Source organism: Euleptes europaea, chromosome 6 (genome assembly GCF_029931775.1).
Source record: "Euleptes europaea isolate rEulEur1 chromosome 6, rEulEur1.hap1, whole genome shotgun sequence".
Classification (NCBI taxonomy): Eukaryota; Metazoa; Chordata; class Lepidosauria; order Squamata; family Sphaerodactylidae; genus Euleptes; species Euleptes europaea.
The window spans coordinates 104,086,090-104,157,888 of NC_079317.1; the positions used below are offsets into that span (position 1 = coordinate 104,086,090).

Sequence of the window (71,799 nt, forward strand, 5' to 3'; positions counted from 1 at the left end):
GCCCCCCTCCCCTCTGAGGCATATCCTCGGTACGAGAGGATATCTGTTCATCCACCAAGGAAGAGGTCCCTTCTAAGGAACCACATCCCCCTACCTCAGTGAGATTGCCTCCTTCCCCAAGTTTCCCGTACTGCGACGAGTACGGAATCTACAAAGAGATCCCACTGGGTGGGTCATTTGCTAGCGGTCTTTTGCAGCATCCCCTTTAGGGTCTGATTGAATCTTTCCACTAACCCATCCGTCTGGGGATGGGCCACTGAGGTAAAGATCTGTTTGACATTTAAAGCCCGACATAACTGCTTAGTAATGCTTCCTGTGAAGGACGTTCCCCTGTCAGAGATAATTTCACGCGACAACCCCACCCGAGCAAACAGTTGGAGTAACACTCGGCACACCTCGGTCGCCTGCATGCTTCTAAGAGGTATCGCCTCGGGGAACCTGGTAGCGTAGTCTACTATCACCAGAATAAACCAGTTTCCTCGGGGCGTCCTTGGCAGTGGCCCCACGAAGTCCATGGCTATCCAATCAATCGGGGTGGTAATGATAGGTAAGGAATGCAAGAAACGCTGTCGATGTCCCTGAACCCATAACTGCACTAGCGGGGGTGCTGGGCGTGGCTTTTGATAAGCCTGTCTTATCATTTCAATATTCAATCACAACAAAACAGTAGGAAGTTGAAGATTCAAAGCAGTTTGTTTTATTGGCCAATACACAAAAAGCCTGGTGAAAATTGCCTGAAGCGCAGGACAATTCACATCAACATCAAAGGGTTACAAGCATGAATATACACTTCAATAATGGGTGGTTACAGAGGCGTAATACACACATAAGACCCAACTGCCCAATACTTGAGACCCCTACATTAGCATAACCTATAACAGCATTGAAGGCATTGCAAGAGAAAGTGGTGATCTAATGCTCTCTAATGAGCAGAGAAGACCTACTAGTGTCAGGTGCTTCTCTGTTTGATCCTAAGTTTCTGCAATTCTTCTTATCTTGGACCCTGCCAGCTGCTAGAACTTAACTAAGGGAGTTTTCCTAGCTGGACCCTATGTATGGGGAGCCAGCTCATGAAAGCACACTATGGATTCTTTAATTAACTTGTAATAAGCAAAGCTTATACTCAAGGCCTTTAACATGTATGTGCTTGGTGTGACTTTAATCATAGATGCCAGCTCTTATATACTGAGTATGGCATATTCATAAGTGCAGATTATACTTTATTGATTACAAAGAATATATTTCAATCAAATAATACATTTCTAATACATTTCCCATAGCAAATAATGATTTCAGGCATTACATTTTGGGGTCTCTGCTTGCATATTTTGTTCCCAACCCAGGTCGCACTCCATCGAGGGGCATTCGCAGCGGAAATGCCCCCACTGACCACAGGTGTAACAGGGGCCCTTCCCTGGGATCCGGCTGCAGCTCCCTCTGCCTTGGCTGCCCCTTTTGGTATCTCGTTATTTAGTGTTCCAACAGGTCTGGGAATTGGCACCTGGGGTCCCTTGAACCGGAGCCCGGGTGTCCCCGGGAATTGCAGTAATGGCCTTGCTCGGCCTCCCCTGGAGCCTCCCTGACCTGGGTTTGGATGACCCTCTCCCCTGGGCAGTTCTGGGCCTAACACTCGCTGTTCCAGGGCAAAGACATTCTCCAATAGTGTCATGGCCTCTTCTATGGTCTTGGGTTTATTACAAATAAGCCATTCATGGGCCTTGTTGGTCACCACCTGTACCAGTTGCTCCAAGACTACTCTCTCTACTATGGCCTGACTGTTCTGTACCTCCGGCTGTAACCACCTGTCTGCTGCATCTTTTAAGGCCGTGATGAAAGCCCTGGGGGCGTCTCCCTTTTTCCAAGACATCTGACGGAAGCATTGCCGATATGTTTCCTCAGAAATTGCGTACCATTCTAGAATGGCCGCTTTCAACTTATCATACTTAGCACTATCAGCCTTGGGTAATGAACTCAATGCTGACTGAGCCGGGCCTGTTAAGTAAGGGCCAATGATAAAGGACCACCTGTCTTGGGCCACCCCGATGCCTCGGCGGTTCTCTCAAAGGCTTCTAGAAACCCATCCACCTCATCATCCAGCCCTAACTTAGAAAGCGGAACTTTCCGAGGGGCTGGTAGATCTCCCCCCTTGACCCTTCCTAAGCACCCACTTTCTAAAGTTTTAAACATGCAAAAGACTGGCCTGTGCCTCCTGCTGCCGCAATGTCATATCGTGGACTAATCGCTGTTGAGCTTCCTGCTGCTGCTGCCACATTTCCTTCATTAAGTGGCCTTGCTGGTCCATCATCCATCGACTGAACTGACCAAAGTCCATGGAGGAGGGTTGGGACCCTTCAGCAGGTTCCATCTTGGGTCGTCCGGTGCCCAGGGCAGTCAAGATCGGAGGGCTCTCTCTCTCCCTCCTCCTCAGCCTGAGCTCTTATGGCCTTTTTATAGGCCTGGCTCTAGGTCCCCTCCCCCCGAGCTCATATTAGGGATGACCACTCCCCCTGCCCCCTTCCCGGCTGTTCCCTGCCCCTTGTGTGCCGCGTGCATGTGCCCGGTCCTGGGCGGGCCCTCCCGACTCTCAGCTGTTCATCGGGTGCTCTTCCGGCATTTGCGGCGCCGCGCCTGCATCCCCATTCTCCTTGGCTCGTCCGGCCGTTGTACTGGGGTGCCTGCCCCGCTCTTCCTTCCCTGACATCGGTGCTTGTTGCAGGGAGGTCAGCGGGTGTCGTCAGGCTGTGGGGCGGCTGTTCCTCCATCATTCCACCTGGGTGAAAGACAAGCCGGATGGGTAAGGAGGTTTTTGCCCTAACCTTACTCTGTTTCTCCTGTGGTGCTTGGGCTCCATTGGTGGGACTTCTGGGGAGCGATGTTGAGGCCGGTGGAGGGTCCAAACTGACCCCACTGGGGTCAGTCTCGGGACAATTATAATGTTATAATAACGATCTATCAGGCTCTCTGAATCCCCAACTTTCATTTTGAAAAATTAACTCTGTAGTCATTTTTATAGTACAGATACATTTGGAACATCATATCTCTGCAATGAGAGAAGCTAGAAACTTTAAAAAAATGGTAACTGGGAGTTCCTAGAGCCTGATGCATAGATTGTCATAACATTATAATGATATTCAAGTGTTGATTTTTTTTTAAAGTGGTGGGTGGTGATGTCGAAGAATAAGCCTGAAAACAGGGAGACCCGAGACCCAATTTTTTGAGAACAGGTTTTTGTTTTGTTTTTTGCAGCTGCAAAAACCCAAGCTTTGCTCTCAAGAGCACAAAAAGGAGAAGCTTGGGCCTGGAACAAAGGCGTGTTAGATCTTTTATGACCTTAATTAGCTCATTATAATACACTGTTTATGCATATTTCATTATCACTTTTTACTGGTTACAGAGTTCTGGTTAATCATCACTGGCTAATGCTATTATTCAATAATTTTAATTGGTCACAAGAATAAAAGAATCTCATTGGTGAAAGACAAGCCAGATGGGTAAGGAGGTTGTTGCCCCAATCTTACTCTGTCTCTCCTGTGGCATGCAAAATCTTATTGGCTATAAGGTTTGATTGAAGTATGTCACTACACCTAGGTTATCTATCTTGGCCAGCATAAATCATATTCCTCCCTTTATACTCCTGGCGCCAATCTTTTGTCCCAGTACCATTCTGATATCTAGCTTGGACCAGACAAACAACTACTATTGTCTGAGTTTAATATAACTTCTTCTTTGTCTTCTTTTGTCTGGCCCAGAATTCTAAATATATCTTTCTAGGGCCTCTTTTGGAGTCCAGTGATTTTTATTTTTCAGGCCTCCTATCTCAGTGGAAATGGCCACCACAGGGGCAAGGGAAATACCTGAAGCGGGAGTGGGAGCTGAAAAAATTGAACTTTTCCATCCATAAGGCAGCCATCTAGGCTCTGCACTATTTCCCAAATTTCACAGCAAAGCAGCATTTGGGAAAGATTGGAGAAAATCCAGGGGGTGTGTATATACACTACGATGATGTGGGGAAACAGAAAAAGCTCACTTCCCAACAGCATTGAACCTAGTGCAAATAACTTATGTGGAAAAGGTCACTGTCATTGAATGACACCCTCTCCAAGCCTCAAGTAAAAAATCAGGGCACAAAAACAGCACTCCAGACTCGGCAACTTTATTTATGTTGGTATATGATATGCGTATACAAGACTATACACAGATCCCCAGCACACATTCAGCGGGACCCCAGTGTCTGATGGCCATCAATCCCCTCTGTCTCTATATTTCAACACCAGTGGATGTTTGGGATGCTAGAAGACAAAATGTAAGTGTGCTTCCAAACTGTAATTATCCATTTTATATTTAAAAGAGAAATTTAAAAAATCACTCAAGATGAACTCATTAACACAAATAGAATGAATCACATATTTTACCACTGCAATATTTTAATTGTTTGTTGTGTACCTATCCCCTGGTTATTCCTTCAGTTTCTCAAGGGGACTAGCCTCCAGTGACTGAATAACAAATGCACCAGCTTCAAAAGCTGTCGTTCCTGCAGCGAGGTAGTGAATACTTCCTTACATCCCTTCCAGGTAAGTCATGATAGAGATCATTAGAGGATAAACAGGTTTTAACACAATGCTTTTGCTATTTCATGGGCTTCAATAATGGTCCAATTGGTCAAAAATTTATTTGCAAGGTAACCATGCATAATGTTAAACCAAAAGATGTTTTTCAGGGCAAGATGCTTTGAAACAAGAAAACAAAGAGAAATCATATTTATAATTGTGGCAATTATTTCAGCTTGATATGATATAGTCCAGGTTTAATTTAATCAGGGCTCACCTCTGGAACTTAGTTTTGATGCCAGGGCTCAGTCCTGGAAAATATGTAGTAATGAGAGTAGAGTGTCTGTAAAAGGTAAAAAGGTAAAGGTAGTCCCCTGTGCAAGCACTGCATCATTACTGACCTATGGGGTGATCAAAATATTGTCGAAGGCTTTCACAGTCAGAGTTCATTGGTTCTTGTAGGTTATCCGGGCTGTGCGACCATGGTCTTGGTATTTTCTTTCCTGACGTTTCGCCAGCAGCTGTGGCAGGCATCTTCAGAGGAGTAACACTGAAGGACAGTGTCGCTCAGTGTCAAGTGTGTAGGAAGAGTAATATATAGTCAGAAAGGGGTGGGTTTGAGCTGAATCATTGTGTATCAAAGGTAATGTGCTAATCATTGTCTTGATACTTAGCACATTATCTTGATACTTACAGGACAATGATTAGCACATTACCTTTGATACTTTTTGCAGGACAATGATTCAGCTCAAACCCAACCCCTTTCTGACTATATATTACTCTTCCTACACACTTGACACTGAAGGACAGTGTCTCTCAGTGTTACACTGTCCTTCAGTGTTACTCTTCTGAAGATGCCTGCCACAGCTGCTGGCGAAACATCAGGAAAGAAAATACCAAGACCACAGTCACACAGCTCAGATAACCTACAAGAACCATGGGGTGATGTCGCAGCATGACATTTACTAGACAGATTTTGTTTATGAGATGGTTTGCCAATGCCATTGGCCAGTTGTCTATACTTCATCCCCAGCAAGCTGGGTACTCATTTTACCGACCTCGAAAGGATGGAAGGTTGACTCAACCTTGAGCTGGCTACCTGAAACCAGCTTCCGTTGGAATCAAACTCAGGTTGTGAGCAGAGCTTTTGAATGCTTTACTGCAGCTTACCACTCTGCACCACAAGGCTCATTGTGAGCATGTAGCTGTGAGCATGTCTTATATTAATAAGACATGCTCACAGCTACATGAGAAGCCACAGCCAGAACCTGCACAAATCCAGGATTTCAAGGTACTTCCCAGCCATGTTCCATGATGAGAAATTAACAACTGAAGCTGTTTTTATATGTGAGATCTGTTTTCCCCCCTGTAAATCTCTGTGTTAAACAAAGAAACTCTACACTAGAAAGCTAAAGCAAGAATTACAAGAACATTTTAGAATGTTGGCATCAGAATCAATGCAGACAGATTTGATACTGATATGATTGATCTAACATTGTCTTTGGTATAGTCACATTGTTCATGTAATATTGCCATCTTTGATCAAATAGGTTTTGCATGTGTTTAAAACGCTTAAAAAATAACCCAAGCAAAATCTTTCTGATCAGAGCTAATAGTAGGGATAAGTGTCTCTCATTCTTCTCTTTCATTATTCTTTTAAAACTATAATCTCATCTGTCTTCAGCCTTAGATTTTAAATGTTGTTAAGATTAGTAACTTGGTTTGTAAATCTGACAGCTTTCTTATCCATCAGAGATGTTCTCTGCATGTAACCGTGCAGTTCACAGCCAGGAAAAAATACACAAAAAGATTGCTATCCCCCCAGCCCATTAAAGTCAATGAAGCTACAGAAGCTTGCAATAATAGCATAATAATATGGAAAGTCCTGTCAAATTCCGTTATTACTAGTGTGAGTTGGTATTGCACTGAACCACCCACATGTCTGTCTCAGTCCATAAGCAGTGCCCCAATGCAAACCACATGTCTGTGAGAGTTCCCAACCAAACTGTGCAAACTCCATAAAATCACTTGCTCAGACGTGGATGCAGAAACAAAGAGTTTATTGAAGGCTTCAGATAGTATAGGTCAAACACGAGTAGAAAGTTGCAAGTGAGCAAGACTCCCAGGCTACAGAATTATATCCCCTACAGGGTACCAAAGTTCACACCTATGTTATGGGAAGCTACAAGACAGATGGGTACAATACAAACATCAATCGACCCCAGAGGGCTTGTTAGGGCTATCAGGTCTCCAAGGCCGAATCTAGCATGAGGGAGTGAATCAAAGCGCAGCAGGGGAGGCATCTGTTAGAGGGGAGGCATTCCAGCCAGGGCCTGAACAGATACGGCGCCTGAACCCAGGAAATGCCAAATGGTGTGAACTGCTTTTATGAGTTCAGAGGGTGGGGGGAAACTGGGACCAGAGACAGAAACATGCAAACCCTCACAATGTCCTAGCTTGGTCTGCTACCCTGTGAAACCATTTATAACTATGGCTCCTGCAACATAGGTTGCTTAAAACACAGGAAAGAATAAAATGACCTGCCTCTACAACCCTGGGGCCATGGGTTGGATCTTACAATTCCCTTCTGCTGAGAGAGGAAGTCTACCTCCAATGGAGCAGGACTCATCGCTTATTGGAAGGAAGTTGTCAGCTCCAGAAAAGCAATAAATTCCCTGATTTAAATAACTGGCTTAATATGGTTAAAGAAACCTATGCTTTAATTAAGTTGACATACTATAACAACAATGAAAATACCGAAGAACTTGAGGCTCGCTGGAATGCAACAATTTCAAAGATGGAGAAAACATTTTAAGGTGTAAATTGTAGAGAGGGAGTGATAAAATAATAATGTGGATTTTAGGTAAATAGACAAAGAGAGGATTATTTGATTAAGTGCTACTGGTATTTTAGTTATATTAGCGATGTTTTAGTTTGGTTTGTTTGTTTGTTTGTTAACTTGTATCACCAGTATTGTTTTTTTTAATGTTTCCCCCTTTTCTTTTATTGTGAAGTTAAATGTTTCTAACTGTATTTTTTTTAAGGAAGTTGTCAGCTCCAACCCACTCCATTTTGTATCATTCAGCAGTTCTGAGCTTCTAGTGAAACATTTTTCACTATCTCAGTATAACGTATTGGGGTGTGGATAGTCTAGCAGCAGTTTCTATGTGGTAAGGAGAAACTGCAAAGTCTGGGCAACACTGTGCCTCCACAGTCACCTAGAAAAGGCATGCTTGAGGAGCTGGGGAGAGAAAACTTCCTTGCCCTAACATACAATGTGCCTGGTGAGTTCAATGTATTTAAGATTCATCAACAAAGTAGACCTTTACTGGTTCAAATCCTCACTCTGCTGTGGAAGCTCACTGGGCGACTTTAGGCCAGTCATGTACTCTCAACCTAACCTATATTACAGGTAGGGTTGCCAGGTCCCTCTTCACCACCGGCGGGAGGTTTTTGGGGCAGAGAATGAGAAGGGTGGGGTTTGGGGAGGGGGGGACTTCAATGCTATAGAGTCCAATTACCAAAGTGGCCATTTTCTCCAGATCTCTATCGGCTGGAGATCTGTTGTAATAGCAGGAGATCTCCAGCTAGTACCTGGAGGTTAGTGATTCCCTAAGGAAATGATCTCAGTACACAGCCACTAATTTTCTTTAACATATGCACTTTTACTAATATGTTACTGCAATATGCACACTGTATATGCTTAACACTATATAACTAAGTTCTAAACTACAAACAGCCTGAAATCAATGTCAATTAGGCTTGTATGCATTTACACAGTTTTTTTCTTTGTAATACAATTATTCCAAGTTATAATACCCCCAGGGGGAATATTTCTTACGACCAGCAGCAAGGTCCATAAAGTCCTTAAGATGTGTTATACTTCGCCACAAATCAGGCAATGCGAATTCAAAGTGTTCTCAATCGCGGTCAGCTGATCCCGCGTAGACCAATCCGATGATTCTATCGCCTTTACTGCTGGTTGAGCCGATTTTAAACGCTAGCTTCTATGGCTATGCGCTTTTGTTGTTATGATATATATGGCACGTAAATGATGACAAGTTCCCGGTTATATCTCCTTGTTTCGCATAAAAGTGCAATATGCTTCCTCAGACTGTGCAATAATATCTCTAAAATATTAACAACATTACAATTACATATCAATGAAATACAATTTTCTCTGAAACCCACCCCTGTGCATTTAATATAATAAATCAAAGTGATATATATCCTACCTGACTGCAGATTTGCTGTTCATGAGAATGACCCATAGTCACCTTTTTTCTTTTTTGTTAGTGCCATTCACCTGACTTTAAATAGTCTTTACCAGGTGTGAATGCTAAAATCTACTGTGGTAAGTATTCTGTATAAACTTATTTAGTTGTAATTATTTTAGATACATTTTTAAATACATTTTAAAATACATTTCTAAACACTCTTATAAATACATTTTTAAATATATTTTTAAATACTTTTTTAGGATTTTATTAATGCTTTTAAGAATTTTAAAAGTTATAAGATTTATAATTAATTTATTGAATTTTAAGAATTTCCAAATGTTAAATGGATATTGAAAACATGATTCCTGTGGATGATTACATAAGAATTAATGCTTGATACTTGTTGCTATTTATAAATAACTGGACAGATCCAAAGCAGAGTTTAATCCTTGGGGATGGATTGATTGAAATAAATGAATGAACCGTGCCTCTTGCTGACATAAAATTCTTTCAGCATTAATATAGGGGCCTTTCTGTATTTGCCAAATGGCAAAAAATTGTAAATCTGTATCTCTATGTCCTTTTTCTATAAAATGGGGGATCATGGGGGCCTCTAATACCTTGTTCCGAATTCTGGACCTGTGCTCCCCTATTCTATATTTTAATGCCCTAAGGGTTTTGCCAATGTAAATTAAATTACAGGCACATTTAATGATGTAAATTATCCCCTTTGAATTACAGTTTGTAAAGGATTTGAGCACAAATCTGAAGCCTGTCTGTTGGCAAACAAATTCTTTCACAGGTAATGATAAATGGCATTGGACACAATGTCCACATGAAAAATGACCCTTAATAATTGGTTGAACATGCTCTTTTATGCTAAAGTCAGACTGTATAAGATGATCCTTAATTGCTGAAGTTTTTTTTAAACCTATTTTGGGTAGAAAATTACATCCAGAGATGTCACTGATTATGTGCCAATTTTTATATATTATAGCTTTTATTGCTGGAGCTAAATGTGTATATGTTAAGGAAAAAGATATTGATTTATTCTCATTGATTTTATTATCTTGTAAAAGCTGTTTCCGATTTGTCACTTTGGCCCTGTGAAATGCTCTTTCTACAATTTGTTCAGGATATCCCCTAATCATCAATGATCCCTTCAATTCTTTAGCAGCTGTTATAAAATCTTGCTCTCTTGATGAATTTCTTTTGAGGCGGATAAATTGGCTGTATGGAAGGCTATTTTTTAGGTGAGAAGGATGGAAAGAGCCATAATTCAAAAGTGCATTCTTATCAGTGTTTTTCCTGTAGGCACGTACAGCTATTTTACCTTCTGTATTAATAAACACTTCTGTGTCCAAAAATGGGATCATAGTGGGTGAAATATTGCCTGTAAATTTAATGTTATTATGACTATTGTTAATGTTTTGTATGAATTGTGTATATGTGTCTTGATTACGTATAATAATAAAAATGTCATCAATAAACCTAATGAATGTATGAACATGTTGTATGTATATGGGATTGCTGTAAATAAACTGTTTTTCAAAAAAAATCATAAATATGTTAGCTATAGAAGGGGCACATGCTGAGCCCATTGAAACTCCCCTAGTCTGTAAATAATAATGTTGATCAAATCTAAAGTAATTTCTATCAAAAACAAAATCCAAAAGTTCCAATAAGAAGTGAGTGGGTGGTACATCAATATCTCTGCTGCATAACAATTCTGCAATGATTGAGCGTACCTCTTCCAAAGGAATGCTAGTGTACAATGCATTTACATCTATAGATGCTAACATGTATCCCTCAGGAACTAAAATTCCTTCTACCTTTTGAATGAATTGTTTGGTGTCTTGTATGTAAGATTGAGTTCTAATAGAAAAGGGGTGTAAAATGCTTTCTAAATATTGAGCTATTGGATCTAATACTGATGCTGTTCCAGATACAATGGGGCGTCCTGGAGGAGGGTATATATTTTTATGTATTTTTGGTAGACAGTAAAATACTGGAGTGCGGGGATATGAATTAATTAAATAATCCGCAAGCCGTTTGGAAATGTAATCCTGGGCTAATGCCCCGTGTACAACCATGCGGATAACCCGCATGGTTTCTGCAGTGGGATCTCCCGCTAACTTTTTATAAGACTCTATATCACTAAGTAGACGTTGTACCTCCTCCAAATAAGTACTTCTATTCAAAATAACCGTAGCTCCTCCTTTATCTGCTTTTTTAATGACTATATTGGGGTCATTACTTAAATTATGGACAGCTTCCCAATCTCGTGAAGAAAAATTTGCTTGTGACCAATCTCTATGTCTTTTTTCTGCCTTTTCAATTTCCCTTAATATTACTGTTTGAAAAGTGGAAATGCAATGACTTTGATTGGGAGGAATGAATGTGGATTTAACACGAAAAGTGGATATATCTTGTTCAAATGATGTGGTTCCAAAATATTCTAATTACTAATTACTTCCCGCTCGGAAAGCGATTCGTCGAGTCTATCCAGTAGAACTTCTTATCGCGAGTACGAGCTGAGACCACGTAATCAAGGAGGAAGAGGTAATATGCAGTATTTTCCCCAACGCCGCGCACGGCGGAACCAATTCAATTAGTAATTAACCTCTCTGACAAACATCTCACTAGAGATGAAATGCGTGTGCTTAATTTAGGGCTAGGCTTTGTGCCGAAGCCAAAATACTCATCGTTCCAAACAAGGGTGGAGATATTTAAATTAATAAGACTTATAAAATTAAAAGAATATTTTGGAACCACATCATTTGAACAAGATATATCCACTTTTCATGTTAAATCCACATTCATTCCTCCCAATCAAAGTCATTGCATTTCCACTTTTCAAACAGTAATATTAAGGGAAATTGAAAAGGCAGAAAAAAGACATAGAGATTGGTCACAAGCAAATTTTTCTTCACGAGATTGGGAAGCTGTCCATAATTTAAGTAATGACCCCAATATAGTCATTAAAAAAGCAGATAAAGGAGGAGCTACGGTTATTTTGAATAGAAGTACTTATTTGGAGGAGGTACAACGTCTACTTAGTGATATAGAGTCTTATAAAAAGTTAGCGGGAGATCCCACTGCAGAAACCATGCGGGTTATCCGCATGGTTGTACACGGGGCATTAGCCCAGGATTACATTTCCAAACGGCTTGCGGATTATTTAATTAATTCAAATCCCCGCACTCCAGTATTTTACTGTCTACCAAAAATACATAAAAATATATACCCTCCTCCAGGACGCCCCATTGTATCTGGAACAGCATCAGTATTAGATCCAATAGCTCAATATTTAGAAAGCATTTTACACCCCTTTTCTATTAGAACTCAATCTTACATACAAGACACCAAACAATTCATTCAAAAGGTAGAAGGAATTTTAGTTCCTGAGGGATACATGTTAGCATCTATAGATGTAAATGCATTGTACACTAGCATTCCTTTGGAAGAGGTACGCTCAATCATTGCAGAATTGTTATGCAGCAGAGATATTGATGTACCACCCACTCACTTCTTATTGGAACTTTTGGATTTGGTTTTTGATAGAAATTACTTTAGATTTGATCAACATTATTATTTACAGACTAGGGGAGTTTCAATGGGCTCAGCATGTGCCCCTTCTATAGCTAACATATTTTTGATTTTTTTTGAAAAACAGTTTATTTACAGCAATCCCATATACATACAACATGTTCATACATTCATTAGGTTTATTGATGACATTTTTATTATTATACGTAATCAAGACACATATACACAATTCATACAAAACATTAACAATAGTCATAATAACATTAAATTTACAGGCAATATTTCACCCACTATGATCCCATTTTTGGACACAGAAGTGTTTATTAATACAGAAGGTAAAATAGCTGTACGTGCCTACAGGAAAAACACTGATAAGAATGCACTTTTGAATTATGGCTCTTTCCATCCTTCTCACCTAAAAAATAGCCTTCCATACAGCCAATTTATCCGCCTCAAAAGAAATTCATCAAGAGAGCAAGATTTTATAACAGCTGCTAAAGAATTGAAGGGATCATTGATGATTAGGGGATATCCTGAACAAATTGTAGAAAGAGCATTTCACAGGGCCAAAGTGACAAATCGGAAACAGCTTTTACAAGATAATAAAATCAATGAGAATAAATCAATATCTTTTTCCTTAACATATACACATTTAGCTCCAGCAATAAAAGCTATAATATATAAAAATTGGCACATAATCAGTGACATCTCTGGATGTAATTTTCTACCCAAAATAGGTTTAAAAAAAACTTCAGCAATTAAGGATCATCTTATACAGTCTGACTTTAGCATAAAAGAGCATGTTCAACCAATTATTAAGGGTCATTTTTCATGTGGACATTGTGTCCAATGCCATTTATCATTACCTGTGAAAGAATTTGTTTGCCAACAGACAGGCTTCAGATTTGTGCTCAAATCCTTTACAAACTGTAATTCAAAGGGGATAATTTACATCATTAAATGTGCCTGTAATTTAATTTACATTGGCAAAACCCTTAGGGCATTAAAATATAGAATAGGGGAGCACAGGTCCAGAATTCGGAACAAGGTATTAGAGGCCCCCATGATCCCCCATTTTATAGAAAAAGGACATAGATACAGATTTACAATTTTTTGCCATTTGGCAAATACAGAAAGGCCCCTATATTAATGCTGAAAGAATTTTATGTCAGCAAGAGGCACGGTTCATTCATTTATTTCAATCAATCCATCCCCAAGGATTAAACTCTGCTTTGGATCTGTCCAGTTATTTATAAATAGCAACAAGTATCAAGCATTAATTCTTATGTAATCATCCACAGGAATCATGTTTTCAATATCCATTTAACATTTGGAAATTCTTAAAATTCAATAAATTAATTATAAATCTTATAACTTTTAAAATTCTTAAAAGCATTAATAAAATCCTAAAAAAGTATTTAAAAATATATTTAAAAATGTATTTATAAGAGTGTTTAGAAATGTATTTTAAAATGTATTTAAAAATGTATCTAAAATAATTACAACTAAATAAGTTTATACAGAATACTTACCACAGTAGATTTTAGCATTCACACCTGGTAAAGACTATTTAAAGTCAGGTGAATGGCACTAACAAAAAAGAAAAAAGGTGACTATGGGTCATTCTCATGAACAGCAAATCTGCAGTCAGGTAGGATATATATCACTTTGATTTATTATATTAAATGCACAGGGGTGGGTTTCAGAGAAAATTGTATTTCATTGATATGTAATTGTAATGTTGTTAATATTTTAGAGATATTATTGCACAGTCTGAGGAAGCATATTGCACTTTTATGCGAAACAAGGAGATATAACCGGGAACTTGTCATCATTTACATGCCATATATATCATAACAACAAAAGCGCATAGCCATAGAAGCTAGCGTTTAAAATCGGCTCAACCAGCAGTAAAGGCGATAGAATCATCGGATTGGTCTACGCGGGATCAGCTGACCGCGATTGAGAACACTTTGAATTCGCATTGCCTGATTTGTGGCGAAGTATAACACATCTTAAGGACTTTATGGACCTTGCTGCTGGTCGTAAGAAATATTCCCCCTGGGGGTATTATAACTTGGAATAATTGTATTACAAAGAAAAAAACTGTGTAAATGCATACAAGCCTAATTGACATTGATTTCAGGCTGTTTGTAGTTTAGAACTTAGTTATATAGTGTTAAGCATATACAGTGTGCATATTGCAGTAACATATTAGTAAAAGTGCATATGTTAAAGAAAATTAGTGGCTGTGTACTGAGATCATTTCCTTAGGGATTCACTAACCTTATATCAGTACACCTCCAGTTTATAGTACCTGGAGGTTGGCAACCCTACTTACAGGGTTGTTGAGAAGATCCAATGGATGAGAAGAGAATGATGTAAGCTGCTTTGGGTTACCATTGTGGAGAAAGGTGGGCTATAAGTAAAGCTAATAAAACATAGTGGAAGTTGGGGGGGAGATAAAAAGTAGATTGGTGGGTGGGAAAGAGAGAAGGTGGCAGGGAGAGGTGAGGATATGGTGCTATCAGGAGGAGGGAAAGAGGAAATTGTCAAGATTACAAGTCTGTCAGATAGTTTGACAGGTGCAGGATAGATCAGTGAGATCTAAGGATGATGTAATCAGCCTGGAAAGTACCTGGGGAGCTAGAGAAAGCTGGCCTGATCCAGCTAGAGCCAGGTGGCTGATGCAATGCAGTAGCAATGCCAGGATAATTGGATATCTACTGTGATTGGTGGCTGCGTCCACCAGGTGTATATAATGAAGTGAAACCGCAGTTCTATGCGGGATGTTATGAGCGGAGAGTGTGAAAGGAGTATCTGTATATATTTCTGCACTGTAAAATAAACTACACTTTTTCTATATGGCCGTGGACTTTCTGATGGGTATCCTGGACAAGACTGCTAATCCGCTTGGCTTCCGCGTCAGAAATAGTGTGGGAAGAGGATACAGGGGAACGTGATTTACCCTCTGCAAGCCCTTGCAGGTTCCCTACTGTGCTACTAGGCATAGCTCAGCTAGCACCACACAATTTGGCCAGAGTTTTCACAGGGGGAGGGAAGGAGGGAAAGGTGAAGGCAGTGCGCAGGTAAAGTTAGGTTTGTTCCCTTACACATACAGGTTTAAGGAAACGCCTTCATGGGCTGGGAGATTATTGTAAAGAAGAGGCTTTAAATATTAACCACTCCAAAACTAAAGTAATTATCTTCAGAAAAAGGCCTTGTCGCGGTTCGGGCCGTTAAGTGCCTACGCTCTTAAGGCCCCCTTCCTGAGAAGGAATATGTTATCTTATTCAGCGAGACACCACTAGACCGGAATCAACGGTTCCCAGAAACTTGATAAGGTCTCTAGGACATCTTTTGAACACGCCAATAAATTTATAATATGGGACTAGAGTATAATTATTAAAACATTTATTTCACATAATATATATATATGCATGTGAATATTTACACACACTCAAAATATGTCATAAAGTACACTTATTATGATTCTTTTACATGTTCATTTATGTTAATGTATGCAAGCAGTTTCAAATAATCTTTATAAGCAATTTCTCTATGTTTCATAACATTTCTTTGAGAGTCTAAACCTTTTAACTTGTATTTCTAGATTCATTTAGAATACTACAATTACAGAATCTTGTAAAAACATGGTTAGTGTATAATCATTACAGAAAGCCTGTCAAAACATGATTAATATAATAGGAGAGAAAACATGATTAATATAATGGAAAAAGACCTGTTATAGTTAAGAGCATCTTAATCCAGAGTACCTGAAATATAAAACATAAATTGTAGTAAATTGAGTACTACCTTATATTATTTCTAAATCCCTCCAACTCATATGCTTAGCTTAGGTTTGTAAAGGTCCTAACTCATGTTTAAGATATTTATATATTTCAATATGTGTTGGCATTACCCAATGCTGTGTGCAGAAGATAGAATACCATAAGCTTTATATTTTATGGACTTCTGATCATTGTAAAGATTGGGAATGCTTCATACATGCTGAATGTGTATCTTATGTAAGTTTAAGGCTGTATTAATATTCTTATGGAAGACTCAGTTATTCCCTGGCTTTGACAATCTCAGGGAATATATTTGCTTGACTAAGAGTCTCCATAAGTAAGCCTAATAGGTTTTGTATATGTTTTATGTAAGCATTACTTTATATGTGCTTTACAGAGAACAGAGATTCTCCTTTCCCCCCAGGAACATCTCTGGCCTCTTATTCTGAGTGTAGAAGCTTCCCCTTTTATGTTGGGGAAACCTCTGACTCTTCACCCTGAGAGAGTTCTCTGGTTGCTTAGAGAAATCTCTAAGAGCATCTAAGAATCCTGTTTCTGGTTCTGAGAACTGGAGGAACCAGTCCTGTAACTTGGGTTTCACAACTTCCATGTTTCTCAAGGAAAGCCAAGTCAGACTATTTAGATCATTCAGTGAGAACCCATCAACTCCTGCTAGAATTAATGAGATGTCAGTGTTTCCAAATATGGAACTGAACCAATACTCTTAGACCCCACAGTAAGGTTAGTAGGGATACATCATATGTAGGGATACATCATAGTAGGGATACATCTACCAGCAATCATTTCAGATATCCAGCCTTAGCAGGTCATCTTGAAATGAATCTCTCTTAAGGAGAGATTTCTTTCTTACACTGTAGCTATCAGATAGACCAAAATCCCCAGGCTGAGATGACCTTCTTGTTAATGCCGAGAAAGACACCCTGGATAAGCAATTCCGACATTTATTCCAGACTCAACCATCAAGCGGCTAAATTGCTTATCTTAACCTTGTAGCTTTGCAGCTTCATGTATTAGCATGAACTTTACCCCACTTTACTGCATCAGTTCTATTCAGAGAAGCCTCAAAATGCTTTTACTCATATGGATTCATAAGGAAATCACATGTTCAAGCTTTATTTATTGCTCAAGCCCATGACAGCCTCGCAAATTGAAATGGAGCATAAATGACTCTCCAGTTGCCCAGTGTAGTTCCTTCAAATGTCTTGGGATAACTTTTACTCAATCCTTATCTTGGAAGGAGCACCTAGTAACAATCAAATCAACAGCCTTGAGATCAATTAGTGCTATTCTGAGATTTTATTTTACAAAAGGGGGGTTTCTTATAGCTCCAGCTATAAAACGTTTCCTCAGTAAACTTATTCCCCAACTATTATATGGCATAGAAGTTTTGGGCTGGAGTGATCATCTGATTTCCAGCCTGGAATCTATCCAAAATTATTTCCTTGCTCTACCTAAAGGAACCCCTGCTGCTCTGTTGCGGGCAGAACTTGCTTTACCCTCTATACAAGCCCAAGAGAGCATCATAAAGCTTCCACAAATATACTTTGGCCATCTTAGCTTTGAAGCAATGCTCTCAAAAGATGGGGTTTGGTCAACATTTTATAACAATATTCTCATTCGCTATTCTATCATGAATGATTCACAGGTGTGCCTATCTCAGGTTTTACCATGCGGGAGTGGGTATTCAGGTGTGATGCCACATCTGATGGTCAGATGATCTCCCGGTCTAAATTTTCACCTTGGTTTAATCTGTTTAATAGGAACCATGAAAGAGCCCCCTATCTATCCAAAATTTCTGCATTCAAGCTCAGAGCCACGTTTACATCATTAAGATTTCAGACCATGCCAACAGCCAGGTTAGCTGGACGCTATGCCCAAATCCCGATGTCCTCTCGTGTATGTATCTGCAGATCCTCAGAACTCGAGGACCTCCCCCATTACGTGCTGAACTGCTCTATGTAGCATGAACCCAGATCTAAATTTCTTGTGTCTTTTTTATCCACGATTAGCTGTTTTATTGATCAGGAGAAGCTCTCTTTTCTCCTGTCAGATACTGACTCTGCTGTCACTTACCATATGTCTCTTTTTGCCCTAGCAGCCAGGAAAATTCAAGCCAGCATTGCAGTTAAACCAGACAACATTTGTATTTGATTTAAATTTATTTTTTTACTTGATTTTAACTGTTTTCTTGTTGAATCTGATTTGATTGTGTCTACTTGATTGTAACAGCCTTTGGCTATATGCAATAAATCTGCACCTACCTAAAAAAAAAGTTAGGCTTGTTGTTGGAGGGGAAGGAGAGAAGGACAAGAAGAGAGACGATGGGGGCTGCCTGGAAAGGGAAAGAGGAAATTGAGGGGGAGGGGAAAATGAGATGCCCTGCAGTAGCCTTTGCGAGTCCCCCTCTTGTTATTTCTATTACTCACTCTTTCCTAGAATGGCATGGTACTTATACATTTTTATTCTCAGAGCCCTCAATATGTTGAGAGGCAACTAATTATTCAGCAGGACTAAACCGTCTGGGGCCATCGTACCTGCAGGACCACCTCTCCCAATATACCCCTCAAAGGGCTTTACACTCAGCTGGTAACAGCTTACTGGTGGTCCCTGGCCCAAAAGGTGTCCACATGTCCTCATCTAGAAAATTTTTTAATTTTTCAGCTCTAGCCCTGGTCTGGAGGAATTCTCTCTCTAATGAAACCCAGGCCCTGCTGAACCTGATTCAGTTCTGCAGGGCCTACAAGACTATTCCACCAGGCCTATGGGTTGAGGACTGTAATGGTTCCAGTCTAGGTGGGCCTCCCTTTCCTTTTTCCTTTTTCCTTTCCCTTTCTCTGTTTTCCTTTCCCATTCCCTGTTGCTATTTTCTCCCCTCTCCTAATTTTCCTCCCCCTTTTTCCTCCCTACTTTTTTCATCCCCTCCCTGTGAATGATATAGTCTTCCTTTCAGCTAAGAAATTGGCCAGCATCTTGGGAGTAATAGCAGATGAATAATGAAGATCTAGGAAGATCTAGGAAGGCCAGGTTATTGATGAAAGTAGGGCTGCTTCCAGCATTTTCCAATCCACTTTGTTGCAGGGACTTCATGCATGCTTCAGCTGTCCTGCATGTTTCCCCCATGTTTTCTGGATGCTGGCTAAACCCAAATGCAGAAAACACAGCGAAAACACGTGGAAACATGCAGAGAAAGTGAGGTGACCTCTGTCGATCAGAAAATGCAAGCATAATCAAAACAAAGTCCCACAGTAGTAAACAGGGTGACCTAAAGGAAACAGCTATGCATAAATGGCCTAAAAGTTCCTTCACCTGAGTCTTTGGTAACTGCAGCACGGTTTATGAAAACTGCTCTTAGAACTGTTTGTTCTTATGTATTTTGCTGCTTTTAGTGCTTGTGTACCTGCAGAGTGGTAAGCTGCAGTACTGCAGTCCAAGCTCTGCTCACGACCTGAGTTCGATCCCAACAGAAGTTGGTTTCAGGTAACCGGCTCGAGGTTGATTCAGCCTTCCATCCTTCTGAGGTCGGTAAAAGGTGTACCCAGCTTGCTGGGGGTAAAGGGAAGATGACTGGGGAAGGCACTGGCAAACAAAGTCTGCCTAGTAAAAGTCGGGATGTGGCGTCACCCCATGGGTCAGGAATGACCCAGTGCTTGCACAGGGGACCTTTACCTTTATAGGTTTTAATACATTGTGATTATTGTTATGGTAAGGCACTTTGGTTCTCTGGGATCTTTAAAGTAGGGCTGCTTCCAGCCTTTTCCAAACCACTTTGTTGCAGGGGCTTCATGCATGCTTCAGCTGTCCACTTTTATCCAATTGCTATGTTGAGCTTGTGGACAGACTGAACTCTCAGCAATTCCATGCCTCCTTATACTTTCAATGTACAGCAAAGCACATATCACCGTCTGCTGTACCTTGCTATGCACCTCTGTGTTTATATTGTTTTTATCACCTGGAATCTAATTTAGGGGGTACACACTGTTTACCCCTTACATTTTCTGTTTGAAAGCCAAATCAGATGTGCTGTTGGGAGGGCTTTGTTCTAAAGATCAAACTGGATTGAGGCTGTGGGATGGGGGAAGTAAGGAGTTGTGCTTTCCTACCTGCATTATTTTCCTGACCTGAAGTGATGAGGGGAGGATGGGTTTTTACAGGTTTTCTTCAGGAGGTCTATGTCTGCCTCATAGGGTTGTCAACCTCCCGCTATTATAACTGGTCTCCGGGTGACAGAGGAGAAGAAGAAGAAGAGTTGGTTTTTATATGCCGACTTTCTCAGCCACTTAAGGGAGAATCAAACCGGCTTACAATCACCTTCCCTTCCCCTCCCCACAACAGACACCCCCTGTGAGGTAGGTGAGGCGGAGAGAGAATGACTTGCCCAAGGTCACCCAGCTGGCTTCGTGTGGAGGAGTGGGGAAACAAATCCAGTTCACCAGATTAGCCTCCGCTGCTCATGTGGAGGAGTGGGGAATCAAACCCGGTTCTCCAGATCACACTCCACCGCTCTTATCTACTACACCACGCTGGCTCTCCTCAGTTCCCCTGAACCAAGATCAGTTCCCCTGAAGAAAATGTATGCTTTACACACACACAATTGGATTCCATGGCATTGAAGTCCCTCCCCTCTCCAAACTCTGCCCTCCTCAGGCTCCACCCCCAAGATCTCCAGGTATTTCCCAACCCAAAACTGGCCACCCCATTGCCTCAACAGAGCAAATACCAGCTCTGTAGAGTCATTTCACAACAGAAAAATGGTGTGGCACACCCTTTCCCCTTGTAACAGTCTCTGGTTCTGAAAATGAAATAAATAGTGCGGAGTTCATTAATAAAGAAAATGTGTTATTATATTCCCCCCCCCACTCATGTCATGGTTATATTTTGTCAGATCATAGGGAGTACATCAATCTCTTTCCTCTTTTCTCTTTTTCTACCAATAGATTGTTATGGATGAATAAATTATAAATTTTAAAATAAATAATGGTGCATATTAAACACATGCACCACAAAATGCAATGTAATTTAAATATTTTTCTATGCTTTCTTCTATATAAATAAATATTCTATACATGTGAACAACATTACTATGTATATGTACATTTTAGAGTTATTTATGAAAATATTAACTCTTTCCTCAGGTTTCAGACAAGAGGAAGGGAAAACCATTTTCTAAAACAATTTCTTCAAATTTGTCCCTGCTGTTCCTTCCTCTCCTTGATACCACTGATCTAGAGTCCAAGGCAAGAAGCTGAGGCGAAATGGCCAAGGGGAACCATACTACGGTAACTGAGTTCATTCTCTTCGGTTTCACAGATCGGCAAGACATAAAGGCTGCCCTCTTTGTGCTCTTCCTAGCCATCTATATTGCCACATTGGTGGGGAACATCGGCATCTTTGTGCTAATCTGGATCAGTCCCTGTCTTCACACTCCAATGTACTTTTTCCTCAATAACCTGGCCTTCCTAGATCTTAGTTATTCATCTGCCATTACTCCCAAGATGCTGGCCAATTTCTTAGCTGAAAGGAAGACTATATCATTCACAGGTTGCATTGCACAAATGTATTTGTTTGCTTGCTTTGCAGATGCAGAATGCCTGCTGCTGGCTGCCATGGCCTATGACCGTTACATGGCCATTTGTAACCCGCTGCTCTATACTGCTCTCATGTCCCGCAAGGTTTGTGCCTGGCTGGTAGCTGGCTCTTATCTCACAGGCAGCATGAGCTCATTGGTACATACTTGGTTTACATTCCATCTTTCCTTCTGCAGTTCTGTTATCAATCACTTCTTCTGTGACATCCCTCCATTATTAGCTCTCTCCTGCTCCAACACTCATATCAATGAAATCCTCCTCTTTGCTCTGTGTGGCAGTATACAAATGAGCACCTTCTTGGTCATCATTGTCTCTTATTTTTGTATCCTTTGCACAATCCTGAAGATACAGTCTGCTGAAGGCCGTCACAAAGCCTTTTCAACCTGCACCTCCCACTTGACTGCTGTTGCCCTTTTCTATGGCACCCTTCTTTTCATGTATTTACGTCCTAGTTCAAGTTATGCCCTGGACACAGACAAAATAATCTCAGTTTTTTATACTGTTGTATTTCCCATGGTGAACCCTTTAATCTATAGCCTGAGAAATAAAGATGTAAAGGATGCCTTGAAGAGGACATTGGAGAGAAATCTGGGCAGGTGTTAGTGATGAAATTCTATGGGGGGAGCAGCAGTCTCTCAATGCATTAGTTATCTCTTGTGTGTTTGGAAGTTGTTGGCCATCTTCGGTCTTTTATGCATGGCTGTTTCACTCACTGTCACCCCTCTGATGACTTTGGGTCTTTGTTTTGATTATGCATGCCATTTCTGACCGTCAGATGTCAAACCCTCCCCCTGCATTTCCCTGCATTTTGAACATGTTTTCAAATACAAGATAAAACAGGTCCCTGAAAACACGGGCAAAATGCAGGGAAACGCAGGGAGAGAACTAGGTGACCTCTGATGGCCGGAAGTGGTATGCATAATCAAAAGAAAGACCCGAAGTCATCGGAGGGGTAACAGCAAGTGAAACAGCCATGAATAAAAGACTTTCATCTTACTAAGTGACTGAGAGCCAAAGGTCACTTTTCTATATGATTTTGTTCTGTTGTGCTTGGCTCTTTTGATGGATGAGTGAAATTATGTCTTTGGTAAATTCATCCCATGTTGCTACATAATTCCAAACAGGCTCAACTAACCTGTCTAGAAATACATCCCCATGGTAACTTTTACTTAATGAATATGCATGACATGCTGTCAACATGCTCAAATTTACCTACCTTCATTTTAGCAGCAACTAATGAAGTGAAGGGTAACTGAAAAAAATAAGCAAGATATGTTGTAAAAAATAAACATATGTCGCTGGGAAGAAATGAGGACAACACATGTAGGTTGGCCACGGCTACACTCTCCTGGTAGCATGTACTTTTGGCCTCACTTGGAAGAGAACTTTAAGCAAAAGTATTGGATCAGCAAATACAGTATGTAGAAAGGCAGTTATACAGCAGCCATGCATTCATCCTAATGAGGTTTGGGCCTGATGGAAGAACTAATGTGAACAGTCTCTGTAGCAACAAACAAACAAAAAAAAAGGGCTTGAAACTGCTTATCTCCAGAAAACCTGGTCCAAGTTTGAATATGAAACATGGTGTTGTTGGCATGGTGAGATACTTTAGAATTTAATGCTGTGTAATGGTCTGCAAACAACCCTACAGGACCTCTACTTATCTGTAGAGATATGGACGAATCTCTCTCACTCATTGGTTCAGTTTGAAAAAAAAAATTTTTTACTGGGTTCTTTTAAGATATGTAATGAAGTGTCAGGGAGGAAAGACAGCATGGTATAACCTGATCTTGTGAGATCTTGGAAGTTAAGCAGGGTCAATACTTGGAAGAGAGACCACCAAGGAAAACTCTGCAGAGGAAGGCTATGGCAAACCACCTCTGCTTCTCACTTGTCTTGAAAGTTCCTTGCTGGGGTCACCATAAGTCGGCTATGACTTGACAGCACTTTACACACACACATGTTCAACTTTCATTCAAAGTCTGAGAGGAAGGCAGACACGTTTTTCTTTCTTTTGATGTTTAAAAAGGATAACTTATTTGTCATATGATGAACATTTCTTTTAACTTTCCCTCATTATCTTTCTATTAGGACCCCTCTGGTGGTGGGGATTTTCTGTTTGTGGTAATGACCAATTAACTGAAAGTATAAGACCTTGTTTGACATTGTCTATTGCAGAACTTTTCTAACCTGCATTATAAAAAGCACATTTTTGTTTACCTTCCCTTAGGGGCTAAAGCCAAAGTTCCCCTTGTTATCTGTAATAGCATTTTAAACTATTCTGTTACACATTACGCCATGGATTATTTCATAAGATAGACACTGATTGGTATATTGTCGAAGGCTTTCATGGTCAGAGTTCATTGGTTCTTGTAGGTTATCCGGGCTGTGTGACCGTGGTCTTGGTATTTTCTTTCCTGACATTTCGCCAGCAGCTGTGGCCGGCATCTTCAGAGGAGTAACACTGAAGGACAGTGTCTCTCAGTGTCAAGTGTGTAGGAAGAGTAATATATAGTCAGAAAGGGGTAGGGTTTGAGCTGAATCATTGTCCTGCAAAACGTATCAAAGGTAATGTGCTAATCATTGTCCTGTAAGTATCAAGATAATGTGCTAATGAGGGTGTGGTATGTTAATATGGAACTATTGTATCCTGAAGTGATCTGTTAATGTGTGAAATCCAAAGCTAATCCGCATGGCTATTGTGGACTGTAGTCTTTGTTAGTCTGGAGGTTTTCAGGACAGGAAGCCAAGCCTTATTCATTCTTAAACTCTCTTCTTTTCTGTTAAAGTTGTGCTGATGTTTATGAATTTCAATGGCTTCTCTGTGCAATCTGACAAAATAGTTGGTAGAATTGTCCAGTCTTTCAGTGTCTTGGAATAAGACCCTGTGTCCTGTTTGTGTCAGTCCATGTTCAGCCACTGCTGATTTCTCAGGTTGGCCAAGTCTGCAGTATCTTTCATGTTCTTTTAGGGCTTTGCACGGCCCTTCCCGCTATTATTTTTAATCACTGGCTTCAGTTTTTTAAAAATCCTAAACTTCCAGCTATATGAAGAGATCAGTGTAATCTGAAAACATACATACTGCATTTGGAAATTGGTTTGTTGTAATAAAAACAGGGCATTAGTTTATTTTTTTAGATTTTGTTTCATGATTACTTGATACTGATTTACTAATAACAAATGCTGTCATCTGGGCAGAGTATTAACCCTGTACCAATTTGGTTGTGTACTTGAAGTGCCAAACTAGCACTGGGGAGACTTAGGCTTAAATTCCTACTCAGTCATGAAGCTTGGTTAAGTGGTTCCCTTTCAGCCTAACCCCACTATGTATTGTATTACATTCCATCAAGTTGCTTCTGACTTATTGCGACCCTATGAAGTAATGAAGTCCAAAATGTCCTATGGTTAACAATCTGAGGGCTGTGGCTTCCTTTATTGAACCAATCCATCTCATGTTGGGTCTTCCTCTTTTCCTCCTGCCTTCAACTTTTCCTAGCATTAGTGTCTTGTCCAGTGATTCTTGTCTTCTCATAATGTGACCAAAGTACAATAGCCTCGGTTTTGTTTCTAGGAGATTCTAGGGAGAGTTCAGGCTTGATTTGATCCAGAATCCACTTGTCTTTTTGGAAGTCCACGGTATCCGTAAAACTCTCCTCCAGCGCCACACCACATTTCAAATGAATCAACTTTCTTTCTGTTGGCTTTCTTTATTGCACAACTTTCACACTTTACAGAGTAATGGAAATACCATGAGATGAATTATCTTGATTAGTGTCACCAACAACACAGCCTTACACTTAAGAATCTTTCCTAGCTCCATCATGGCTGCCCTTCCCACTCTCAGTCTTCTTCTTGATTTCTTGGTTGCAGTCTCCCTTTTGGTAGATGACGAATAGAAAATCTTGAACAATTTCAATTTCTTCATTGTCAAGCTTAAAGTTGTGTAATTCCTCAGTAGTCATTATTTTTGTCTTCTTGATGTTCAGCTGTAATCCTGCTTTGGCACTTTCTTCTTTAACCATTAGTAGTTCTTTCAAGTCTTCACTGTTTTCTGCCAGAAATGTGGTATTATCAACATATCACCAATTTTTAATGTTCCTTCCACCAATTTTCACTCCACCTTCATCAAAATCTAATCCAGTTTTCCTTATGATATGTTCTGCATATAGATTGAAGAGATAGAAAGATAAAATACATCCTTGACACCTTTGCCAATTATTATTTTTCTGCATATTCTGTCCTAACAGTAGCCTCTTGTATAAGTTGCAAATAACTTTTCATGATCCACACAATCAAAATTTTGCTTTAATCTATGAAACACAAGCTGAATTCCTTCTGAAATTCTCTCCTATGCTCCATTAACCCATGTAAATTTGCAATATGATCTCTAGTGTCTCTTCCTTTTTTGAATCCAGTTTCAACATCTGGCATTTCTCGTTTCATATATGGAAACAGCCTTTGCTTTAAGCATCACTTTACTCATGTGAGAAATTAATGAGGTGGTCCAATAGTTGCTGCAGTCTTTGATGTATCCTTTTTAGGAACTGGAATGTAGATTGAGCATTTCCAGTCTGTGGGCCATTGTTTTGCTTTCCATATTTGTTGGCATATTCTTGTTAAGATTTTGATGGATCTTTTCTGTGGCTACTCCCACTAGGTTGTTGTAACAATAAAACAGAGCAGGGAAGAACCATGTATGTCACCTTGGACTCCCTCAATGAAGGAAATGTGTAGAAATGTGATATAAACATACCAGCATGTATGAAATACTAGCAAAAATGTGCTGGAAAGAATCACACTTGACTAGTATGCATTTATTTTGTTTTAACTAGTACAAAAGACAAGTGACTTCTAAGCTGTTTTATCAATTTTGTTTTAATTTTGTATTAAAGTTTGTATTCTTCGTAAATTGTATATTTCCCATGGCTAAACAAATAAATATATTATGACTAATTCTGGGACAAGGAGAACTTCTTACTGTGAAGTTTAAGAATGGGATAAGCATGAGATCCTTGTCAATAATAACCAGATTCTTAGTATGGAAAAGAGAATAGTTGGCTATTTGATAAATATAACCTGCAAGATCAATGCACTGATACATTGCCTAACCCTGAGAACTGAAAGAACAATCAAATAAATGACTGCAGTAAAATCTCCTACAAAACACTTTGAATAAATTGAAACATTGAAAAAAATTTCAATTGAGAAAGTCTGTTTTCATCTAATTCTCAACAAGGTCAAATGTAGGGATACCTAAATCCAGAGACTAGGGGTGTGCAAAAATATTTTGGGTAAATTTTGGGTTTGGGTTTATTGGCCCTGGTTTTTTGGGGGGAAACCCGAAATAAGCTGAATTCCCATACCAGTAAATATGGGAATTTGGCTTATTTTTGGGTTTCCCCAAAAAAATCCAACCATTAGAGTCCACAGGGAGTTTTTGCAGCTCCTGGGGGGGGGGCATTTTTACAGGGTGATCCCCCAAATTTGCAGCATGGCTGTAAGGGACTCTCCTTGCAAGAACCGCCACATTTGGTAAAGATTGGGTCAGGGGGTCTAGAAGAGGTTTTATGGGGTCTAGAAGAGGTTGCCTCCTCCTCCATACAGAGGCATTGCAAAGTCTCATTGACCCAATCTTCACCAAACTTGGGGGTTCTTGCAATGAGAGTCCCTTCAAGCTATCCTGAAAATGTGGAACATCTACCTCCAAAAATGCCCCCATAGGAGTTTTGCAAAAAAATCCCCACAGACTTTAATGGGTGGTAAAATTTCTCCATGGCACAGAATGGTAAACTGTAGTACTGCAGTCCAAGCTCTGCTCACAACCTGAGTTTGATCCCAATGGAAGTTGGTTTCAGGTAGCTGGCTCAAGGTTGCCTCAGCCTTCCATCCTTCCGAGGTTGGTAAAATGAGTACCCAGCTTGCTGGGGGTAAAGGGAAGATGACTGGGGAAGGCACTGGCAAACCACCCCGTAAAGAAATTCTGCCTAGTAAACGTCGGGATGTGACATCACCCCATGGGTCAGGAATGACCCCATGGGTCAGGAATGCACAGGGGACTTTTACCTTTTTAAAATTTCCCAGCCCATTTTCTCACCATTGTTTTCAATGGGTCCATTAAAAGCAATGGGAGGACAGGTCTAAGTTCCAGTGTAAAAGTGGAGACAAGAACAGGCCAATGCGTCCCTCCCAAATAACTCACACAAGCCCTAAACAACCACCAAACACCAACCTAGCAGCACAACAAACCACGTAGAGAAGTCTAATGGAGCCAAGACTCTTTACAAAAACCCTGAAACACAACACACCACAACAAAATCAAAAGTGGAGTCCCTTTTGCCATCCCATACAAAACCTACACTATGTGCAGGGCGGAGGCCAGACGCAGCACCCAGGCATGCTCTGGCGGCACCCCTTCTACAAAACCCATGTCCAGCCACACGATGCCATGTAAAGCTAATGCAGAACACAAGAAGAAGACACCAACTGCCAGAAAAACCTCTAACAAGTGGCAGCAACAGCTGCAGAATCTCTCTTCCAGTAAAGTGAACTCACCACCTCACAGAAGCCCCCCACCAATGCTCTCTTAGAGCAAGATTTTCTCTCCAAATCCCAAATCCAAACAGCAAACAATAGAACTTTAACATAAATGTGCAACCACCAGTGAAGTATAAATGGTAGGGATAAAAGAAACCAGTTCAATCCCCCCACCAATGCTTTCTTCATGCAAGATTTTTTTCTACAAATCCCAAATCCAAACAGCAAACAGTAGAACTTTAATATAATGTGCAACAACCAGTATAAATGGGGGGAAAAAAACCCACAAGCAGAGTGCTAACAGTGTATCCATGGAAGATTTCAGCCCCTCAACCCCACCACCACCACCACCACCCAACAGGGCAAGGCTTCTAGAAAACTTAAGAAAGCAAGTCCCAAATAAAAGGAAAATGATGAAATGATCTAAAACCCTTTGATGGCTTCTCCTCCAGGCAGCCAGTAGGCAGAAAGGAATCCAGTTCAATCTAGCAGGTAATCCACATGGTCAGAGGAATGAGGCACCAGGATCCAGGAAGGAAGGCAGAGGGAGAATCACGCAGCAGGAGCTACACTAAACTCTCTCAAATGGCTGGAAAATGGACTGGTCTCTGCTTTAATAGTCTTCTTTGGCCAAGCACAGAAAAGTTTCAGTGGGGAGACTCCAGCATCATGTGAGAAAGCATATCAATTTTCTTCATATTACATGAGCAAAGTCTTTCAGGGTAGGGTAAATTTTCATATATTCCATTCAGCACTGCTGACGGCATGGCATTCAAACAAGCGAGCAAAAAGGCTCTTTCGAAACCTAGGACTGTTAAATTACTGAAATATGGTTCACAGAGGAGGAAGGATGCCTAAGAACTGAATAGAGAATAGTCTTAGAACACGCATTGTAGAACTGGAATAATCCGATTTTTTTGTATAGCTCTATTGATATAGATTTCCTTTTCCCCATTCTTAATGAAATATCCTTAGATGGACATAAAAGTGATTTTTTTTATCAATTTCTTGCATCCATGCTTGGTCATCTGTCTTTCATAGCCTGTTCCTCCCACCCCTTTCTCTCCTCTCAAACCACTGCAAAATCACTGTATCATATGCACAGAAACATAGGGGTATTCTTCACGGAGATTTGCTGCTGTTTCGACACTGATTTGCGTCGGAGTCAAATTTTGGTTATTCACTGCAGAACCATCTTTTCCCCCACTGAGCAAAATAAGCCGCGTTAAAGGAGAGGCAATCCAAACCTTTGAGACGATCTTTCCTGTGGACCCATGTTTTGTTGCTCAGATGCCCATGAAAAAATGTTTGCTTTGCTCCCCGGGACGTCTCCTTTCTCCTCCCCCAAGAACGGTGATTGGCTGGGGGAGTTTCGTGCTCAGACAAGAATACCGTCCCTTTTGCTGCCTGCCTGCCTGCCTAGAATCCTGGCACTTCTCTCCCTCCATCCCCGCATGCCTTCCCTGCCCCTCGCCCGGGATGGGCCTTGGAGCTGGGCCCACACCTCCAAGCCCAGGGGGATGTCGGATGGACGGCTCCAGGGGGAGACCGGTGGGGCCACGCCATGTGCTCCTCGCGTGCTGGGGGTGGTGGTGGTGGCAGCTCAGTCTAGGGCAGCTGGACCCATGGGGGGATGTTCAAGGGAAGGGGCTGTTGGCCCCTCTGCCCCAGAGGGGAGGGGGGATTTTTGAGAAATCGGATGGGGAAAATGTGCATCCTGAGAGCGGAAAACCAAAGGCAAAACTCCCTCCCCTCTTCTGAAGAGGGGCGGCAAGCCTGCTCTTATCTCCCTCCTCTCTCTCGATGCACTGTGGCCGGATCATGGCCGGCACCCAATCCAGGGGCCTTCTTTCCTCTCCCCCTGCCATGCACACTGGCTGGATTGGGGCTGGTGCGCAAGCTAGGAGCCCTCCTGTCTCTCACGATGCAATGTGGCCAGATCATGGCTGGCGCGCAATCCAGGGGCCTTCTTTCCTCTCCCCCCCCATGCACACTGGCTGGATCGGGGCTGGTGCGCAAGCTAGGAGCCCTCCTGTCTCTCATGATGCAATGTGGCCGGATCATGGCCGGCGCACAATCCAGGGGCCTTCTTTCCTCCCCCCCCCCCCCGCTATTCCCACTTTCAGCTAAACACTTCTCTGGGCACATGGATTCCCTGCCCCCCCCCCAATCCTGTCTATCATTAAAGGGCAATGGGTTCCACACCTATAGAAAACAGAGGGAAGCTTTGAGGAAAGCGCTGCCTCCCCCCCCCCAAATTTGGAATCTGACTGTTCCAAAAGCAGAACAGAGCAAGGGTGGAAGAAAACTGGAGGAGACCAGAGGGGCTGGTGCTTGTTTTTTGCACTGGGGCTGGTGAACCGCACGAGGTAATCTGCTGGGCGGAGTTGGGGTGGAGCTGGGGGCAGGCATAAACAATGAGCCTGTTGGAAGGGGAGGCCTCCTGCGAAAGGGACAGACCAAACTGTTGTCAAATACAGCGTACTTTGTTCCCATAAAAAACCAAAACTACAGATAATTGACGGGGATAAATCGCGGCCATGAAAAAAACATTTAAATCATGGTTTTTTTAGTCCGTGGCAAAACAGAAGCAAAATCTACCGTGAAAAATGCCCCATAGAGAAGAAAAAAAGCTACATGATGGTTTAAATTTGGGAAAGCATTAAGAATTAGAAAGAACTATTATGGGAGACCATTCCCATTTACTGACAAAAATAGTTAATATCCTTAGTAATGCTGAAGTGGCAAATGAAGTTTTCAAATAAAATGGGGAAGGGGTTTTGATTGGACTATTAGCAGTGAAGCCTGGAGGTCCATATTGGCATTTGGCTCTAGATTCACCATCTCAGTTCACATCAGTGATATTTTATAAACTCAGGGGGTGAGGGGGACAGATCCCCTGGGCAGTGGGCAGAGAGGGGGTGGCAGCAGGAGGTGGGGGAGGCACAATTGCCCAGAAGAGATGGTTTGTTCTGCAGCGCGCGTACCCATTCCCCGATGAGGCTGCTGCTAGGAGGTGGGGGAGGCTCAATTGCATGGAAGAGATTGCTCGTTCTGCAGTGCTCATATGCCCATTCCCCCAATTAGGCTGCTGGTAGGAGGTAGGGGGGAAGGGAAAGAGAGGGCCTCAGAAGGAGGTTGCAGCCCTTGGTAAGGCAGAAGCTGCAGCTGTTAGTCAGGCGAGACTGTGGTGAGCAAAAAGGAGGGGGAGCTAAAGGTTCCTGAGGAGATGTTCAAAGATGTCAAGTTCTGTGCAATAGGAGACATAGACCCCCAGGCAACCTTCCTAGGCCTCGTTAATCTCCCTCCTTCCCCCAGCTGAGGCACTCTCCGCTCTTCCACCTGCAAAACCTTCCAATTCCTTGTCTTCTCTGTTAGCCAAATTGCCCTTTAACTTGGGGAATTAGCCGGCAAGATGGCAAATTACAATATTTATTTTTATAGCGGTATCGCAACCTTTGTCTACCAGAGTCCGTAACTGTGACCTTAAAATAAAGACAGGAACAGAGGATTTCCAATTAAACGTGTTTATTCCTTTTCATTCAATCAGTGATGCACACAAACATACAGAGGGTCTAGGAATATCAAGGGAGGAGTATGAGCACAGGTGCCAACGTGGCAGGAGGTCTTTGGTGGGATTATATTTACCTTGCAGACGAGGTGGTGTCCAAGCTCAGTCAGACTAAAACAGATTGAAAGTGAAAACCGAGATGGGGGCAGGGGTTCCCCTTATTCTTGACCAGCAAGGCGGGAGGGAGTGAGGTAAGGCTGCGCAAACCAAACCAACAAAGCAATGGCAGAGGTGCCAGTAAAGACCTAAGGTTGGGATCCAAGAGAGATCTTCGAGAGGGCGATCTGAGAGATAGAGCTAAAATGGGCAGGGGGCACACCAGTTATACTGTTTTTCTGGGGGCAGCGAGAGGGGTTTCACCCCTCCTAGGTTCCCAGGTGACAAAAAGGTGACAAAGGACTAAGCTGTGGCTTAGTCACTAAGTCACCGGGGTGGGGTAGTGAGAATTTGGAAATCTATTCTGATTCCAATGACTTTTGCAACCCGTGATGAACTGGAAACTCTCTGCTGACGAGATTAACATACTGGAACAATGAGTGCGATCTGTGCAAACGTCCTAGGATCGCTTGGGCATGGCAAGAGGAAAGACTCATCTTGATATCTGGATCATTGTTGACGGCCCATTAAGCAGTAGCTGCTGCAAGAGGAAGGGGGGGGTATCTGACATCGACTACATGACTGTCTGCTTTCTATGGCATGGCTGCGGCTGGAACAGAGGTTGTACAGGAACATGGCTTCTCTCAGGTTCACCGGAGGTTGCCCCTGCATCTGCTTCCTAGCTGCTAACTGCACGGCGCTCGCAGGAGTCCGTGACAACGGAGCGCGCAACGACCGTCCCGTAGCGTTTGGGGCGGGCGCGCGGCCAGCATAGTAGTCGAGTGTCTGCACAGCGGGCTGCCAGCTCCAGTCCGGGAGATTTGGGCAGGCCCGTTTGCTATCATCTCACTCCTCCCCTTCAAGGACAGTGCATTGACAGTGGCCATGGTAGGCTTTGGCCATGCGAGACTTCTGGGAGGGGGGCTTAGGTCGCATTCTAAACACTTAAAGAGGGAGAAGAGTTTTGGGGTCTGGTGATTATTAATGGTTCAGAATGCCTGATACGCCCCTCTTTCATGCCCCCCCCTGCTTCGTGCTCTGCTGAGGCACTGCAAGTCCTGGAGCAGCCTGGAATCAAATGTGGCAGAGGGGAAGAGGACAAGCTCTTCTCTTGTCCCCCCTGCCACTTTAAAACTGGGAGCTGTGTTCTGCTTGGGTTTGCCAAAGGCCACGAGTAGACCTTCCCCCTCATCTGATAGGCTTGGCCTTCCCCAAAGAGCCTGATTTTACACCTTGTGAAAAGGGGGGGGACAAGAACAGAGGCCCTGTTCACATGCCTTATGTATGATGAAGTCACTTTTGACTTATGAATCAACGCCCTCCATCGTCTAAAGTACAATAGTTTCAGTTTAGTCATTTTAGCTTGTAGCGGCATAATTAGCAGATAAAGCTTTTCTTGGGCTGTACTTTATAAGGCTACAAAGAAATGTGAGGTGGGTTTGCTGTTTCCAATGTCAAAATTATGTGTACTGAATTTTTTAAAAATGTCCAGGAAAAGACTAGGTTGAAAAACTTTCTCCTTGGGTTGTGTTCAGAGGGGTTGAGGGAATATTCAAACATTATAGATAGATAAAACAATGTAAAAATGTAATTATTCATTAACAGTTCATAGAGGTCTACATAATTTATTCTATCATTTAAAGGAGATGTTGATTACATATGTTGATTATATACATATATATAAAGAAAAAATATGTATATAATATAAGGGGCATCATTTTGTACTTTTGCCTCCCTTCAAAAAAAATGTAGCTTTGGCACTGTGAAACCAGGCAAAACTCCCAGCCCAATCAACCATACAGTAGAGGTTGTGTTTGGCATTTGCCACTGTGTCACGCTCCAGTGTTTAGAGTTAACTGCAGATGAGTAGGATTTAGCAGTACCATTATGAGATGCTCAAATGAATATATTCTCATCTACTAGAAAAATAATATAATCCTGCCTGTCATACTGAAGAATGCACTAACTAAAATAATGACCACAGTGCACCTTGCTTACTTAAATCAAAACTATTGGAGGAAAGTGTGTTAATTGTTTCCATTCAAAAAGAGAAAAAGTGTAGTTCTGAATGAACTTTTTAAAATACAAAAGCTATTCCCAAAGCTCCCTAAATGGTTTTAATTATCTTCTCTGAGATTCTGAGATGTGACTTGCTTCAGGGATTCTGATGTCACTTAAAGAAATAAAACCTCCCTCTCTCACCCTAAATTATTTCCTATGTGATCAAGCCACCTCTCCTGTGCTGTGATGCATTTAGTCCAGAATATTTTGAAGTGTAGATTGCCTTCATGTGGGAAATCAGCTGAATTCCAGTTTGTCTCTCTGTGTTCCTAAGGTACTGGAAAAAATTGTGCAACAAAATATATGCATTTAACTTGTTGAATGTTTTCTGTTTTAGGATGAATGAAACTACCAGTTATAGGATTGCTATATAATCTGAAAAATCTAAAATCTCTGCCAGGAACAGTTAGTAGTATTCATTTAGAAATATTTTGCTGGTATGGCAGGTAAGAATAGTGTTTGAAGAGTCAAAGAGCAGAGCTACAAATTTCCAGAAAGTTAGCTGAAGTGATGTGAATGCAACGGTGGCAGAAGAAAGGAAAATGGAAGGCATTTGTAGGTATCCAGTAAATCCATGATGAATATGAAGGAAATAAATATTATTTCTACAATCATTTACCACTGATGTTGTATAATCCATAGGATGAGGGAAAGGATATGTTGGTTCCTATTACTCTGTTCTGTCAATGGTGGTGCTTTCCTCTGATACAGAAGCAGCAGAAGAAGCTCTTGTACAAGGCTAGTGGCAGAATAGAGTGAAGGGCCCCAACCCAATATATATTTATTTCAAGCCATGCCACAAGCAGGTACAAAGAGAAACTGTGGTTAAAAGGAAACAGGAGTATAATGGCATCATAAAGACTAACAGAATTAGTCTTTACGAAAAAATAATAGTCCAGGCATCATGGGATTCCTGTTTTATTTTGCAGCTGCAGACTAGCAAGGTCACCCAATTCCTTTTTCAGATTTCCCTGAGAAAAAGATGGAGAGATGGCACCAGGTCATCAAAAAAAAAAAAAACATCCTTCACCAGGCAGGCTGAGGATATCCCTCCGTCTGCAGACACTGAAATAAAACTGACTCTCTCACAGCCACATCCTTCATGAATAATTGCTCCACCTTGAAAACTCCAGTTTCCCATCAGCTCCTTTCACATAGAATTTTAGGCATATTAGCCTTCTGACTGTTTGCAGCACCTTGCATAGAGAATGCCTTCTTTGCCCAGCTCAATTCTGGGGCATCAATCAGATCTGATGAGTGTAATGACCCACGTTCTTTCACTCTGTTCATCAGGTTCACTGGCATGTCCGTACAATGCAATGGCTGTGAGAAATTACACCATGGTAACCGAATTCATCCTTCTTGGACTAACAGATCAGCCAGATCTTCAGGTCCCTCTCTTTGTCTTATTTCTGATGATCTATATTCTGACATTGGCTGGGAATATGGGAATGATTGTATTGGTCAGGATCAGTCCCCAGCTCCATACCCCCATGTACTTCTTTCTCAGTAATCTGTCTTTGGTTGATCTCTGCTATTCTTCCATCTTTGCTCCAAGGCTGCTAATGAATTTAGCTCAGTCTAAAACAATTTCTTATGCTGGATGCATCACCCAACATTGTTTTTTTGTGGTGCTTGTGACTACTGAAGGGTTTCTATTAGCTGCAATGGCATATGACCGCTATGTAGCCATTTGTAATCCACTGCTCTATACTGCTATTATGACCAAACGGGTTTGCATTCATCTCCTAGGAGGGTCATATTTGGGAGGGCTATTGAATTCACTCACACACACATCTGGCTTACTGATGTTATCATTCTGTGTTCCTAATACAATCAACCACTTTTTCTGTGATACACCAGCTGTGCTGCAAGTTGCCTGCTCTGATATCCACATTAATGAACTTTTACTGGTCATCTTCTCTGGAGTAATTGCTCTTTCTACTTTCCTGATCATCATAATCTCCTACCTTTGCATCCTCATCACGATCCTAAAGATCCACTCTTCTGAGAGCAGATACAAAGCCTTCTCAACCTGTGCCTCCCATCTGACTGCTGTTACCTTGTTCTATGGACCAGTAAGTTTGAGTCATCTGCAACCACGTTCCATGTACTCTCAGGAGCAAGAAAAAGTCTCAGCTGTGTTCTATACCCTGGTAGTCCCTATGCTAAACCCACTGATTTACAGCTTGAGGAACAAAGAAGTAAAGGATGCCTTAAAAAGAGTAATCAACTTTTAAAAATTCAAATGTGGCTCTTGTTTTCTCAGGATGGTCCATATATATTTTGTAATGAAGGAGATACCAAAGGAAAGTATTGCTTTAGGTTGCTTGTTGAATTAAAATAGTGCAAAAAGTAAAGACGTTTTCTAAAGCAATCAGTGTGAAAAATGTCATATTTCAAGTTGTACTACTAGTAGATGTCTTATATGATTTGATTGCTTTATAGCAAGGATGAATGTTCCTCTGTAATATAGTCATCTCTGACTAATTTTCCTGTGGCACTTGCCATTTTTTGGTAAAAATATAAGTCTAGTCTCCGTGATTGCAGAGGAAACACTGAAAAAACATTGCTTTTAAGGATACATTTTACTCTATGCTGTGTTACTGTAAAAACAAAAACTCTACATTTTTGTAAAAATAGATGAACAGGAATATTTGAAATTATTATTGCAGCTATCATTTCAATATTGAGTAAGGAGGCACAGTTTAACTAGTATATCCCATATACTATGGGAACAGTTATAACATGTCTAGTCAGAAGTAAGTTCAATGTTATTCAATGGGGCACATGTGCTCTTAAACAAAATCAGCGGGATGAGGTGGGATGGGTGGAAGAGTGACAACCCTTAATACTTCCTAAATAATGAACCATGCAACACACAATCAAGTTGTAATGATCTTCATGTCCCCTATTTCAAAAATATTCTTTATTTCGATTACTTTGTTTTTTTAAAATGTCTTGTATGCTGCTACCATGTATGAAAGAAAATCCCTACATTTTAATCGCATTAACAACCATTACCTTTTTTTTATATAAGTTACAAAAGGGTAAAAGTCCACAGGTTCTTAATTTTTTCAAACATTCTTTAAAATTTAATGCGTTATTAACATTATTAGAATAGATTTTACAAAACATATTGGGTCTTATCAATTATTCTATTTAAAATCTTATTCTCACGGTCTTTGTTCACTTGCTACATCTAGCTGCTGATTTCGGCACCATCTGTAGTTACCAGGTTGTCTCCAAAGGCAGCCCAATGTAGACCCCATTATAGTAATCCAACTATGAGGTTACAAAATCACAGCCAGATATGTTCCATTAATAAAAGGACAGCTGGTGAAGCAGAGACAGCAGACAGAAGGGACTCTTGCTAAAGTTTCCTGAGCACACCAGCCCTACTGATCAGTAGGATGAACATTTAGGAAGCCACTACTACCAATGCAAGATGTCTGAGTCCACATGTGCACTGACTCCTCTTCCACCAAGCAGTTTTCATGATCAGCAAAATCTGCAAGGACATTTCTAGAACCTCCTGGAAGCACTTTAAGGCTTCCATGCAATTATCCAGGGAATTCATAGTGGCAGCCTAAATTATTTATCTGCACTTTAGCAACATCTCTAACATTTGTGACTATGCCACATATCCTGCCTGCCTCATTAGAAAAACAATTCCTTCCACTCTAATCACATCTGAAGCTTCTGATGTTCAAAAACAACCCTATAGAGCATATTATAGTAATTCTAGTGGGTAATTAACAAGGCATGTAGGAATGATCCCTGGTTCATACATATCACACCATGCAAGTGTTGTGTAACAGCCATACAATCTACTCCCTTCAATCTACGCATCATACCTTCTTTGTGAATATACAGAGACCATATTATGTATTGATTATTTATGTTATATATAGCCTGCCTATATTCTCTTACATGAATTCAAGGCAGATTATACATTGTGAGTCAATACAATCAAAAAAATGGGATATGCAGTAACCAATGCTTTAGAATTTTACAAGTCTGGAACCACCTGAGAGAAACAGAAGCATACCATAAGTATTAATATGACACATTTAGGAATTCAGAAATTACATAATAGGATCCTACTTACAATATGCTATATACAGCAGTAAAGATCACACGTCCCAATCATTTATCATTCATTCACCTGCTAATACATACTACATGTATTTATTATCATAGTCAATTATCAGCATAATTAAAATATAGACAAATAAAAATAATTCCAATAAACAAACATTTCTGATCACATAGTTTACAAATACTAAATATCCTGAGTAAAAATTTAGAGTGTACAATAAAACATAACTACTTCCCCAATGAAGCACGATTAGATTTTGCTACACTGCAGAACTTTGCAACCTTCTCCATGGTGTGACTATTTTTATCTGGGGGAAAAAAAATAAGGTAAGATTTTTCAGCTCTTCCTGGTAATTTTCGTAAAATGGGCAGAAGCAGTTCATCATGCAATTTCTTACAAGAAGTATAGTGTAAATGAACATGCTCTATTGTTTCTACTTCTTTACTGCCACAAGGGTAATTCCCTTCCAAATACAGATGTTTTTTGATATCTTCCTTCTAATAGCTCAGAGGGCAGAACATTAAATCGTGCCTGAGTGAAAACTTGTCTTTGGGATTACAAGATTTCCCAGATAGTTTGCTGGTACAAATTGTTTAAACTCTACATAGCAGTATTTATGGCAAAACTCGCAGCGCATTCCTGAGGCCGCAGGGGCTTTGTGGTGAGGTGTCGGAAGGGATACCTCGACAGGTCCCCACTAACCCCTTAGTTGCACCCAACCATCAGTCCCTCCCTTGACAAGACCTCCAGGGTGTGGCCGTCCCCAGCAGCAGCACCCTTCTGGCCGGCAGAAGTGGGGTGCCTATTGTTGCCCTCACCGGCCCCATCCGCAGCTGTGGGTGGTCGGGGCATGGGGGGCGGGGGGTGTAGGCAGTGGGGGACCAGCCATGGAGAGCTTAAGTGTTTGGAAGGCCCCCAGTAATGCCACCTGCCGCTCAGACACGGTGCGGGTGAGCTCCAGCATTGTCGACAGATGGCCCCTGGAAGCGCTGACATCGTCAGCCAAGGTCTCCATCCAGTGATCAGCCCGCTTGCTTGTTTCGCACCACTCCCATCTCATCTTCAGGTGATCCCTCTCAATGGCCACCCACATGGAGGAGAAGGTAGGGGGATGGGCTGTGCCAGCCACCGGCATGAGGCGTCGGATGCCTTCTGTGAATGGTTGCCTGATATGTTTGAAATGTCCCGCTTGATAGCTGCCTGGATAGAGCCAATCGCATCAAGCGTTAGGGTCACATGCCCCCACCTTTTCATAAGGTTCCCCTGTTTTCTGGCGTGATCATTCAGTTCATTACCTGGATCCCAGCTGGCACAGAACCTGCGCCCATTGTTCTTTTCGACCATGACCGGTAGCCAGAAATCGGCGGGTGTGCCTGGAGTTTCATGGAGGGAGTGAGAAACACTCGATTTATTGGCCATATGGGGCGAGCATACAATGCAGCGGGCTCTAAACACCTCGCATTGGAACATTGATGTTTTTGAGAAGATAGCTAAGGAGATGGCGCGGAAGGGCCATCACCGCTCAGCGCTTGAGTGCCGCACGAAAACTAAAGCTCTTTGGCGAGATTACAAGAGAAGTGTTGCGCATAACAACATCCCAGGCAACAGCGTAAAAAAATGCCTCTACTACGACCAACTTCACGTCATTCTGAGCGTGGACGAAACCATTTGCCCACTGCGAGTCACCCGTAGCATGAACATTGTGCTCCTCACGGAGGAGCGTGCAAACGACAACACAGTTTCGTCTGGCTCTGAGGATCTCTTTGGAGATACCCTTCCCACCATCAATCCTGAAGACATACGAGCATCCTCTCCTCTGCATCCTGGTGAGTACTGTGGGTAATATATTCCTTTTATCACGTTAAATGATCGTTTCAAGCTGTTCAATTGGTACTAATCCCAAACTCCCTTCTCCAGACGGTGGACAGGTTGCTTGTGATGTTGCCACTCCCCTGGGTACCCAGGAACAAGACCCAGACGAAACACAGCTTTCCGTAGATCAGGGGAGACATGATACTGCACAAGGTACTCTTTGCGCTTGCTTGTGGGCTTCAAATCGTGCTATCCTTTAAACTTATGTGTGTCGCGGCTATGTCGGCATCTTAGCAGACTCAGGCACCCATGTCTGAGCCACCAGTTAAAGTTCGCATCCTACCGCAGGCTCGCGCCGGCGGAGGTATGTTGTTGGGTTTTTCCAGCATGCCCCAGGTGGGAGGAGCCAGCAGGCAAGCAGGAGGCGGCCGCCTCATGCGCGCTGGGCTGGCAGCAAGCAGCGCCCTTTCCTCTCGCAACACCGGGCCTCTCTCCAGCCCCCAGGGGGAACAGGCCAGGGGATGCAGGTGGCCGGCCCTCGCAAAGCCCCCTCCCCACTATCACCTGCCAGAGGAGGAGGGGGAGGATGGGGCAGTGGCGCCTTGCCTCTGCCAGCAGGCCATTTGAATGCCAGGTGCGCAGGCAGGCTCCTGGAAACTCGGAGAGGAAGGTGGGTGTGGTGGGGTGGCGGGGCGGCGGGCAAGCTCCCGGGCCAGCACTTCCCTGCAGCGTAGCTGCCTCTACCCTACTATGGCTACGTCCCTGCGGGGGACTGAGGCGCGGGAGGGGTGGTCGGTCCAGCGGACTGCTTGCCCCGTGGGGCATTGGTGGTGGGGGCTGACAGGCTGGCAGGCAGGCAGGCACGGGCTGGCCCCTCCTCATGTGGCCAGCCCTCCCCCGCATCCCAGGAAATCCCCATTCCTTGCCCTGCCCAGCCACGAGGGTCCTGGCACTTCCCGACATGGCCCTGAGCTCTTCCAACCCAGGCCCCTCGATGGTGATGCAGCGGAAGGGAAGGGGGAGGGCACCCTCCCAGTGAGGGTGGTCAGGGGGGAGCAAATAGGACAGTGGCTCCATAAAAAACTCAATCGTTCTACTCTTGATATTTGGCCCCTTTAACTAATGCCTACCACTGCCTTACTTCAATGGTTTAGCCCCCCATCAATGTTCATTTTAAAGTCCAGTTTGTCAAACTATGTATTCTGATTTTAACAGCTGGACGGGGTGAAAGTACAACAGAACACTGAGGTGATGCAATTACAGGCACAGTATTTAAAAATGGTCTTCCACAAAAAAAGGGAAGTGGTGCCAACCAGTGGCATGAGCAGGCCTGGTGGCGTCAGTCATAAACGACAAGAGAAGGTGGCTTGTTTCCAAAGCGGTCCTTCTTACTGCAGCTGTAATGATAGCTGTTGCTGGTGATTGTAATTGGTGGGTTGGGACCCTGACTCGTTGTGCGGGTCTTGGCTGTTCTGTGCAGATTACTGAATGGGACCACAATCCTTTTCCCCTGCAACAGATCTTCACCGTATTTACATATTTGGTTTGATCACGGCGCTCCACTCCCTCTGTCCCATAGCACGTGTTTGCAAGATACAACAGTTTTGTATCCCCTTCTTTGTTCAGTAGTTGTGCAAAGAAGATCAGCAACCTTCTGGAACACAGGGTTCTGTCAATTATTGTGATTTGCTTTAATGACCGTGGGGTTGACTTTTTTTAATACTCCTTGCCCAAAAAAACATTAACATAACATGACAGTGACATGGACTACTGCGTTTTTTTCACCTATGCTCAGGAAGCCAAGAAGCACAGAAGACTTCCACGCCCACCACGCAATCGCGGGAAGAGATGATGCTTGAAAGAGAGCAGAATAGGGTGAGGAGAGTTGCCCTGATCACAGACGTTGGTAATCAGATGCTGCGCCACTCTGAACAGGAGGAGCTGAATGCATCACGACGGCACAATGAGATAATGCAGGCCGAGGAGCTACATTTCCTTGCAGAACAACGCAGGTTTGATTCCAAGCCCAATGACAGGAAGAGATTACTTAGGGAGGCAAGGTTGCAGCGATATACTCTCATAAGGGTCATGGCCTTGAACCGTGAAGTTATGTTGAAGGCCGTTGAGGCTATTGTTGCGCTTGGAGGGGAAGGGGGGGTTCTAAGCCAAACTGTTCTGCGGGGGTCCAAGCTATGCCAGAACGAACAGCGACACAGGCTTTGCGTGGACAAACCACCCCACACAGAGAAGATTCCATAATGTTTCTGGAGAATCAGACCAATGAGCCGGGAACAAGCAAGTGCATGGCTACTGCCCATAGTGATTTCAATGAAGCCAGAGACACGTTGTGTGATGCCTCGGTTCAGCCAATGAGTGTCTCCAGATCCATCGAGCGGTAAAACTCCCTGGTGGGAAGAGTAATCTCTTAAAGTGCAGAGCCAAACAGGCCACGTCCAAGGGTAAATTAAATGTGACACCTAGGATGCAAACAGCGCGTAGTGTTAAAAAGCAAGAAAGATTGAACCTATAGTAAGACACAATCAAGCAAGTAAAGGGTTATTATGTCCTCTGTCGGTCAATGAATTGCTTTCTGATTAAGGAATATGAACATGACTTTGGTCAGAAAAATGATCATGAGTCCACCTGACGTTATGCACCAATGAGTACGCGCCTGTTGTTACAGTGGCCGGCACAGTGCTTTTTTGTTGTTGTTGTTGATTTATTGGAAGATCTACAGGTGAACAGCAGCTAGGATTCAAGACGGCACTAATGAGAACTAAAAGCACGGAGCTGGGCATATATCGAAAGCATAGAACAATTCAGGATGCCATGGCAACCCTCCCCCCATTGGGGTAAGATTCCCACAGAGACCAGAGTCAAAATACAGTCGGCAGTTGTTAGAGCTGACCTTGAGGCAGCACCTGGAGAAAGCAAAACATCTTCTGTCAGGCCATGCCTGGCATTCCCTGCACACTGTACAGGCAGGGCCTGACAGTTCCCCTTCTCTACCTCCTTTTTACCCATGTATGGTTAAAGATATCTAAGCATGCTCTGGAATTATGGGATCATCAGCTAGCAACCAACGCAGCTTTCTGCAGGGGGTGGGGGTGGCCAGTAAAGGGGTCTGTCCCTGTGCAGGGCCAGGGGCAGTTGCTAAGACTGCCCCTGGGTGCTCCATGGGCATCACCTTGGGTATGTAAGGAGTGCCCACTGGGAAATACTTGTTCCCATCACAAGGAAAATGCTTTGCATGGCACCACCCAACTTTTGGTAATTGCCCATTGTTACAGCCATTTTAAGACTGATCCTGCTCATAATGACAGCATTTTGTGATGGTGTCTATTCAATTGCCCTTTCTCAAAATTCCAAAAGTGCCCACAAAACTCAACAAGGTTGGTGACCTGATCTGCTATTATTGTTATTCACCAACTTTTTAAAATATATTTTGATCAACTTCCTTGTACAACCTCAGGGTACTTTAAACTTGATACATGTCTTTTGTGTTTTTGCACGTTACTTATATATTTATTTAAAACATTTCCATTCTCTCCCTAGCCACAGGAAGCTTACAAAAAAAAAAACCAATTTAAAAAATACAAAAACCAGCTTTAAAAATCCCAGAGGAGTAAGAAAGTCTTTGAAAGAAGGGTTTGAGAACAAGCAACACATGGTCAGGGTCCCCAACGTAGTGCCTATGGGCGCCATCATGCCCATCAAGTGTTTTTAGGAAGCGGATGGGGCAGGTAGGCCTTTTGCCCAGCAAGGTTTCTAATTGACTACTGGAGATTTGATTGGCTGTGCAGATTTTTTAAAATGTTGCTTTGGCAGCAGCTGCCACCACCGCACAAGGATCTACACTGTGTTACTGAAGTTAACCTGTGGCAATCTTTTGTGGATGGCTCCACTTCCTACAGCAGCAGTTTTGTTGCTGTGCCCACCATGGCATGTCAGAATTCCAAATGTGCCCACAGGTTCAAAAAGGTTGGGGACCCTAGCATTAAGGAAATAGATATCATAAAATCAATAAATAAGCAACTCATATACAATAGTCCAAAAATCCACAAAGTGACTGCAAAAGTGGTGTGTGTGTTTGTGTCATATGTTCACCTGAAAGATACCTTCACAGTGTTGAAAATTCAAGAGACACACAGGAAATTACCTCATCAAATTATTTTCTCCAAATGCAGGATTGATTATTCAGTGACAAAAGATTTTTCTCGGTGGGGTAGCCATGTTAGTCTGTCTGTAGCAGTCCAGTAGCACCTTAAAGACTAACAAAATTTCTGGCAGGGCATGAGCTTTCATGAGTCACAGCTCACCTCTTCAGAAGATTGTTCTATTTACTATCCTTTTCAATGCTTCTTTTACCTCCTTGTTCCTTAAACTATAAATCAGGGGATTTAGCATGGGTATCACCAGAGTATAAAATACTGAGATGACTTTGTCTTGTTCCATTGTGTAACCCGAAGTGGGACGTAAATACATAAAGATTAGGGTCCCATAGAATATAGTGACAGCTACTAGGTGTGAACCGCAAGTAGAAAAAGCTTTGCGCCGACCCTCAGCAGATCGCATCTTCAAAATAGTGGTGAGAATGTAAGCATAGGACACTAGGACAATGACAATAGTACTCATGACAACTATCGAAGACAAGGTAAAATGAACTATGTCTGTGTTGTGGATATCAGAGCACGATAGCTTCAGGATGGGAGGGATATCACAGAAGAAATGGTTGATTATATTGGAATCACAGAAAGACAAGCTGAATATAAAAATTGTTTGTGCAGTGGAATTCACAAACCCAGTTATGTATGATGCAATAACAAGAAGGACACAAAGCCTCTTAGACATTGCAGTGCTATAAAGCAATGGATTGCAAATGGCTACAAAGCGGTCATAGGCCATCACACCCAACAGACAGCATTCATTTGTCACAAAGATACAGAAGAAATAAAACTGCACAGCACATTCGATGAAGGAAATAGTTCTGTTGTCAGATACAAAGGTCACAAGCATCTTAGGGGCAATGACAGATGAGTAACCAGCATCTACAGCTGACAGGTTACTGAGAAAGAAATACATGGGAGTCTGAAGTCGAGCATCAAGCTGGATTAAAATAATAATTCCCAAGTTCCCAACTAGAGTGACAATGTAAATGCCAAGGAATAATACAAAGAGGGGGATTTTCAGATCTGGATGGTCCATGAAGCCTACAAAAATGAATTCTGTCACAGTGGTTTGATTCAGTCCTTCCATCTGTGTTCATTGATTATCACTGCAAGAGAAAAGTCACATTTGTAATTATATGATCTCCAAAAATAGTATTTTACACACACCTTCTGTGTTTCTTATGCCAGCAGTGTTTCAGACCTATCTCATTGTTTGGTCCCTAACCCCAAAAGGAAGAACCAAATTCCAAAGTTGTATTAAAGAAAGACCTTACTAATTAATAATAAAGAAAGACTTTATTATTAATTATTTGAAAGCTAAACTGTAATATCTATACATCTGTTTCTCAAGTGTGGGCAGATCTGCAGATACCTAAATCTGTGGATTGGGCCCACACTGAGAGAAAGGAGATTTTTCTCCAAACTTCAGAAAAATCTGAAAACTGTATGGGAAAAAAATACATTGAGGGTATAAATCTCCCCAAAAAAACAAAAACATTCTCTGATCACAAGCAGAGCGCATACCAGAAGAGGGCCCTGCCACAGCCACCGCTGTGGCTCCAGAGGGCCCTGCTGCCTGCCAGTTTGCTGGTATGTATGCATAAATTTTGCTAATACAGACACAGGACACAGACCAAGCATTACACAGATCCAATATAATATCTCACTCCTTATACAAGAAAGTGGGGGGAAAAATCTTGACCATGCCTGGAAAAACCTGGTGAAGGAATAGTACATAAGGATAGCACAGACAAGAGTAAGAGATTCCTAATTCTATACCACTCTATGGCGTAGTAGTTGGAGTGCTGGACTAGGATCTGGGAGAACCAGGCTCGAATCTGCAGTCTGTCATGGAAGCTTGCTGGGTGACTTTGGGCCAGTTACACACTCAGCCTAACCTGCCTTACAGTGTTGTTGTGAAGATAAAATGGAGGAGAGGAGTATGATGTAAGACGCTTTGGGTTCCTGTTGGGGAGAAAGGTGGGGTATAAATGAAGTAAACAAACAAAAACAAATAAATAACATTTGAATAGTATACACCAGACATCCCAGATTTAAGCCCATTAATTTCTTACTGAGGTTTAGTACCCTGAAGGAAAAATAATTAGATGATGTGTAAGTCTGGAGCATCCTATACAATCGTCACAGTTTTTATGGCTTGCGTTATTATTCATAATTCTTATATTGTTGTTTTTTATTATTTTACTGCACTGCTTTTACATTGGTAGCCACCTTGAGCAAGGCTTTACAGAGGCAACATATATTCTAAATTAAAAAAAATGAAACTTGGAATTGTATGAGATTTCTCCTGTCCAAATAACACACTTTCTTTTATTCACGACAAAATGTATTTTCTTTCTTTTTTTCCCTATTTTTCTTTTTACCTACATCTCAGATGGCAAGAACTAAGATACGCCTGCAGATCTCTTTTTGTCTGCAGCATTGGCTGTATTTGGAATTTTAACTCTAGTAAACTAAGGTGTTTGTATTTAAACATTTCATCCATGTGCCAAATATCACAATTTTATATGATAAGTTATGATGCATTTCATGTTGCTGAAGCAGTAAAATCAGTTTAGGCTTGATAAGAAAGAACTTCATGTATTTCAATTCCCAGTGTTTAACCCCCCTCCAAAGAACGTTTTTCCCTCGGCTTCAAAATTTCCAAAATTGTTACATCTGTAGTCTAAGACCATCATGTGTCTGAAGCCTATTTTAGGTCAACTTAGATCCCTGCTTCACACCTCACTTTTTCATCTTGAACCAAGTTTGATTGATTAAATTATCTTTAGAATAATACTCTTGAATATAAGGTCTTATTTTTGCTATTCTTTCACTGCTTTGGTATCATGTATTTCAAAATTAATTAAATGCCTTGCAAGAGCCAGACCTTCTAAGTATGATGTACTTTACAAAAAAATTGTGTCTTGAGGCAGAATAATCAATACAGTTTTCAGTATGTCATATGCACTGGATGGAATTGGATCTCCTAGTAAAAAAGAAAAGAGAATAAGTACTGAAGCTTTACATTTTGAGCTGGTGGAACCTACCTGCTGCAGGAGCAGGAGATATTTCATCCATGAATGCAAGACTGTTGAAGGAATTTTAAAAATGTGTTTATATGTTATTCACTGGCAATTAGGGACATAAACCCTGAAGGCTTCTTTGTCAATGAGACACAGCTGTGGTTGTTAAAATCCTCTTAGGGGCTACTAGGGCTTTGTGGAGGATTTCCTAAGAGGCATGTTGTCTCCATCTACTGCACCATTCTACACTACCAGCTGTTATTAGCTTTAAAGACTTGAGTCCATGGCCTTTCATGCAAGGACGTTTCTCCACGATCACCTCGCCAACATGCTTTTTCTACCCATCAGAGGTCACCTTGCTCTCCCCGCATGTTTTGCCTGTGTTTTCCAGATGCTGTTTTAGCCAGAATCTGGAAAATGAGGAAAAATGCATGGGGAGAGCGACCTCTGATGGGTAGAAAAAGCCTGCATAATCAAAAGGAAGCCCCGAAACAGTCAGAGGGGGGAGATAATTCATGATTTTACAATTAAAAAGGTCAGAAAAAAACTTCAAAGTTAGTTGGCTTACTGTTTGTAGCCACATTGGTCTATCAGAATTTGAGTTGCCAGCTCCAGGTTGGGAAATTTCTAGAGATTTGGGTGGTGTAGTCTGGGGAGGGGAAGGTTTTGGGAGGGGAGGGTACAATGGGAGGTTTTGGGAGGGGAGGGTACCCTCAGCAGGGTACAATGCTATACAGTCCACCCTCCAAAGGAGCCATTTTTTTTCCAGGGGAACTGACTTCTGTCACCTGGAGATCAGTTGTAATCCCAGGAGATCTCCAGTCACCACCTAGAGGCTGGCAACCTTAAAAATAAAAACAATCAAGCCATTAGCTGGATAATAGTCAAAAAGTTACAAAAATAGTTTAAAAAACTTGTAGTATTCTCAAGCTAGGTATTTTATTAAAGCACAGGCTGGTATTTTTCAGAAATGTAGAATATCTAATAGTAATTTCAGAATTAAAACACTTTTTTCACAGTTCATAATAGTCTATGTATGGGATGAGAGATTGTGGTGTTGAGGGGGGGCTGTATTATGTTTTTATATTGAGCTCAAAATAATAATGCTTGGGTCCAGACTCCACCTTGGCCCCAGACTGGCCCCATTAGTGCCTGCCCCTTTATTTCAGCTTCCACATCCCAAATTGTGCTGAGAGATGTTAAGTCTCAACTCTCTCCCCTAGGGTTGCCAGCTCCAGGTTGGGAAATACCTGCAGATTTTGGGGGTGAAGTCTGAGGAGGGCAGGATTTGGAGAGGGGAGGGGAGTTGTGTAGTGGTTAAGAGCAGTGGACTCTAATCTGGTGAACCAGGTTGGTTTCCCCACTCCTCCACATGAGACCTGCTGTGGGTGACCTTGGGCCAGTCAGTTCTCTCTGAACTCTCACAACCTCACCTACCTCACAAGGTGTCTGTTGTGGGGAGAGGAAGATAAGGAGATTGTAAGCAGGTTTGATTCTCTTTAAAAGGCAGGGGAAATCAGCATATAAAAACCAACTCTTCTTCTTCTTCTTCTTCAATGCCATAGAGTCCAATTGCCAAAGTGGCCATTTTTTCCAGGGGAACTGATTTCTATCGCCTGGAGATCAGCTGTAATAGCGGGAGATCTCCAGATCTGGAGCTTGGCAACCCTACCCCTGATACAGGTGATGCATACACCACCATTGGCACTGCCACTCATTCTCCTTGCTCCTAACCTGTGGGCCTTGCTAGGCTGAAGTCAGTGCTAGCAGCATATTTGCGGCAAGAAGCATTTGCTGCCATGTCTGTCTTAGACTGAAGTTAAGGAGGAGGAATATGCACAATAATCATACATGCCTATTTTATTTCCCTGTTGGATGGCTGGCGCAAGGCTGTTAGCTGGTCTGGCTCTTTCCCTGAGCAATATGCTGAACTTTGGCCAAGGACAGCAGCAAAACTGCACCATTACCCATGGTAAGCTAGGGAGAAATGATACCATAAACAAAACATGATGCTGCTGAAGGAATAACTCCTGGAAACGTATCAGACATCTGATGGGGTGCTAGGCATGCCATTTCATTTATTTTCATTTGTATTTCTGTCCAGGGGCAGCTTCCCTGCCCCTATACTCACCTGACAGACAAGGGCCGAGGAAAGTTTGTCTCTGCGGTGAAACAGTGGTCCAGGGCAGCTGCGGATGGAGGAGTATCCTGAACTGGGAGAAGTCCCAAAGAGGCAACCGGGCCCTGGAGAAAAGGCGCAGCAGATGGGGTTGGAAGTGAGGGTGGCACAGCCCAAGAGGCAGCTGCTGTCCAAGGAGGTGAGCTTCAAGGTCCCAAGCAGGGTGAAGGAGCTGAGAGCCACAGCTACAGAAGAGGAGGAGGAGGAGGCAAAAGGGACAGGATAAGCCCCTCACAGTTTGCACGGGGATGGTGGGAGGACAGAGCAAGGAATGACAGTGAGGCCCACACCTGTTGGGCCCTGGGGGGTGGAGTGCTGGGGGAGGGCCCTCATTAGGCCTCCCATTGGAACTTGGGCCTGACTGTCAGGGAGGTCAGGGAGGGTTGCCAAGTCCCTCTTTGCCAATGGCAGGATGTTTTTGGTGTAGAGCATGAGGAGGGCAGGGCTTGGGGAGGAGAGGGACTTCAATGCCATAGAGTCCAATTGCCAAAGCAGCCATTTTCTCCAGGTGAACTGATCCCTATCAGCTGGAGATCAGTTGTAATAGCAGCAGATCGCCAGCTAGTACCTGGAGGTTGGCAACCATAAGGTCAGGGCTTGCAGGGATTGGGGAATCCAGGGTTGACCCCACCCCAAGGGAGCCCCCTTGAAGGGTGCTGGGGAGGAAAAGCAAGGCCCATCCCAAGGACTGAGGGAAAAGGGGGAAGAGGGACTGGATGAAGGTAACCCCCTCCCCCTGAGGCTCCAGAGGTCCTGTTCTGGCCAGAAAGGTGACCCTGGAGGGCAACCCAGCACCGAACTCCAGGCCTGAGGTTTCAGCCTTCAACAAGTTCACCTTTCTCACTGAGCCTCATGTTGGATTACCTGAGGTTGGATTATACACTGACAGGGAGGATGGCAAATGAGTGAGGAAATGCCAAAAAAACAAAGTCTTCTCTTGCTGATGGAAGACAGTGATAGAGGGAGACAGATGCATCTCCCTGGGAAGGAAGTTCCAGAGTTTGAGTTGGCTCACCAGTTGAAAGGAGCCCCTGGACACTGCTGCCACCTGTTTTGTCCAACAGGGGGCCAGGGTGCTGCTGGACCTAGGCCTCCTGTTGGATAAACCGGTGGCAGCAATGGTCAGGAGCTCCAACCCTCCAGCTATGAACTTGCTCTTTCAAGGGAGTGCAACACCATCCAGAACAGGAGATGTTCCAGTTTCTGGGTCAAGTCTTCTACTGGTAGCACCTCCATTTTGTTGGGAGTACGTTTCAGCTTAGCCCTCATTGATCCCAGTCTATCCAGGCACCAGTTCAGTTTCCACAGCCTCCCTAGGTGAATGTCATCTACATATCAGTGTCAATGCAGCCCAAATCTTTGGATAATTCTCCTGAACCTGTCCTAGCAATTTTGCATAGATGTTAAAAAGCATGAGAGCCAAGATGTAGGCCAGAGACCAAAGGGCAGAACTGTGCCTCCCAGTCCCAACTGCAAAAGGCACTCTGGATAATACTATGATGGATGCTATCAAAAGCTGCTGAGAAGTCGGACTGTCAACAGGGTTGCACTCCCCCCCCCCCCCAATCCATCTCTTGGCACAGGTCATCTTCAAGAGCAGCCAAGACAATTTCACTCAAATAACCATGTCTGAAACCGGATTGGAATGGATCCAAACAATCCACTTTATTCAGGAATCCTTGACGTTTTCCAGCCACCATTCATTCAGTCACCTTGCTCAAGAATGGTACTTTTGAGACTGGGATAGTCAGTCAGTTTATTACAGTGATTGCCAGCAAAAGAGAACAAATATACATTATATGCATTATAAATACAAAATAAGCAATTACTAAAAACCCAGATAAAATATTCTCTCCCTAAAAATATGGCCAAAAGTTTAATAATTTAGGATTTAAAATTGTTGACTATACCCACCTTTTCCGAGTGAATTTTGATTGCTACAGAACAGAATTTAGCTACCTGTAACAATCTATTAAGCTCTCCTTCCCACATGAGGTATTTCCATTTCTCCACCTCTGAGCTAAAATCTAGACTGGGAGATAGTTATTCAGCTTTCCTGGGTACAGAGTAGGTTTCTTGAAGAGAGGATGTGCCATAGCTCGCTTCAGCGCAGGGATGACCACTCTTTCTTAAGGAAGCATTTACTGTCTCATGGACCCAGTCCACCAGCCCCCCCCCCCTTTAATTTGAGATAGCCTATTAATATGCTATGCATAGATAGGGTTTCTAAGTGCCCTGTGATGGTGGGCAATTGCCTGCCAACTCACCAGGCTGCACGCCGCCCCTCAACTGGCCAGAGGGCAGAAGTAGGCCAGCTTTGGGGTGGGGTGGCAATCCATGCGGACTGTGCTGCACCATCATCACTTCCGGATTACCCCGGAAGTGCCAGCAATAGTGCCAGCAATAATGGCAAACCAGGGTTTGTCTTCACATAGGGTTGCCAGGTCCTACTTGGCCTCCAGCGGGAGCTTAATCTCTGCGGGGCTGAGGGGCAGCAATTCATGCATGGGGTAAACCCACTTCTGGGTTTACCCTGGAAGTGCTGCATGTGGGGGATGAGCTAGCAATTCCCTCCAAAACTCTATGGAGGGAGCAAAGCTCCCCCCAAACGCTATAATTTCCATACAAAGAAAATACAAAGATCACGGTCACACAGCCCGGATAACCTACAAGAACCAATGAACTCTGACCGTGAAAGCCTTCGACAATATTCCAAAGTATATTGTTTGTTAGTTGTAATTGTGTTCTCTTCTATGTTTCTGAATCATAAAACCTCTCAATACTGCTTTAAAAGTGTCCCAAACTATATTCAAGGTGGTTTCTCCATTCATATTAATTTCAAAAAAGTCTTTGATAATTCCATCTGTACTTTCTCATCTTTCAGAAGTTTATCATTTAATCTCCATCTAAATGCTTGTCTATTATTCCATTCAAATGAGACTGGGTTGTGGTCAGAAAAAGTTCTTGGTATAATATGAACTTTACGTAACTGAGTAAACATTGATTTACTTGCCCATATCATATCTATTCTGGAATGTGAGTCATGTCTTGCTGAGTAAAAAGCATATTCTGTAGCAGATGTATTCATAGTTCTCCAAATGTCCTGTAATTTAAATTCTTCTGTCATTTGAAAAAAGTTCTTAGGAAGGCATCCTTCTTTATCGTCTTTAGCTTTAGTTTTCTTGTCCAAGGCAGGCAGAGTGACTCCGTTGAAATCTCCCATCAGCAGGATCTGTTCTTCAGCATGCTGCAATATTATATCGTGAAGTTGTGTGTAAAATTTGGCTTTTCCTTCAATCGGTGCATAGATCCTGACTGCCATCGTTTTTTGTCCCAATATTGTTATTCTAATCATCACTATTCTGCCTTCATCATCTTTGTAAACAAGTTCAGGGTTTAAATTAGGTTGAGCATATAGAACTACTTTTTTGGTTTTTGTTTTAGACAATGAAATAAACACCTGTCCCAACATTTGCCGTTCCAAGTACTTTCTATCTTTTTTTGAGATATGGGTTTCCTGTAAGCAGATTAATTAATATTTTTGTTTTTGTAAAAATTTAAAAATCCGTGCTCTTTTGACTTTTTCATTCAGTCCATTTACATTCCATGAAATTACTTTAGCCATGGTGATTGAATTATAAAAAATAAATTTTAAGACATAGATCCTCCAGCTGCTCCTTGTGGTGACAAGTCTTCTTCCTCTTGATCCTGATCTCGTTCTTGTTCCGGGGTAAGACCCATTAGTTCTTTTTTTGTATTTTCTCATAAATTTCCCAGCATCCACCAACAAAGTGACAGTTGTTCTGACCTCTTTATGTAATGCCTTATTAACTTCATTTATGGGGAAAACATATATTCTTTCACATATATGTATATTCACATAGCATGAGACACCCATATATATTCTTATATACAGATCTAGAATCACTATGCATGATGGGTAAAGTAGAAATCTTTGGTCAAGAGATTCACTAGTGTGAGGCCTGGGTCAGGTTGACCTAGCAAGCAGTTTGCAAGTCAGCTGCAAGTGAGATCATTCTCACTTGGTACAGGCAGGCTCTCTAATTAAGCCTGAAGCTTTGATTTAAGACAAGAAATGTCATTATGGAATGTTAACTTTCGATTCTTATTACCTGCTAAAGTAAATGCCTTCAGACCATTCTCACAGGACATGCAAATGAGAGCACCTACGATTCTATTATGTATTGGCTCTAATATTCTACGTAATTGTACTTAGTGCTGTCTGTCTAAATGATTATAAAACCTAATGTCTCCCTTTGTTCTGTGTGGTGGAAGACCTCTGACACTTTTTAAGAGCTTCCTCCATGCCGCTTTGCTGTCCTTTATTGATCAATAAAAGACCTGTTTGATTGTTAACCTCTCCTCAATTACTTAATTGAGTACTAAAGTAATTAGGGCTTTACATTTTGGCCCCCAATGTGGATTTTTTTGACGGGATGGCTGACCGGCCCTTGACCTCCATAAAACTTTTACAACACCAATAAAAGTTGGGGCGGGAGAGTCGCTGTTAGACTCCCCTGGATTTCGATGGGCCACTGCTGAGAACAAATCGACTCCACTCCGAGGGACTCTTGAGGATCTGCATGCAAATCCACTGCTCTTGCAGCAAAGAATTCCTCCAGCCTCCCATCGGGGACGGAGACGGTAGATCTTGCGACCGACCGCTTGAACCCTGCCATAAGAGGTTAACAGCCGCGCTTGCGTTTGTCTGGAGAGGTTTCCTGAGCTACCTAGGTGTGAGTATTGCTGTGCAAATTAGACACTGTCTGTCTGGGGTGTGTTTCGAGGCTGGCTGTTTGTTGTCTCATGCAATTGCCCCCTGAGCAAGCGTCGACTCTGCAAGCGGCAGGTGACGGCGGGGAGTGTGCATGCTGTCATAAATCCCTTTGCCTCGAGGAAGCTGACCCCTTACCTCTTCCTTCGTTCCCCCTCCCTTTTGGGTTTTGTCTGTGTGCGAGTGCCACCTCATTTTGTCTCCTCCAGAAAGGTACATTTCAGCCAAAATAGGGAGGGAAAGCAGGAGCCCAGTTTATGAGAGGCCCGTTAAGTCTTTCACGTTGACGAACGATAAAATCCCTTAGCTGAAATATGGGTTGTAATCAAAGCAAGCTCTCCGGCCCTCTGGCTTGTGTCTGTGAGAATTGGAAGGTTTTAAGTGGCAGCACAGGGCTTTCTAAGAATCTCCTCATTTTTTATTGCCAAGTGGCGTGGCCTCAATACGAATTGCCTCGCGGAACTGCCTGGCCTTCTTCAGGTTCTCTTGACCCGGCTCTCCTTGCCCAATTAGACCGCTATATTTCCAGAACAGGAAAGCACCGCGAAAAGGCTTATCTCTTCCCCTTTTGGGGACTCAGGGAAAACCCTCAGCTCACAGCCCGCTTTGGACTGGCTGTTCCGTCTTTGGAGTTACAGTCAGGCATTGTCGCTGTCTGTAAACCTCTGAGGGTCGCCCCTGAAGACCCAGAAGAGGACCTGTCAGACTTTCCCCCGCCCTATGCAGTGGAGCCAATGGCGCCACCTCCATTTCCTGCCCCCGTCCATGAGCAGCAACCACATGTGCCTGCGAACATCAATCTCCGCAGCCAAACTCCCCCGCAGGATTCGGAGCCTCCCGTCCGTCCTTCAGCAGCAACAGAGCAATGTGCAGCTCGGCGTGCTATTCCCTTGGCATTTCGTCCTCTCCAGCAGTCTTCCCCCAGCCTCCCCCGGGAAGTCAGGGAGCTTGGCACCCCCTCCTCTGGGGACACTGGTTCCTGCCGGGGCTCCTGTAGTGGATCCTGGTCAGCCAGAGGTGCTGACAGAGTGCAGGTCTTCTCAGAAGGATCCAGGGCAGTTTAATCCCTGGGGGCAGGGACCAGACCTGGTTGCTGGGGAAGGACCATGGGGCCCTGAGGACTTAGTTTCATTTAAATCAACTAGGTGTTTATGTACTACCCCCATGTTACCAAACCATTCTACAACTGACCATTGTACTGTTCTCTCTCTTTTAGCAGAAAAATATCTTCAGTTCCCCAGAGGAAAGTTATATGTTGCTTTTATTGACCTTCGAAGAGCCTTTGACACAGTAGATAGGCAGATTTTATGGGAGAAATTATACAATCTGGGTCTTGACCAACGTCTTTTGTTTTTATTATGTAACCTCCATACATCTAATACCTGCCAAGTCAGATTTGATTTGATGATAGAGGTCTTCTAACTCAAAAAATTCAGTGACAAAGGGCGTAAAGCAAGGCTGTGTACTGGCACCATCTTTATTTAATTTATTCATCTCAGATCTCCCCGCCTTTTTGGCTAACACTGGTGGCCACACTCCCAAGCTAAGTTCTGAGAGAGTCTCTGTTATGTTATATGCAGATGATGCAGCAGTCCTTTCCCTCTCAAAGGTGGGACTAAAGCGCCTGTTATCATCTTTTATTTTATTTTGTAATCGGAATTCCTTATCTATTAATTTCGATAAGACTAAAATTTTGACATTTTCTAAGTCATGGAAGCAATCTGTTTGGAAAATTGAGGGAAGAGAAATAGAAGTAGAACTTTCAAATATTTGGGGATCCTTTTTCATTATAACTTAAAATGGACTGCACATCGTAATCAATCCCTTTCCTTGGCAAAAAATAAGATGGCTGCAATATCTCATTTTCATTATAAGAAGGATAACTATTTTGTTCCGGCTGCCTTACAGATTTTCCAAGCTACGGTGATTCCGCAACTTTTGTATGGAATCTCAGTATGGATCCAGGGTTTTAATAAAGATGTGGAGCGAGTTAGGGCAGTCTTTTTGAGGCGTATTCTTGGCATCACAAACTCAGTTAGCTATTTTTTTGTGTGTGCTGAGCTGGGACTTCACACGATAGAATCTGGTGCTTGGATTACTGTTATTAAATACTGGTTGCGCCTTTATTTTCGATGCCCCCCAAATAGTCTGATTGCAGTTTTACATACTGACCCATTTGTTTCCAAGTGGTCCCAACTTATTCTAAATAAAATTGGATCATTCGGGATCGATCTTGATTCCTTGTCCAACTCTAGTGAAATATATATATATATATTTAGGACAATTCAAAAAAAAATATGAGACATTGACTCCCAATCAATAAAAGCCGGTGCAGAAGGTATCTGTTCTCCATGTTTTTTAGGCCTCTCTTACCAAACAAACTCTATGGCTCAGTATTTTTTTAACTTAATTATACCCTCTCATCGTACAGCATTTTTGATGGCCAGATTTAACATATTTCCTTCAGCTGTTGTTAATGGTAGATATAAGGGAATTCCACGAGAAGCAAGATGTTGTAGAACCCAACACAATACATCATATTCTCTTACATTGTCCACTTTTCACACAGCTTCAGTTTTGTTTAATTGGTTCGCTTCCCCAATTCACTAATATGGTGTCTACCGGAGATATAGATTATTTTCTTGCTGGTAATTGTCCTGAAGTTACCAACCAGGTAGCTGAATTTTTGGCCAAGGTTTTGAAGGAGGAGGGGAGCTCATAATTAACGGTTTTATAATGTAATTATTGATTAAATGTGTAATTCTTTGTTTTTAGTTCTATATCTAGCTGTTTCTTTGTTCTGTTTTCCTATTGTTAATGCCAATAAAGGTACTGTTTACTGTTTACTACCCCCGTGCCGATCCTAGCCTGCAACTGCCTTCCCTTGTCATGTGTTCTGTTTTTGCCCTGTTGAATACCATTTCCCTCACAAGAGAAGACTGATGAAAAGTAGGAATTGAGTGGTTCTGCCCTCTAGTCATCATCTGTTACAATTTCACTATCCTGTCCCTGCAATGGGCCTTTGATATTAGTCATATGATATTAGTCATTGAAATCAGCATGCATAGAGGGGGAATGGGCATGCCTACTCCCTGCCTGGTGAGTCGATGGCTCATGAGCACAGAATGTATGCATGTTAGAAGTGTACATGCATAGGCTGCCTTACTGTGACTGGGAGCACTGCTTTTTCTAATGTTCCCAATCAGAGGGAGGTAGCTTATGTATGTATATGTTCTATGCATGTAGACTTTGTGTTATTGAACCATTGATTATGCATAGGGAGGGGACAGAGCCAGTGTATTAGTACCTGCTGCCACTCTAGGTGTGTTGATTTCATTGGCTATAATGTTGTGTGCAGTGGGTTTATCAGTCTGCCTGCTGAGGATCAACAACATACATCCAATGAGCCTGGTACGGTTAGCTGCCCTAATGAGGCCAAGGCAAGTGATTTAAGACACCAGCAGTGTCAAGATTGGAATGTTGAGTTTCATTTCCTCATTAGCAGATCAAGTGGTTATCTCTGTAATGCCTTCAGGTTACCTTAATAGGGTATGCTAATCATCCTGTATACTTCTCTAATGTGTATTGGTCCTTTTGTTATACGTAACCCTAATACCTGCCCTCTATTCTAAGTCTATAAAGGATGATGGCTTTCTTTGTTCTGGTGTGTGGACTGCCCTGCGCCTCATTCAGGGCATTCGCACCTGCTTCTGTTTATTGGTCCAATAAAAGAATTGTTTACTCTGACAACCTCTCCTGAATTACTGTATTTGGACAATTAAAGGTAATCCAGGCATTTCAGATCTTGTCTATGAAAACTTATGCTAGTATTATTTGGGCCCCATACCTAAAATTACGGTGTTACACAAGATACATGGGTTCAACTACTATTTTATTCATTAATCACTGATCTCAGCCTTATTAAAGACTGTCTGGTAGAGGCATGCCAGCATTAAGGACAATCACACCATGCAGCCTAGTATGAGGAAGCTAAAACCACCCTCAGCTCATCCTAGCCTGCATGCAATAGTATGCAGAAGAACACTACAACTCCACTTTCCTCCCCCATGCTAGCAAACACTGGCAATAAAACTTGTGACCAGGCCCGAAGGTGCCCCTTCCAACACCTTGACTGGTATATCAGATTGGGAAATCTTCCCAATCAAGAAATGCCTCAGGATGCTTACCAAAACATTCCTAAAAAGCAGCATTATTCCAGCCAATCCTAGTCAGGATCAAACCAGTCTAAAAGTAGGCCTAATTAAAAGTGAATAGTCCCACCCTGACAACTGGAAACGTGAAGCAGGTAAAAAAGAGCCTTTTCCCAACCAATCTGAAAGATCCCAATAAATTCCTGCATGGCCCTGAAGTGACCAGCTAACCTAAGTTGCCAAAAAAGGGACAGATGGGTGGATATCCCCAAACAGCAAATCCTTTTACAGGATAGGATCAAGCCTTATCACCTTTGGTTCCCTCCTTTTGAAGACGACGACGGTGGGCAATAACAGCTCCTGAGCCACAAGGGACATGAGATGGACTAAAGTCCCACAAGACTTCTATTTATAGTTACATAAGAAGGAATAAGGAAAAAGCACACTCCTTTGTTTGTTTATGGCCATCCCTTATTAATTACAGGAATGGGGCTAATTTCAAGTACTTTATATTTTTCTTTAAAAATTGCAAATTTTATAGGGTTGCCAGGCTTCAGCCAGCAACCCTCAGGAGGAATTTGGGGGTATTTTGTAAAATGCTAAAGTGTCTACACTGGAGGGAAGACAGCATGGTGAAGCCCGATCTCGTCAGATCTCAGAAGACCACCAAGGAAGACTCTGCAGAGAAAGGCAATGGCAAACCACCTCCACTTCTCACTTGCCTGAAAGCCTTTTGCTGGGATTGCCATAGAGTTGCCAACCTCCAGTTAGTAGCTGGAGCGCTCCTGCTATTACAACTGATCTCCAGCCAATTGAGATCAGTTCACCTGCAGAAAATGGCCGGTTTGCCAATTGGACTCTATGGCATTGAAGTCCCTCCCCAAACCCTGCCTTCCTCAGGCTCCGCCCCAAAAACCTCCCACTGGTGGCGAAGAGGGATCTGGCAACCCTAGGTTGCCATGAGTTGGCTGCAAATTAATGGCAGTTTACCCACACAGAGTGTCCACCATGTCACTTCCAGTTTGACATAAGCAAGCTGGTGCAATGCTGGCACACACTCCTCCCCCTCTCCATTTCCTCCTGCCTGAACCTCAGGCACCGGCAAACAGGCCTCCCACAAAAGAGGGAGGCCTGGCATCCTTAAACATTTATGAAACATACACAATACTAGTTATATTCAAATAATTCATGGTTTCACAATTTATGTCACTATTCAGCTTTACAGTTATGAAAGCCTCCATCTTTCCCCGCCAGACTCGAGATATTAATTATTTTATGTAAACAATTGCCTAGAACATAAAGTGTCGGAATTATCAGGAGAACATGTTCCCAAGTGGTGAACCAGCCCCTGCACTAATAAATATCATAACATTCAACAAAGGTAGGGTGGCTTTCTTCTAGTTGGAGGTAAGTTTATGGATGACAGCTTCTAGATATCAATATATCTCAATTTCTGCGCTCACTGCAAGGATGTTATTGACAAATTGGAAAGGATTTAGAAGCTCATAAATGTGAAGTATTTTCTTAGAACTCCCAGTCATCTTCCCTGCCAGTCTTACCTATCTAGAGGGATGATAGCTCAAATTAATAACACTTCCTAGTTTAGCTCGGAGAGCCTATTGCAGAGAGTTCTATGACTTTGTCCATGCATCTTAAAGATCCACTCTATCGCAACATCCTTCCTTTAGTGTTATGCCATCTGTCTGAAAGGGAATAAAGTGTTTTTCTCACTTTTGTTGTGCAATAAAAATTAAGAACCATGATACTAGTATATCACAGCCTCACAATTTGTTTTCAGTGCCAGAACTCAGACTCAGCTGCTTTAGCACATTGTTGGGCCATGCCCTCTCAATGCAATATAGGAATCATTAGAAACTGTATTTTCCTGTGTGAAATAGGAAAATCCAATTGCAAATGATTGCTACAGTGCATCGAAAGAGAATTATCCAACATGTGTGAAAGCAGCAGTCACGAATATGTGAGAGGAGCATTTGTAGAGATATCAAGTTATGGGTGTAAGACTGACGCAGGAAAGTATAGGATGACAACTTCATGAACAAGAGGACTGGAGGATCATGTAGAAATGACATATTAGGTATTATCTACCTACTTCATGCATGTGTTGCACAACCTCCATAATGACAGCTTTCATATTGCTTGAACTATTGTTTCCCCTTATCTGCTGCCACTTTGAGCCAGTTAAGAGATGAGAAACTATTGTCATTACATTGTATACCTCATAGACTCATTTAACTCACTTCATTTTCCTTTTAGGTCAAATAACTTGTCTTAGAATATGCATAAGGGAAACATCAGCTCAGTGACCGAATTTCTCTTGCTAGGTTTTTCTGAACTTGGGAAGAACCCAACTGTGCTTTTCCTGATTTTTTCTCTTGGGTATGGCACAATCCTGGTCTTCAACATCACCATCATGTCAGTCATATTGACTGACCGGACCCTACACAGCCCTATGTATTTTCTGCTGTTTGCATTCTCAGTCTCAGAAACCAGCACCACATTTGTTACCATCCCCAAGCTCCTAGTGACTCTGCTGACAGGACATCAGTCCATTTCCTTTACTGAGTGTGCTTTGCAGGTATTTTGGTTCTTTGGCCTGGGGGCAAACAACTGTTTTCTGCTAGTAGCTATGGCATATGATCGATACGTGGCAATATGCTACCCACTTCAATACCAGGTCCTGATGAACAATAAGACATGTGCTAAACTAGTAGTTGCATCCTCTATGACAGGATTTCTCATATCACTGAGCATTGATGCCCTAATCTTCAGGTTACCCTTCTGTGGACCCAATGGAATCAGACATTTCTTCTGTGATCTCTCACCTGTTTTGAGACTAGCTTGTACTGACATCTACCTAACAAGTGTTGTGATTGTTTTTTTCTGTGCCATTGTTTTATTGGCAACTGTCATACTGATCCTGATCTCATATATCTACATCCTCTCTGCCATCCTAAAGATCCAGTCCAGCATGGGCAGACAGAAAGCCTTTTCTACCTGTGCCTCCCACCTCACTGTGGTGATAACACATTTTGGGTGTGCTTCTTTTGTGTATTTGAGACCTAAGTCTGTGTCTTCATTAGATCAGGACACAATTATCTCGGTGGGTTATGTCTTTCTAACTCCTCTATTGAACCCTATGATCTATACCTTAAGAAACAAGGAAGTCAAATTTGCCATTAAAAAACTGCTAAGAAATTTGTTTTGTTTCCAAACACTCTGAACAATAGGCTCTGTGACAGTTATGTAATCAACATGCAGGTTCTGGCAACTGTATAGAGCACTAATTTCCACAGCAGCCGATGAAGAGAAAGACTGGTATTCTGAAGTATTTGCAGTGCCATCCTAAGCACTGTTATACTCTTCTAAATCCATTTACATCAATGGGCTGAGAAAGGTGTAACTCTTCTTAGGATGTCACTGTAAATGTCTGATTTAAATAACAAATTACTTGTTAAACAAAATCTTTTGCCAATCAGACTTCACAGACTTGAGTTAAATTGTTATATACAATTTGAATTGCTATGCAACAAGGTGCAGAAAATATGACAATGAAACCTTTAATGGCATAATTATTATTACAGTTGTTACAAAATAATCATAAAACCTAATATCAATAAAATGAGCTCAAAAATCAAAGATTGCAAGCTTTTGAATTTTCATCACATCCGTCAGGAAATTGGCAACATCCACAGTAATCTTTGGAGCAAAATCATTTAATAGGAGTTGACATTTTGCTTTATTGGATATATGATATTTTGAATGTATCCAATTTTTAAGCCTATTCTCACGGGTTATTTGGTATAGGGGGCAGTCAAGCAGTATATGATCAATCGTATCCTGGGAATTGGACCCACAGGTACAAAGCCGTTTCTGTATCGGGATTTGATGGTACCTTCCATACAATATCCTTGAAGGGAAGGCGTTGACCCTGGCAAGAGAGAAGGCTCTATGAAGGGGAGGGATGTCCAAATTATAAAAATAATGGGGACTACTGTCAGTTTTGTTCATAAGACCCAGCGCAGCTGAGGAGCAGACCGGGGGTTGTGTGGGATGCAGCCTCTGTAGTTCCATATCTAAAAAGCGTTGCTTAACAATTTTAAAAATATGAGCCTCGGAAGTTGAGGCCAAGTCTTCCAGGGAGACTCCGGTAGATTTTATTTTGGTCAGAATTAAACGGTCCCAGGTAGTGTTATGTAGTTCTTTCAGCAGCATTGATAAAAGAGAACCAGACTCTGTTCTGAAATACAGTTTAAGCCAGAAACGAATCGTTATTAGCCAAGCCTTGGTTTCGCACAAATTTTGGCCTAACTCAGAATAAGTTGCATAGTAAGAGACACATCGTGGGAAACCCAGAATTTGTCTTTAAAAAGTTTGCTTGAAAGGATTCCAAATCGCAATTAAAAGCATTGACCCAAACTGGAATACCATATAAAATCTGAGGTAAAATTTTGGGATTGAATACCTTAACTGCGGCGGGAACAAATTGGTTGCCCTTATAGAAAAAGAATGACTTCAGTTGGCTCGAGGATATTCTCCCTAGTTTGATAGCTCTATTTCTGTGTACTACCCATTTCAGATTATAGTTGAAGGTAATGCCCAAGTATTTAAAACTCTTCACCTGATGTACTTTGGCCTTACCAATACGCAAGCTGAAGGGGGACCACTTCTTAGAAAAGACTAAGATGTTATTGATATTAATAATTGTATTATTAATGGATGTCACGCCCCGGGCTCGGAAGCGCGGAGCCAAGGGGGGGGGCTTGAGAGTCTACTCGAGGTTGTGGTGTTTCCTCGGCCTCAGACCACTCAGCCGGGGAATCTGAGCTTGTCTCCCCGTTTGAGTCTGCCAGGATTGTGGGCTACAGCTTCCTAGCCCGTCCTAGCCAGCCATCCTCCTCGGCCTCCATGCCACAACCCCTTTTTAAGCCCGTCCTCCCCTCTTAGCCCCGCCCTCCCGAGACCATATAGGCTGGGTTTTTTCTCTCCTTCCGGGATCCGCCTGTTGGAGGAGTCCTCCTGGTAACTCCCCCCCCGCTGCCCTCTTCTGGCCCTGCCGCGGTTCATTGGAACGCCCAGCGCGGCTCCTGCTGCTTGACCCCGTGGCGATCCGCCAAGGCCCTGGGACTCGCCGAAGGTCGGGCGGCTTGCCTCACCCGGGCTCCCGTCGGGCCCTCCGAGCGGTCCTCGGCCTGCAGGGGAAAGAGGGGGGCCGTTTGAAGAGCCAGCCTGTCGAGCCAGCTCTTGGGTCCTAAGGCCCCTGAAGTCTTCCCACCCGGCCTCTCCTCCAGGCTTCTTCCTCCCCCTCCCTCGCTCTCCACCCCCCCTCTCTGGCCTGCCCCCGTTCTGCCGGGCCACAGAAGTCTCCCGTCCCTCTTGGGCCCCAGGTAAGCTGGTTCGGGACTGTGGAGGGCGCCAGGGTGGGACCGAGTCCGCGCCGTCCCTCGGCTCCCCGGCCTCCCGGTGAGGGGTGGGGTGGGGCCGAGCCCGCGCCGTCTCGCGGTTCCCCCGGCCTCCCGACGAGGGGTGGGGTGGGGGCCAAGCCTGCGCCGTCTCGCGGTTCCCCCGGCCTCCCGACGAGGGGCGGGGTGGGGGCTGAGCTCGCGTCGTCCCGCGGCTCCCCCGGCCTCCTGGTGAGCGGCGGGGTGGGGGCCGAGCCCGCGCCTGCTCACGGCTCTCCCGGCCTCCCGGCGAGCGGCGGGGTGGGGGCCGAGCCCGCGCCTGCTCGCGGCTCCCCCGGTCTCCCGGCGAGCGGCGGGGTGGGGGCGGAGTCCGCGCCGCCCGGGAACGGGCTGGGCGCAGGACAATGGATGTAATTGATATTAAGAAGGTTTAGATGGCAATAATTTTCAAATGCCCCTAGATAGCATTTGAGGCCAATTTTAGAGTAGGATAAAATGGCGGTATCATCAGCATATAAAAGAAGAGGTACGGCTTTACCTCTTAATTTTGGCGGATGGCCGTTGATGGAATCTAAAGAGCAAGCAAGGTCTGACAGAAATAAGTTAAAAAGAGGGGGAGCAAGGATGCAGCCTTGCTTCACACCCTTGTTCGAAGGAATTTTATCAGTAAGGTCACCTTTAGGAGAATATTTTACCTGGCAAGTTGTAGTTGAGTGAAGTTTTTTTAAAAGAAGCTCTGGTTCCCGCCTCATATGGGAGCCACGATTGCTGCCCGCGGTGGGGGGGAAGCCGGCAGCGCAGAAAGCAGGCAGACAAAATGGTCGGCCGGCTGACACGTGCATTTGCGCATGCTTGGGAGGCTCGTGCCGGCCTTTGTCTGCCCGGCGACAACCCCCGCATTGGCCAGGACCTGTGGCATTGAGCCAATGGGGCCATGAGCGGGAGCTTGGGCGGGCGGGGCTTGTCCTTCCTAGGAAGTACAAAACAGGGAGGAGGTCCCACCCACAGCTCACTCCGTCTTTCTCTTTCGAAGACGGAGGCGAGCACGGACAAGCGATAGAGAGAACTCGACCGAGCGGGCAAGCGAGAGAGAAAGTAAAAGTAAAGGAGCAGACAAGCACAGAGAGATAGAGAGCACTGAGAGAGAGGGGCGGGAAGCGAATCGCGATAAGGGGTCGGATCAGCTGGGCAGCTTCGGCAGCGGCTTCTCAAGTGGATGGGCTGCGCAAGTACCATTGCCTACGCCTGTCAGTTGGAGGAGTCAAGCAGGCCCGCATATCAACCCGCTGTGAGAAGTTCTGCTGGATTGTTTCTTTTCACTCTGTTGTCAGGTCTGGCCCGTACAAGCAGTCAGATCCTGGTTCAGGTTCTTGACATGTTTTAGGCCCGTGTTTGCTGTTCAGTTGCTCTGTGATTCCCACTCCCTGTTCCTCACCCCTCCCGAGTCTCGACCTTGAGTAGTTAACGGCCAGGCCGTGTTTAGATTCCTGTTTCACTCCTTCTTCCCTCCTTTCCCCTGTGCTCTGCTATCTCGCTGTTTCCCAGGCCATTTGATCTTGCACCTGTGATGTAATCGTGTAACCATGCTTTAAGTTAGGCTTTGCAGCCCAAGCCTGTATTGGCAGCTTTGAAGCTGCAGTGTATCCATGCTTACTAGATGCTCTCAATAAACGTTTACCTGCTTCTGACATGCCTGTGTGAGCGAGTGACTTTTTGAGACGACCTAGGTTGGCTTGAGGACCTGACATTAAGCTGCCAATCACTTGCTCCAGCTCCGATCCCAAGCTGTGAATTCTTGGCTATGTCGGACCCTGGAGACAATGGTGACACAGCGTCTGGCGGGAATACCACGACACCAAAGGAGCCCGATCTCGAGCAGAAGAAGGAGAAACCGAAACCCGATGGAGCGGGTGCGGGCACCAAACAACGGGTCTCCCTTCTCAGTGCCTGGCTGGATACTCCCTGCAAATGGGCTCCAGCGGGGGGCATCACGGAATGTCGGAAGCAGACGATGGCCGACATGGAAGGGCTGGGGGTCGACATGGATCGGCGGGACTCCCTTCTATGGCATGAGTGGGAAGAGGAACGTTGGCACCTGCAGTTTGAAAGGCAGGAGATGGCCGATCGGATGGATGCTATGTATGCAGTGATCCAGGACATGGCACGCAAGTTGGATGACTTGCATCGGCAGCCGCCCCAGCCAGGGCAACCCGACGGAGGAGGCCAGCCTGTGGTACCTGCACAGCCAGTTGCACCTGTGCTGCCGGGTGGCCCTGCTCCAGGCCCACCCCATTGCCGGGACTTAAAGGTGACTTTCAATGGGTCAAGCGACTTATTTTCTGGTCCAAGTGGACATTTTTATGTGGGAGCAAGGCAAGACCTTCGCCTCGGAAGAGAGCCGGGTGCAATACGTTGCTTCACTGTTGCAAGGAGAAACCGCTGCAAGGATGGTGCACCAGTATGAGCTACGCTCCCAAGTTTTGTGGAGTTTGGATGACTTCATGATAGCTCTCCGGAACCGGTTCGAGGATCCGCACCGGGGGGAGCGGGCCAAGACGGCGCTGTTGCAACTATGCCAAGGGACTAAGTCTGTGGTGCAGTATGCAAGTGAGTTTCAATTGCTTTCGAGCAAGATATTGGACTGGAGTGAGGCCACTTGGGTTCAGTACTTTCGTGAGGGACTTAACCCGGAGCTGCAGAATTGGGCGTTTATACAGGGGAACCCTCCCAATGTAGAAGGCATGCAACCGATATTGAAAACTGCCAGCAACTACTGCAACTCTCCAAGCAGTGGACTGTCCGAGAGACCAAACCCAGTGGAGGCAGGCCCGGCACCCCCAAGGACTCTCGTTCCTGGCAAGGAGGGGGGCAGTCGGTGGCAGAGTGGCGCAAACGCTTTGAGAGTGGAGCCTATCTCGTTTGCGGGGGCTTGGGTCATTTCGCCTCCCGGTGCCCGTCCCGAGCCGGAAAGCCGGGCTGTTCCCAACCAGCGGCGAGGGAAGCGGAACGTGCCCGCACTGAGGGACAACCACTCTGCCGAAGCGGCTTGATGGGGAGACGGAGTACGTCCTCAGCTCTTCAAGTGCAACCCAACCAGGCCCATCGGGGCCGCGGAGTATAAACCAAGCGTCCGGCTCATCAGAGCCGTGGATTACAAATCTAGAAACTCCATCCTCCAGCAACGAGGAGGAGTGGGACCCACCGGCAAAAAATACCGTCGGTCTGCTGTGAAGGGAGCTCCTTGGCAGACCGCTCCGGACCTTGAGCAGCAAGCTCCAGTAATGGTAAGCGAGCAGGAAGACAATGTGTACGTGGAGGTTGCCCTAGCCTTACCCAGGGGGGGAACTATCCTAAGGGTACCAGCTCTAATAGATTCAGGCTGTGCTCAGACTTTGATTAATGAAGAAACTGCCCGAGAGTTAAGGGTAAAAAGAGTTGAATTACCTGAACCCGTTAAGTTTGCCCAGATGGACTGTAGTGACTTTAGGGGCGGCCCAGTCCGCTATAGAACTGCACGAGTTGCCTTGGGAGTGGGGGAACATTGGGAACAGATCCATTTGACCATATCTCCCATAATGGCTCCCATAGTTTTGGGAATGAACTGGCTTTTGAGTCATAGTCCTATCATAGACTGGAAGAACCGAACCTTAACCTTTTTGCAAGCTCAGTGTGACCGACATAGGAGGGAGGTGGCCTTCAAAGAACAAGCGGCTGCGTTATTGGAACAGCCATCAACGAGCGTTCCACCTCCTCAACTCCCCAGGGAATATGCCCAGTTCGCTGATGTATTTGAACTGCGTGAATGTGATGAGTTACCCCTCACTGTGAGACGGACTGTGCCATTGAAGTGGTGGGGGAGGGCAAACTCTCGAAAGGGAAAATCTACCCGATGACCCCAAAGGAGAAGGCGGTGTTAAGAGACTATTTGGATTCTAATTTAAAGAAAGGGTTTATTCGTCCGTCCAAGGCACCTTATTCGGCACCTGCCTTTTTTGTAAAGAAAAAGACTGGTGATCTCCGTCTTTGCATTGACTTCCGTAGACTTAATGCAGTCACCCAGTCTAATGCCTACCCCCTTCCTCTCATTCCAGACCTGCTCGCTCAATTAAAAGAAGGCCGGGTTTTTAAGACACTGGACTTAGTAGAAGCTTACCATCGCATCCAGATTAGGAAAGGGGATGAACAGAAAACAGCCTTCTCTTGTTGTTCTGGGATGTTTGAGTATTTAGTGATGCTGTTCGGACTAACGGGAGCTTCTAGTGTCTTCATGCAAATGATCAATGAAGTGTTACATGATTTGTTATACCGTGGAGTGATTGTTTATCTGGATGACATTTTAATTTACACGAAAACCATGGAGGAACATGTGGCTTTAGTCACCGAGGTGTTGAAGTGTTTGCGGGCTCACCAACTGTATGCTAAGGTGTCCAAATTTGAGTTTCATCAGCCATCCATCACCTTTCTTGGGTATATTGTGTCACAACAGGGACTTGAAATGGTCCCCGAGAAAATACGGGCAGTAGTAGAGTGGGAGGCACCCACCACTCGTAAGCAGTTGCAACAGTTTCTCAGGTTTGCTAATTTCTATAGAAACTTCATCCATGACTTTGCGCAAGTAGCCTTGCCCCTCACCTCACTGTTGTGAACGAAAGGAAAGGGGCCCGCTGCCTCTTTGCCTTCCGCCAAGCTTACGTGGACCCCCCAAGTGCCAGCAGGCATTTGATTCCCTCAAACAGTTGTTCACTTCTGACTCAGTTCTTAAGCATCCCGATTGTGAACAACCTTTCACTGTACAAGTAGACGCTTCCGATGTTGCTATGGGGGGGGGTGCCCTCTTGCAAAGGGATGAGAATGGCCACTTAAAGCCGTGCACCTTCTTCTCCAAGAGGTTCTCTTAGACCGAACTCAACTGGGCTATCTGGGAGAAGGAGGCAGCGGCTGTTAAACATGATCTCACGATTTGGAGGCATTTCCTAGAGGGGGCGGAGGAGTCCTTTGAGGTCTGGATTGATCACAAGAACCTTGAGGCGCTCAAAGGTTTTAGGAAGCTGTCGGCCAAACAAGTTCATTGGGCACAATTCTTTGCCAAGTTTCGTTTCGTCTTGAAGCACGTCCCGGGGAAAGACAACTGTCTAGTGGATGCATTGTCCTGGCTCCCCCAATACCACGGTCCTATTGACCGTCCTGTCGAATCCCTCTTCACTCCGGAGCAACGGGGGGAGGTGTCCGGTCTGGCTGTGATCACTCGGGCTCAAAGTCGGGTGGAGGTTCCCGCTTCGGTCAGCGGACTGCTGGAAGCCTTCTGAGTAAAGCTGGCTGAGGCCGCCCTGCAGGAGGAGGGGGGCAAGCTTTTCCCCAAGCCCTCACTCACCACGGGGACTTGTGGTTTCATGGCAACAAGCTCTATGTACCTGAAAGTGTTTGGAGGGAGGTGTTGGCTATGGTGCATGGTGCTAAAACCGCAGGACATTTTGGTTTTGTCAAGTCTTGACACTTGCTGCAGTGTCAGTTTTGGTGGCCGGGAATGAGGGTGGATGTGGAACTCTTTGTGCGCAGTTGTCCCACATGTGCAACTTCGAAAAGACTCATGGGGAAAGCTCCGGGACTTCTTAAGTCTTTAGAAACCCCATCAGTCCCCTGGGAGGTTATTGCCATGGACTTTATTACTGATCTGCCTCCCAGTCGGGGGGAAACCGTGTTGTGGGTTGTAACGGACTTATTTTCCAAGCAAGTATATTTTATTCCCTGTGCTGGTTTGCCTACCGCCCAGAAGCTGGCACGCATGTTTGTTACACACGTGATGAAATATCATTCCTTTCCACGCAAGATAATTTCTGACAGAGGTTCCCAACATGTGGCTAAATTCTGGAAAGCCTTTTTAAAAATCATGGGGGTGGAACAGGGGCTATCATCTGCACATCACCCCCAAACTGAACGAGTTAATGCTGTGCTAGAATGTTATTTGTGTTGCTATGTAAATTACCATCAAGACAATTGGGTCGATCTTTTGCCTTTTGCTGAGTACGCTTACAATAATGCCCCCCATTCCTTCACAGGTTTCAGTCCGTTCCGGGTGGTCAATGGCAGGGACTTTGGTCCTTTTGGAAATACTGCCCTTTCCCAATACATGGGAGGTACTGCTGATGTTGATGAGTGGATTCAGATTGTTCAGACTACATGGCCCTGGCTCCAGAAAAACTTGGACCATGCCAAACACAAATATAAGGAGCAAGCAGATAAACATCGTTCCCCGGGGTGGGAGTTAAAGATGGGGGATCAGGTGTATCTGTCCACTAAGAATCTACGGACCTTGCGTCCATGCAGAAAGCTCAGCGATAAGTATGTGGGTCCTTACCCCATCACCAGGGTTATTAATGAGGTGACTGTGGAACTAGCTCTTCCCAAGGCGCTTCGAAGAGTTCACCATGTGTTCCACATCAGCTTGCTCAAACCGTATACCGCAGCCCCTCACTTCCACCTGGAGCCCAAGCCGGAGGTACCCACTGTGGTGGGAGGGGAAGTGCACCTGGAAGTCTCTAAGATTCTGGATTCTAAACTGAAGAAGGGGAAGTTGTTCTATTTGGTCCGGTGGAAGGGGCAAAACGATTTGTTGTCTCAACATTATAAACACAACTTCTACTCCCCCTATCAGGGGAGAAAAAGAAATCGTCAAGTTTAGATTGTTTTGAAGCTGGAACACTCAAAACGCCGTCTGATTTTCTTGGGCGTTTGCCAGGTGCCATAAATCCTCCTTCTAATCAGTGGCGGGAGAAAGTGTAGGAGCCGTAAAATAATAAAACTTATCCCAATTTTCTATGGCTGACAGCACACAGCATTTAAGATTTGGAATTGATGAGGTAATTTCAGCGATTTGGTTCTTGTAGGTTATCCGGGCTGTGTAACCGTGGTCTTGGAATTTTCTTTCCTGACGTTTCGCCAGCAGCTGTGGCAGGCATCTGCGAAACGTCAGGAAAGAAAATTCCAAGACCACGGTTACACAGCCCGGATAACCTACAAGAACCAATGAACTCTGACCGTGAAAGCCTTCGACAATATTTTAATTTCAGCAACTTCAGCAACTAAAAAAGTCTATAATCTTAACTAATCTTAGCTAATTAAGGCCGATATACAATAAACCTTAAAACCTCTCCAGGTCTGCAACAACATAAAAAGGTCTCAAAAGACTAAAAAGAGCTATCCTGCTTCACAGCAGCAGATAACCCACTCAGCTTATAAAAAGAAATGTCTCAATTCAGGCAATAAAACTAATTGACCAGATAAAACCTTTAAAAAATCCTCAGAGCACCGAGGCTGTGTCCGCTGCAGCTGCCGCCATCTTCGACTTTTTATCCGGTGGCTCACCAGTTATTGTGGAGGGCCAACATCAGGCTGTAGAGGCCAAGGCCTTTGCCTGCTGTTATGTCCTGGCACTGGGATTCAGAGGTTTACTGCCTCTGAATGAGTAGGTTCACTTTAGCTACTATGCTACTATGGCTAGAAGCCACTGATAGACCTATACTCCATAAAAAAGTCCTCTTTTCATCAGTGAAAATACACTAGACATTTGTAATATATGTTGCATTTGTAACAATAGACATTTGTAATATATGTTGCATTTAACACTCTTAATGGCACCAAAAATTGCTCATTTTATATGCAAATACAATCATTTTGCACACCCAGTTGCCTTTGTGTTTTAATCAAGGAGGCAGTTCTGAAAAGCAAGCAACATGCGTACCTCCTTGAACTTTGTCCATTGGACTTTTGTGAAACAAATAAACAACACAGAATTTTTAATAAATAAATTGAGCAGCCTTTTGAGAACTTACTCCTCACTGCCTCTGTTTTATTTTTAGGACACAGAGAGAGAACTAGATGCAGCAAATATAGATGCTTATAGAATGACAAAACCTTCACCCAGAAAAAGCAATATTACACCAAGAAAAAAAGGTAATCATTTTCTCAAAATGCCTTCTGTACTTTCTTGAATTTTGATCAGACACTTTCATTGTTCAGCTTTTAAAAAATTTCTGCACTGATATGCATGCTACCGCCCTCCAAGAAATAAAGCGAGCCGGGGACGCTAGCGCGCTCGTAGTGGAACACAACAATAAGGAAATTTTAAAACTTGCCACCACAGTAAAGGATGCCGGCAAGCACTCATGGTGGG

General features: G+C 43.5%; 4 protein-coding genes across 5 annotated transcripts; 3 read left to right on the forward strand and 1 right to left on the reverse strand.

Moving 5' to 3' along the window:
* Window positions 1-21,380: 21,380 nt before the first annotated feature.
* On the forward strand, window positions 21,381-24,576 carry LOC130478650 (olfactory receptor 5AS1-like; the record flags this gene model as incomplete). Its single annotated transcript, XM_056850813.1, has 2 exons — window positions 21,381-22,279; window positions 24,546-24,576. Coding segments are annotated over exons 1-2 (930 nt in total), but the record flags the coding sequence as incomplete, so codon positions are not given.
* Window positions 24,577-33,005: 8,429 nt separating this feature from the next.
* On the forward strand, window positions 33,006-37,362 carry LOC130479628 (olfactory receptor 1052-like). Its single transcript, XM_056852022.1, has 3 exons — window positions 33,006-33,016; window positions 35,306-36,200; window positions 37,312-37,362. Exons 2-3 carry the CDS (start codon window positions 35,316-35,318, stop codon window positions 37,360-37,362), a joined length of 936 nt encoding a protein of 311 aa, XP_056708000.1. The 5' UTR covers window positions 33,006-33,016; window positions 35,306-35,315.
* Window positions 37,363-44,212: 6,850 nt separating this feature from the next.
* Window positions 44,213-50,532, reverse strand: LOC130478784 (olfactory receptor 1019-like). Of its 2 annotated transcripts, XM_056851005.1 has the most exons (2): window positions 50,514-50,532; window positions 44,213-45,138 (listed from the first exon to the last, which is right to left on the reverse strand). In XM_056851005.1, exons 1-2 carry the CDS (start codon window positions 50,530-50,532, stop codon window positions 44,213-44,215), a joined length of 945 nt encoding a protein of 314 aa, XP_056706983.1. The 2 variants fall into 2 exon arrangements, with proteins under 2 accessions (XP_056706983.1, XP_056706984.1); XM_056851006.1 differs by lacking the exon at window positions 50,514-50,532 and having other exon boundaries at window positions 44,213-45,145.
* A 9,973-nt stretch (window positions 50,533-60,505) lies between these two features.
* LOC130479629 (olfactory receptor 10T2-like) lies at window positions 60,506-70,308 on the forward strand. Its single transcript, XM_056852023.1, has 3 exons — window positions 60,506-61,419; window positions 69,381-69,472; window positions 69,686-70,308. Exons 1-3 carry the CDS (start codon window positions 60,506-60,508, stop codon window positions 70,306-70,308), a joined length of 1,629 nt encoding a protein of 542 aa, XP_056708001.1.
* Window positions 70,309-71,799: the final 1,491 nt, after the last annotated feature.

Excerpts from the sequence above, each read along its gene's own strand:
- LOC130479628 (XM_056852022.1), top strand. The coding sequence starts at position 35,316 with ATGGTAACCGAATTCATCCTTCTTGGACTAACAGATCAGCCAGATCTT. Across the intron at positions 36,201-37,311 it reads TAAAGGATGCCTTAAAAAGA|CTGGTGAAGCAGAGACAGCA; the intron begins GTAATCAACTTT and ends ATAAAAGGACAG.
- LOC130479629 (XM_056852023.1), top strand. The coding sequence starts at position 60,506 with ATGCATAAGGGAAACATCAGCTCAGTGACCGAATTTCTCTTGCTAGGT. Across the intron at positions 61,420-69,380 it reads TTTGCCATTAAAAAACTGCT|TGGTTTGCCTACCGCCCAGA; the intron begins AAGAAATTTGTT and ends TATTCCCTGTGC. Across the intron at positions 69,473-69,685 it reads CAAGATAATTTCTGACAGAG|GTTTCAGTCCGTTCCGGGTG; the intron begins GTTCCCAACATG and ends ATTCCTTCACAG.